Source organism: Tympanuchus pallidicinctus, unplaced genomic scaffold, assembly GCF_026119805.1.
Source record: "Tympanuchus pallidicinctus isolate F22 unplaced genomic scaffold, pur_lepc_1.0 scaffold3, whole genome shotgun sequence".
Taxonomy (NCBI): Eukaryota; Metazoa; Chordata; class Aves; order Galliformes; family Phasianidae; genus Tympanuchus; species Tympanuchus pallidicinctus.
Genome location: NW_026294747.1, coordinates 65,045,224 through 65,100,206, shown reverse-complemented (window position 1 = coordinate 65,100,206; position 54,983 = coordinate 65,045,224). Strand labels below are relative to the sequence as shown.

Here is a 54,983-nt window from a genome sequence, read left to right as displayed (position 1 = left end):
TTAGCCTGCCAAGGAACTGTGTGCACATCTCTTTAAAGAAGACCCCAATGATGGAAGGCTCTGGTGTGCTTTGGTTTCCAAAAGTATTTTTTTCCCGAAGTGTTTTTGGGTTGTTTTGCTTTGTTTTGCTGGTTTGTCTAGCGATGTTGTTCTGGCTGTTTGGAGTAAAGACGTTACGGTGCTAATTAAAATCCTAGCTAACAAATCTGAAGGCAAGCCAATATCCTCTACCTCCACTAGATAAAGGTTGATTCCCTCTTTCCTCATTAGGACCTTGCTATACTCCAAGTCTAGCAGCAAAGTGTCCCCACTTTGTTCAGAGGAAAGGTCATTTTCTGTATTTGAAGACCTGCTGAGCTATTCCCAGTCTGAACTAATGTACTGGAACCTGTATGGAAAATTGATCTTGTCTCCTGGAAAAAAAAAAACTTGATTGTTACGAGGAAATTGTTCACTGCTGAACTGATCCACAGCTCCCATCTTACACCAGCAAAACCACTTGAGGTGGCATATGAGTCATGGAACTATGTGGCAAAACCCAGGCAGCATCCTTAGCTCATGGCCCGTGCCCTCGCCAGTCAGTCAGTTGCACAGACTCACCTATGAGCTCTTGGTGTTCCAGGACCCAAAGACAAACAGTTTTCTTTGCAGCCTGAAGTCTTTAAAGTCTTTTGTGTTACAGCGGGGAACAAACAGGAAAAGATGTTTGTTTTTCCTTATGGGATCAGTCTGAGGGAGCTGGAGCTCTGAGTGAATAAGTAATGTACTGAAAAAAGTCCATGCTCTGACAGTGCTTTAATAAGTAATTGAACTGAACACCACGGTGTGTGATCCCAGTGGGATCTTTTTTGTTGTTTTTTCAGCTTTCTTTTCCTTTGGAGTTGTGGCTGCCACTACAGATCACAGCAGCACAGTGAATGTATCTAAAGCTGCAAAAAGCCAATGCAAAATTTGTTCTGTTCATATTTCCATTACTGTCATCCCCAGCCTTCTGTATTCAGGTTAGCAGGTGGGGAAGAAAAGCATAATTGCTATAGAGAACTACAAATTCTGATTTTTCCTTATCTCAGCCACTGAGATAAGCCACTTTTTTTTCATCTAGCCATTTGGATTTGGATTTTGTTGAGATCTTTGGGTTGAAATTGGCCGGCAGTTAACAGTATGACCGAGGATGATTCACAGCTGGGTAGCCATTCCCTCAGCCACCAGGGGATCACTGTATCACTGTCCCACCTGGGATGTTTCCTTAGGCACTTGACTAGAAGAGACTGTAGTCCTGATCCTACATAGCTGGAAATTTTTGTACAGTTCACGCATAAAACGTAAAACACATGCACATATAAACCTCCGCCAAAGAATCTGATCTTGTTGTTACTTTATGTTCCTTTTGTGCAGGTTTGTGCAATTAAAACATGATGTATCAGGCAGAAAGAATTTGGGATTAAATACTTAGGCAACCAGCTTCTTTCTGAGCATGGCTCTGAAGGGTGCGAATGTGACATTTTGACACCTTTAACATCTTTGACATCTTTAACAATTTAACGTGGATGTTCAGCACCGCTCCAGCCCCTGCTCACTCTGTGCTTTGATTACAGCTCAGATCCAGGCTCTTTGGTTAGCCTGGTCAAGTGGCTTAGCTTTCAGCCTTCAAAGCTTGCACTATGAGAATGTAAGATTTTTAGAACTTTTTCTCTGCAACTCTTCTTCTTATCTTGGAAGCGGGTACGACCTTTTCTTTCACAAAGTTCACCTGGTTGGCTGTTTCCACTTCTGTGGGATGCCAAGAACTTCCCATACACGATACTTAAAGAGTGAGTGTATCTCCTGCTGAAATTTGACCCCAAGACTTTTCATTTGTTTGTCCTTTCCCCTGTTGCTTCTTAGAGTTGGTTTTGACAAACAGAAGGATACTGCTGCGGTGATCACAGCCCCCTGAGGATGTCTCGGCCATTGTGGGAACACAGTGATTTCTCAAAGTGTTCTTGAAGAACAGAACCTAAAGAGTAAGGATGAAGGAGCACTTTTGGTTGCACATGGATTCTGCTGTGATCTCTCATTTCAGGTTTTGACTGGGTTTCCTCATCTCTTGATGCTTCGCCCTGCCCATCAGAACAACTGAGGGTAATGACTTAATGCTTTTCTTGCTCTAAGACCTTTCTTTGGATGACAGGTATTTTTTCTATTTTTCTTTGTTTAGGTGCTGCTATCAACTCTGCTTTTATTGAGTACACTGTGTCTTAGTACTCTGCAATGTACCCATCTGGTTATCCTTTCTTTTACTCAGTATCCAATCAATTAGAAGTCCTTCATTACCTTCAGTGTGGGATTCATTCGACCAGTGTAGAAATCTGTCTCCTACAATACAAACTAAGGAACACAAAGAAAAGGAGTTCTTGGCTGCTGTTCATCTTATCGTGTGGCAGTTGTCTGCAACAGAGCAGGTGAGTTATCTCCTCAGTGAGCTTTCTCCCTGCTGAGTAGAAGGGCAATTGTACAGAGAGGAGAACAGAAAAAGTCAATTTTTCACATTGTGCCAAAACTCTCGAAGACTTCATTGAAACCTGATTTCAACTTTGGTGGGAAGAGTTGTCCCCAGTGGCCACTGCACAACTAGAAATTTGTCTTGTTCCAGCACAGCTCTGTTTTTTCTATCAAATCCATGTGGTTGACCCCTCCTGCTCCCTTCAGACAGGACTTCTCATGCACCTCCATGGAGATATCCAGAAGACGTGGGTCAGGAGCTTTGTTGTATTTCTGCTTTTAGTCCTTTTGTTGCATGCCCTTGCTTGTGTTTATTCCTTCAGGCTGGATCTTTCAGGCATTTGTATTATGCATCTAAGCTCGGTTCTCTGCTATAGAGAAAGGCAGTTCCCTTAAGAGTTAGGCAAGCATTGCACAAGAAAACAAAGACCTGTTCAACTTGCTGTTGGGAGACAATATTTACTCTCTGACTGACATGTGTGCACTCCCTCATGAAACCTCAGTTCTGTTGCAGTACTGATGTATCGGAAGATGGAATTCTCCTTGAAAATAATCTAAACCGTGTTGTAGAAAAGTAGGGCTTAGAGAAACAGAGCAGAAAACGAGCTATTTTATTGCTGAGGGCTTTTATCTTAATATAAAACACATTAGAGCAAACAAGTGAGAGGTAAAGGATTCTTACACCCTTTGGTGTCACAGCTTATGCCACCTGAGAACATCTCTTCACACTTCTGCCATAGCTTTGTTAGGATGGGACATTCTCCTGTCAATCCTGGTGTTCTGTTAGATTCCTACCCTAGATGACTCAACTTGAGGACACTTGCTTACAGCAGAAATACCCTTTTGATCAAGAAAGGTAACATTAAAAGGCAGTGATACGTTTTCCCCGTTTTCAGTTTCTCAGCAGAATTATTGTGGTACCTGCTGTTGTTTCTTAGAAGAAATCCCTACTCCAGCAGAGGGAAAAAGAAGACTTTGAATGTAGCTAATCCAGCATGCGTTTTAGTCATCACAGAATTGTTTGAGTTGGAAGGGACGTTTAAAGATCATCTGTCCAGCTCTTCTGCAATGTACAGGGACATCTACAACTCAGTCAGACAGTTGTGTGAGTGAATAAGCAAATAAACTACATTTCAAGATTTCCCTTTTTTCCTCTGAGTAACTCTTGGCTCAGGAGACATATCCGTGGTGTTTTATTTGATTCCTTCTCACCATATTTGCAGTGTGGAAGACTCTCTCCCCAAGGTCTTTCCACAAAGGCTTGTTTTACTATTAGCCCAGTGGAACGTAGGTATTCCACTTTGATCTGTACTGTGTGTGGTTTTGGCATGATTCTTAAATGGACTGATTAAATAACTGCTGCTAACAGCTTCCTCTGCCTTCAGGAGTCAGCTTCCATCGTTCAGGGGCTTTCCATAGCAAAAGGGAAGAGATAGCACTGGTGTAAGGCTAGAAGAAATGTCATAAAACTCTTTCCCGTTCCTCTTGGTCCAAAAACATTGCAGTAACTCAGTCACTAGATAAGCAGTGTTGGATTGTTCATAGCGTGAGTGTTTTGAGCAAAAGGGATGGATGCCTGTATGCTGATGCTGAGCCAGATTGTCTAGATGAGAAATCACTGAGCTGAGACTGGCTTGGTAATTTACATCTAGTTCTGTGTTTTATATATCAAAGTCTGTGTTTTGCAGTTTACACTCTGAATCTTTAAATGAAGAAATAAATTAAATTTCTCAGATGAATGAGAATGGTGCATTTAGAGGCAGAGGGAGAATACACTGAGACTTGGGAGCTGCTCAGGGAGGAGACCCAATACTCAGGCTCCCCTTTTCTGGCATGAAGCATCTTTTCTTTCTAAAGTGTTCCAGGCCCCCAGGAAATATGGGAACTGCTCCCTCCCTGAGCCTGCTTCAGCCTACTGAAGATGTATTGGGCATTTGGTCAAACCCATCAGGCAGTGGTGGCAGCCAGAATTCCCCATGATGTGCCATCATGCCAAGGCTGGTGTCCAAGAAGCTCCTTAGTTCAGCATGGGGCAGTCTGATGAGGCTGAGCCCATAAATATGTCGTGGCCATGGCATGGTCAGTGTTGTCCTTGAACTTCTCTTTATGCCTTTCCAGTGGAGAGAGGAACATTGCTTTCTGTGAGGCACTGGTGAGCCCCATTAGGTAGGACATTTGCAAACATCCTCTCTTGTTGTCAAGACAGAATTTAAACTGGTACAGATGAGGAAAGAGGGCTGATACGTCAGTGAGGGGAATAGAAATGCTGTCCTAGGAGAGGAGACTAAAAGCTTGGCTTTGTTTGCCTAGCAAGTGGAAGCTGAGAAGTGATACCATTGCTCAGTATAAATCCTTCAGGCGGGGGGTAAAGAGCAGGAGAAGAGCTGCTCAAGCCAAAGGACAGTGTTGGCACGCAAGCAAATGACACACACTGAATGGGAGTAAATTTAAACAGGAAATTAGGAGGGAGGTGGAGGTGCTGAAGGACCTCCTGTCCCCTGCGTGCGGTGCCAGGAACATCGAGCCACGTACTTGCAGCATGACGTGTGGCAGGGCTGTAGCACCATGTCAGAAATCCTCTGCTCACTGAGAAAGCTGCATTGAGTACTGACCTTGAGAGAAGCTGTTGTTTGCCACGTGGCCAGAGCAGAGTTTTACACTTGACCTCTTTTGAATTTCCTTCTTAACTGTGTTTGATTTGTAGGAAGCAACGAGTATGGTAGGGACAAATAAATTGAAAAGTTCCAGCTCTACTTCTTAACACTGGGACACGTAATAGCTCGATTTGCTATCAGTTTGCTGGGCTAGTCCTCTACAAGCAAGAGGAATTTGCCCCCCGGCAATTTTTCTTCACTAGAATCCTGCAAAAGGAAGTGAGGTTTAATTAGCATTTTAAAGTGGACAGCCTTGAAGTTAATGATATTCAATAAAGAAAAATTGTTTTAACCTTATTTGCACTTTTCAATTTACTTATTAGAGGCCATCTGTTATATTTTAAGCAAGAGCACTGGGAGCTAAACTCTCAGATTGTCAAACGAGGCTAAGCAGAAGGGAAAGAGCAGGCTGCCTTAAATGAGCAATTAGACTGCTTTTCTTAAATTTCTCATTTTTGTGTTGAAAAGCAAACGGTCACCATTTCAAGCAACAGTTATGTTGCTCTAATGACATCTATTTTTACAGGTACTCATCAGCCCTGGGAAATGTCACTTGTCCTCAGATCTCAGATGAAATTAGAAAAGCCAGAAGTGAGGTGGAGCTGTTGAGAGAGTGAAGGCTAAGAATAAGGATTTCTGTAGGTAAGTCATTAGAAGAAGGAAAACATAGATTGGCATATATTGGTGTGCTGCTGAATTAGTTGGCCAACCTCGTAAAAAAAGAAGCATGGAAAGAGTGTGGTGCTCTTTGCCTTTGTCTTCATTAGCAAGGTCTGCTCTCAAGCCTCTTTCTGTCTAAGTAATGTGTGGGGAAAACAAGTCCTACCCATAGTAGAAGAAGATCAGTTTAGAGGCTAGTGAAGCAAAATGGGCATACACAGGTGTGTGGGGCCAGGTGGAAATGTGTGAGTGTGCTGAGGAAGCTGGCTGAAATCATTCTGAGGCTACTCTGTCATCTTTGAATGGCTGTGATGACAGTAGAAAGTCCCTATTGACTGGAAAGAGGTAAATGTTACTCTCATCCTCAAATGAAAAGGAGATCCAAGGGAACTGCACACTGTTCAGCTCCTTCTCTGTCTCCATGAAAGTTACAGAGCAAATCTTCCTGGGAGCCATTTCCGAGGACAAGAAGGAACCACTGAATATAGGGACCAGGTCTCCATTGACTGTAATGGCAATTTGTGTCCTAAACTTTTCTGGCTTAAGGTTCAGCTGACTGCCAGTGTACCTCCAAGAAAGTGGATGATTCTGCCATCTTCCTGGGTGGAACAAATGCCTTTGGTAGGACAAAAGCCAAACTTTGCTCTGTGTGGTCTCATAAGCCTTACTTAAATTCTGAGTGCACTTAATCCCTCCTGGAAGGATGGGAAATAAAAACAAAATGTCTTCTCTAGGTCTATGTAAAAACCTGTGGGAGCCAGCAGAGCTGGTGCTGTGTGTCTGGATTTGACACTGAACTTTCATGTGAGCAAACCTGCTGGATTATTAGATGTCCTGCTGTTCAGCTGAGCAGAGGCTCAAGATCCTGGTCTCTGTGGGATTTGTTAGCAGTGTCTGTAAGATCGCCATGCCCAAAATGGAATGGAATAATCCCTTCTGCAAATGAACACAAAATGGGATCAATGCCATGGGTCAATAACCTGTATCACAGCAGCAACACCTTAAATTGCATGAGTGGAAATCCTATGTGTCAGAGGACGTTTGAAGTCTGATTCCACAAATGTTTGCAAATGTAGATCTTAGCTTCACTTCTGTGGTTTGTCACACTGAAGTTAGACTGAAGTTAAACTTCAGATCTTGTGGGTTCCAAATTTGCAAGGAGCTGAACCCACCAGCTCCTGTTGGCTTCAGACTTGCTCTGAAATCACCTGCGTTTCTGTCCTGAGAGTTACAGCAAGAGAAGGGAGGAGAAATGTAAACCACAGTGCACTGATTCGCAACAGCACTTGATCATTACAGTGAAACCCAACCAAACCAAGCCTACTGTGAAGTACCTGTAGCAGCAAAATCCAGCTGCCAATGATTTTGCAGTACAGAACAGTCTTTGGTACCCTTAGTGTGCTGTCAGTGCCAAAGCCAAATTTGTACATAATGAAATAGCTTTTTAAAAACCTGGCTTTTTTGACTTTCCAAGCCTAAAAATGCTATTTTGTGTCCAGATCTATAGAGGGAAAAAAAAACACACAACTTGAGGTGACTTTTGTTTTAAGGCTGTTTTAAATTTATAACAGAGCTGGCTAAAATGCTTTTCATCAAAGTACAAAAGTTTCATGCTGTAATTAATGGCAAGTGATATCTAACGCAATAAAACACCATCATTTCAGTGTTCTTACAAGACTATTTATGACTGGATATTGAAACTGATAATGATTCTGCCATTTGTCCTCATAATTTATTATTCCAAGGAGAGGCAAGTGGTGGTAAGGGTTCATGATCCGTTTTATGGAAAGAGTGCTGAATTCAGCTTTTTATGGATGTAAATGACAATGTTTGGTGCTTGGCAGAAAGTGTGTGTGTGACAGTGAGTGCAGACCCTGTTGAGGGGTCGAGGTGGGGAGCATTAATGGTCCTTCTGAGCCAGGGAAGCCCTTGGCTGTGTGATCCCATTGCAGCTAGCTACTGGAACCAGTGCAACTGGTGGTCGTTTCCACAGCAGGGTGCTTTGGAAGACCAGGGTAGGATTTTTCTGAAAACCTCCCACCTGATTTCTGAGCAAGATAATCTCCTGAACTATTGCTTTGGGCAGCCAAAGCTGAATTCACTATAAACAACCCGACCCAAAGCTCGTTGAACAGAATGAAAAGAGTTACTGGCTCTGGCAAGCCTTGTATCAGGCTGAAACAAAAGCTCTCTTCCAGAGGAAACTTCTCTTGGCCTTGCCAAGTGCCAGCCTGCATCCCTCTGGGCACAGCCCATTCCTTTTCACAGAGTCATAGAATCACAGAATCATTGAGGTTGGAAAAGACCACTGAGATCATCTAGTCCAACCATCCACCTACCACCAATATTGGCCACTAAATCATGTTCCTCAGTGCCACGTCTTCATGGTTCTGGAACACTTCCAGGGACAGTGACTCCACCACCTCCCTGGGCAGCATTACTACTCCTTCTGAGAAGAAATGTTTCCTAATATCCAACCTGAACCTTCTCTGGCACAACTTGAGGCCGTTACCTCTCATCCTATCTCTGGCTGAGGCTGATTTACTGAATGCTTGGGCTCTGATTCACACCTTGTTCAGGCTCATAGAAACCTGGAGGAATTTCTGTAAAGTCAACATTGACACAATTAATGGAAAATCTAAGTGAAGTCAGACCCTGGGGTTATTTTCTGGGCTTAGATTGTGCTTCATCCTCCTGGACTCCAGGACTGGGGTGTTGCTACACTACAGCCTTCTGGTTGTTCCCAGGCTGCTGTTCATTTGCTGCAGAATAAGGTGCTGTAGGTAAAGACTTGCATTTCCATCGATAGCCCTAGCTGCAGTCTCACAAGTTCCTTGCTGCTTTGCAAATAGCTTGGAGTGAACCTGCTGCTGCAGAAGCAGAGCAGGATGTGACCCATTATCTTTGCTTTTCAAGTGCTATGGGCCCCTTCTTCAAGCCTCCAACATCCCCCTGTTTATTGTAATCAGCACGTCAGAAGGGAAGTCGTTCCTTTATTGGAGGTTATCCGTGTCAGGGGAAGTTATGTTCCCATCGCTACCTGGGGGCCCATCAGCAGATAAAGATGGAGAGCAGTGACTCAGAATGACTTTGAAGCAACACCCAGCAGCAACTGAAGACAAGAGCATAACCTTAGCTGACGTTTAATATAACCCAATGCACAAATAAAGCCATTCCACTAAATTATGCATCCTTTTACTCTTGGCTGTTGTTAAAGGAAGGGGACAGGGTGAGTGTTCTCTCTGTGTGTTTCTTCCTTTCCAGTGTCGGGAGCTGAGTGACAGATGCACACTGATGGAGCACAGTGCATTGATTTTTGCTGCTGCAGTACTTTATGCTCAAAGAAATACAGCTTTTAAAACGATGGAGGACCCCTATTCAGAGAAAACAGGTGAGGCAGATGGGTGATTTTCCCTGAATGCCTTAGTTATCTGCTTTGAGTTAAGCAGGTGCTTTGTTGACCGCATTGATGTGAGTACATTCAGCAGCGGGTTTGGGTGGAAGTAAGCAATGGTTAAACAGCCATGGAGAAAAAGTGGAGTGGGGATATTTAGAAAAAACCTGCTTCTGATTCACTGTTTGTTTGAAACCAAGAAATAATGCGTTCACTTTTTTCCCTAATGGCACGAACACAGACATGTGCCATTGCTTGTTCACTTTTCTCTTTTCCACTCAATTCAGTTAATCCATTGAGGTGAATCTATGAAAATATGAGTCGATTTTAAAGAGGACTCTTGCATCTTTAAGAGGCAGTAATGGCACTTTTCAGGATACGTGCATAAATTGAGAACAATCTGTCACGTTGATGGACTCAGCTGACTCTTCCGTGAACACATGTCCACCACCAAAAAATGGCTGTGCAATCAGCATGATAGGCAAAAGGTATCTGAAAGGTCATTAAGGGGATTTGCTAACTGCTCTGCCCTCAGAAGTGTGCACAGATCCTGTCTCTGTCCTCTTTTTTGTGTTGTAATCCGTATAGCAAAAGTCCTTTTGTTTCAGGAACCAGGCAAACATGCCAGGTTTCATGTTTATTTACAGGAGATGAACTTGCTTTTGAGTTGGGTTTTGTAAAATTGGATCCAGCTTTAATCAGAGCTGAGCCAGTCCCTTGACTTGTGTTGCTGTCAGCTGGTTTTCATGGGAAGCATCTGGCTGGGGCAAGGGAGCACAGGACCTGGTGGAGGCAATGGGGGCTCAGAGGTAATGCAGGAGACGCAGGGGTTTGTCTCCTGCTCAACAGTCCTTTGGTTTTGGACTGATGGGACAAGAAAGAATGTGGAAGAAGGGATGAAGAAAGTGAATTACGGGGTGACAGGCTTGCCCTGGGCACGGCAAAATGATTTCATAGAATGTAGAGTTATTAAGGTTGGAAAAGACCATTATGATCATCAAGTCCAACCCCAACCTACCCCACCATGCCCTCAGTGACACATCTCCATGATTCTTGAACCACTCCAGGGATGGTGATTCTACCACCTCTCTGGAATAGTTCCAGTGCCTCACCATTGCCTCACCACTCTTTCTGAGACTTATTTTTTCCTAATATCCAACCTGAACCTCCCCTAGCACAATTTAAAGTCATTACATCTTGTCCTATTTACCTGCAGATGATAGGAACCTCCATCAGAACCACCGGTGATGATGGGATGAGGAGGGATGTCCTTCAAAGCTTGGTTAGGTGCCAGCTCCCCAGGTCTGACAGGAGCTCTCACATTAATGTTTGCAGTACCAGGAGCAACATTTAATATCATCAGGGCTTGGCTTTATTCTGTCCCTGAGGGCTTGCAGAGGTGGCAGTCATCTGCACCTTCCCTGGCACTGGTGATCAGGCTGCCACCCATAATCCCAAGGCTGCATGAGCTGACCCCAAACCAAATTTGTTTGTGAAGATGTGGAAAAGAAGGAGATTTTGTTGTGTAATGTTTGCAGTCAAGGTTCTGGGGAGGGGAATATGGTCTCTGGGTCAGAGGATCTCATCTCCTGCTTGGCTCTGTGCTGACTCCTCAGCTTCAGTGTCACAGAAGCATAGAATCAATATTTACCCTTCCAGTTGAGTTGGAAGGGACCCCTGAAGGCCATCTAGTCCCACTCTGTGCAATGGGGGTCACCCACATCTCCATCAGGTGCTCAGAGCCTCATCCAGCCTGACTCCAATGGCTCCAGGAATGGGACATCCACCACATTCCAGTATGAAACGTCAGCCTGAAAAATGCATGGAGGCCTGTTCACCATTTACACAGCAGTGCTGGGGCAGAGGACACAGCGTGCATCACCCAAAAGTTCACTGGAAGACGGTGAAGGTGATCAGGAAGGGAAGTAACTTCCCATGCCTCGCGATCCAAGCTGTAAAAAGGGAAATACTGTGGGAGGCTGTCGCTGCTGGGGAGCAGCGGGTGGCAATTGAATGGGGCTGGGCTGTGGGCACCCACAGACTGTGCTGCGGGGAGAAGCGCCGGGCAGGGCGGTGGGTGCGGGGGGAGCAGCGCTTCTCAGTGCATCTCGCTAGAGGGTGCCCGCTCGCTGCGCTTGCAGCAGCACACAAGCCCCTGCCCAGGCTTGGAGGTTTTGGGCTCCGAGCGTCCTTGCCGGCTCGTCCCGTCCTCTTTTCATTGCCCGAAATCGGTTGCGGTATCTTCTGCACGGTGCGCTTGGGCCAGAGGTGCTGCCTTGAGAGTTGGTGGTGCGCAAGGAGCAAATTGGGTTGATTGTAGGCAGTTCGTTGTTCTGTGTGCAGGAAGCATCCCTCATCTTGGACATGGTTCCCAGATGATGATGCCAGCCGCCTCCAGCCCTCCCTCTGATCCCCAGTGTTCCATTGGGGGTTACCCCGCATGCCTTGGTGGGCTTATGTGCCTCTCTTGTCCCCTTTCCCATCAGTACACTGCAGGAGGGGACTTCACAGGGTTGTTGCTCCCATTGCTGGCTCTTGATCTTGTTGTTATTGCTGTCCTCCCAAAGGCAGGAGATGTGCTGTCCTCTTCCTCTCTGGACATTCTCCTTGCTTCCCTCAGATCATTGCTTTTCAGATTATGTCTGAATTCCCCTCTTGAGCACTCACACCCCTGTTAGACTGGAGCCCACAATGGAGGTCACAAGGACATTCTCCACCCCTCAAAATCATATCCTCAGTCCACACTTCTGTGAAAATGTTGGCCAGACCCAGATCTGAAGCAAGCTTACATATTTGGGAGTGAGCCATTGCCAACCACTTGCTATGCTGTCCTTCAGTCACTTGCATCCTTTCCTCCTTAGTTGTTCCTACTGGAGATAATAGTCAGGCTTTCTGAGCCCAAACCCTGCAACAGCAAATTCACCAATGTCCATGGATCTGCCCATGGGCACTACTGTTACCATCCTGGCAGGGTCTAGGGCAACTTCTCTGAAGGAACTATAATTAATTAAGAAACCATTGGAAAAAAACAATCTCTTGCATCTTCTCTCTTGCGTTTTTATCCTTCCCTCCAACCCTACCAAAGTTTGGAAGCTCACATTTAAAATACAGAGGAGAGCAAAAGGGGAGTGTGCCTTATTTTTGGCAGGCACTGCAGTTGTTAATGAAGAGTGACATTTTCCGAGGCTATGGCAGAACAAGCAGAAGTCCAGCTCTCCATGCTTGGCTCTGCAGAGTGCAAACTGTTGTGCGGCCGAGGCTTTGAAATAAGTTATTCTTATTGTGATTCTTGTTTATAACATCAGATTCATTGTTTGCAATTTTGTTCGGTGGCATCCAATCAATAGCAGACAATAAAATATTATTTCGAGTGGTGTAGACGTTCCACGAGAATGTGATTGATTGCTTTAATTTCTGCCTTCCTCAGTGTTTTTACTAAACCTTGTCTTGATTTCTTTCCTCCTGCCTAGCTCTCTTCAGCGTCAGTTGTTAAATAAAGTGACATATTTATTATATGAGTTTTATTTGACAGATTGCCGGGTGACATATTTTAGATTAATTTTTTCATTTAAAGATGTATGTAAATGTGCATGTGAAATTATATACATACAGACACGCACACACAAATACGTGTACACTGTATAAACACAGCGTGTGCGTGAACTTGCTCAAGGCCAAAATTTCCAAGCACAACTTGAGATTTTGGGTGCTGTTCTTAGGTGTTTGACACCACATTAACGAGCCCAAACTCAATTTCCAGAAGGTGTGTGACCATGCAGTTCAGGTGACCAGGTTAGTGTGTGTTTTATGACATTCCCAACACTCTGATAAAGTTTAACATCTCTTCAGTTGGGCAGCAGTAACAGCCAGGTGATCACTCTTGGTTTTCCATGTTAACCAGGTTAACGTTAAGCCCACCACTGAGAATAGTTACACTAAAACACGTCCTGAAGGTGGCTTGAATGTGTAAATTTTTTACCGTGTTATGTCCAGAAATGTTCTTTGTGAAAAAAGGAAAACCACCACCACCAACAAAAAGGAATTTGTTGGGACTATTTCTAATAATGCTCAGTCCCTTGTGGAACACCTTTCTTTCTTTGAGTCAGGTGTGCATGGAGATTGAAGTCAAGCTCATTTCATGTACAGATATGGGCCATGGGATTTAGTGCATCTCCTAAATTGTGGCCTAAATGAGCTGTTTCTCCCCATAAATACTGCATGACTCCAAGTTAGGTGCCCTGGGACTTAATGGCCAGTCCCAGAAATAAAGGATCTGGAGGAGAAGGCTCTGGGGAGATCTCATCGTGGCCTTCTAGTACTTGAGGGGAGCTTATAAGCAGGAGATGGACTGAATTTTTATACAGAACAATAGTGATAGGACAAGGAGGAATGGCTTTAAACTAAAAGGGGAAATTTAGGTTAGATGTTAAGGGGAATTGAGGGGAAATTCTTTACTCAGAGAGCAGTGAGGCCCTGGCACTGCTGCCCAGAGAGCTGTGTGCGCCCCATCCCTGGAGGTGCTCAGGGCCAGGCTGGATGGAGCTATGGGCAGCTTGAGCTGTGGGGGGCAGCCAGCCCATGGTGGGGGCTGTAAGTGGATGGCCCTTAAGGTCCCTTCTAAGCCAAGCCATTCTATGATTCTATAATTCTGTGATGTCATAGAACACATGGCAACTGCTTCCAGCTTTAAGATATTGGGCTGTAAATCCTAGTCTTGGTAGCGGACTGAACGTTGCTTTGTGATGTGCCCAGTGTGCTGTGGATAAGGAATTTCAGAGCTGAAGAACAGCTGGGTGCTGTGAAACATCCATTCTTGATCCCCAGACGATGACTTCTTTTTTGTACTCTTCTGAATTTTTCATTTAAAATGGAAATTATCTGAACTTGCTTAGCAATGTAGGATGTTCTCATAGCAGAGAAGCGTTAAAGACTTCCTAGGCTCTGAACTGCGTGCTGAAAATAGAGTACATTTGTGTTTATTTTCTAATCCTTTCAGAATGTTGTTGGGGTAGGGCTTAAGCTCAGCCACATCCCTTTTCATGAACATAGCTTGTTGTCTCTGAGCTTAAAGAACACAACCAACAAACAACCAACAAATAAATCCTATTACTCCAAAATATGATTAGTGTTCTGGTTGGAATTATAAATCACCTTCATTTAAAATGCACTGTTGCTACAAGTTAGGATTTGAAAGTACAATCATGCAAATGCCATTTGCAATGTTTTCACTCTAGTAACCTTGGCAATACGGCAAACACCTTTCCTGTTTGATACATACAGTTTTGGAATTTCAATTGTAATGCAGAGAGGGAAGCTGCCAATTTGTGCCACTTCTTGAGGGGAAGAGGTCATTTCTGGGGCAAAATTTGGCTGCCGCTGGAGCCATGCCTTTTAAGTCTGCTGGATTCTGGTGCTTTGTTTTATGTTATTTTACGCTGGTTATATCCAGCTTTACAATATTTAAGCCCTTCTTATAAATCAAAATCACGGAGCATAAATATTTATCAGCAAAAGAAATAAGCTGCACAGTAGACAAGCTCAGGAATAGAAAAAGCCAACTATTGCTTATAAAGGCAAAAACAGCGAGTTATGTTTTCATCCTGTCAAAAGTTAACGTGTAAAAGCAGTCACAGACGCAAGCACCTTAATTCCCTCTTCATTTGATATTAAACACTCCAGATCAGTGTGGATATTCATGCTGCAACTTTGGGGCTGGTACAGGGAAAGAGTAGGGCTTCCCTTGGTCGCTTCTCCTTCCTGCTTAGCAGGCACATAGCCCTGGAAACAGCCCCCACAGTGCTGCTTGACCTGCCAATGTCTGCTGGTGGTTCCTGTTGGTGGACCTGGAGTTGCAGGTCAGCTTTGACCACTGTAGTGTTGTTACCTGCCTGGTGGGGTGAAAGGGATTCTTTGGAAGAGGCATCTCATTGTGAATGTCGTAGAGCCAGAATTTCTGCTTGTGGGTGGAAAAAAACCAACATCCTCAAGAGATGTAATGAGAAACTGACCTTCATTAATCTTTGCCCTCCCACTAAAAAGTTGCTCTGATGTTTTCTCACACAGAAGGCTCCTCAGCAATGCTGATTTTCCAATGGCAGCCACTCTAAGAAATTCCTGTTCCCATCTTCCTCAAGCCATGGCTTTCTGCTCCTGGATGTCAGCCCTGTTCTTTGAGCTGGGCACACCTGAACCTGCTGTACTTCAGAAGGTGAGTGAGATGGCAGCACGTCAGCACCTAGAATCACAAAACCTTTAAGGTTGGAACTAAGATCACCAAGTCCAACCACCAGCCCATCCCCACCATGCCCACTAACCACGTCCCTCAGTGCCACATCTCCATGCTTCTCAAAGACACAAAGCTTCACAGGGACAGTAATACCACCTCCCTGTGCCAGTGCAGTGCAGCTCTTTCAAAGAATAAGTTTTTCCTAGTATTTTCCTAGTTCCTCAAATGTTGGAAGCAGGGATCAACTATATGTTGTTGCTCTTGAGGCCCATCTAAACCTTTTCAGAAGGAGAGGCTCTGGCAGTTGTGATCATGAACAGCAAGCAGAAAAGTTTGGAAGGTTATGTAAGTACAGCGTAAGTTATGTAAATGCTTTAAGCTGCCTGAAGAGGTGGTGGAGTTTGCTCCTTGGAGATTTCCAAAGATGTGGGTCTGCCTGGACGTAGGTCTGGGCACCTTGCTCCGAATGACCCCATTGGAGCAGAGGTTAGAGAGATGGACCCAGAGCTGACTTCTGATCTCAACCATTCTGTGATTCCGAAGTTGAGTGTACGTACAGAAATGCAGAGATAGCGACTGGCTGAGTGCTGGGATGTGCCTGCCTGGCCGCTTCCCTGGTCCCCATGTTGTTCCCCATGTGATCACGACAGGAGGGATCCCCTGGGTTCATGCATGGGTGGACAGAGCTTTGAAGCAGAAGCAAGATGTCAGGAATTCTCTGATTTACAAGAGCAAAGGGCTCTCATCATTCCTGTAGGAACAGAACACCATCACATACCCCACTTTTCTGCAGTGCTCACTTCCTACAGAAAGATTTTACTTTGAAATGAAACACCTTTCCTGTGCTTTTTCAGCATGGGTAGCTAGCATGAACATGAAAGCAGCCATGGGCTGGGTGCTGGGGCTGTATAGGGGCCCCTCTGCCTCTGCAAGAGCTCTTTGTGTGACTGCTTTGTTTAGCATCGCCTTTTCAGACAGGCATTTTTCAACCCTTAGCATTGTTCAGGTTCTACTGCAGAGTCAAATGTTAATCGGTGCGTTGTAGTAAAATGTTTTATGGGACAATTTAGCTTGAGCTGTACCCTCTCCCTTTCCATTGTTTTTTCTCAAGGAGCACAAGGGGCTGAGTGATGCTGTTTTCCAGGTGTGAGCTCTTCTGACCACTCGCCATCCTTTCAAGCAGGGAATGCAGTTAGAGCACTAAAGTTGGAACTGGTGTTTCTCCTGTCTGTGGCATGTGGATGATCCTGTTTGCATTTGTTGGCTTTGAGTGGCAATCATTGCTCCCCACACAGATACCCAAGTGTGACATCCATCCCCAAGGACAAGGGCCATGCTCAGGCATCTTGTCCAAAGGGGACCACGTTTTATGCCCATCTCCTTAAGAAACCCATCCCATGTCCAACCTTCCTTGTCACAAGTGGCACAGTGCTGGACGTGGTTCCCTTGGAAAATAAAATCCTGCATCACAAAGATGAAACTGTTTTGTTCATGGCTCCCATGGACAAGTGTGTTCTGAGAAGACTGACTCAAGTCAGAGGTAAAGATGCTGCTCACACCTCAGCTGATCTCAACAGCCATCTGAAAACCCCACTAGAGGTATAAAAAGACACATCTGCAAATCAAGGTGTTATTTGGACACTCTTCTCTTCGGGAAAATTCCATAAAGTTAAATAGTGATAGGAGCAGAATGCTTGAAGTATTGAATATGCTGCTATGTACTTTTTTTCTCCATATACTGTAGAATTTTTGTGCATATCAAGATCATTTATATGAACATCTTTAACACTTTATTTTCTATTCCATTTTGTTAGCAGGATCTGAAACAGAAAACATAAGTGTCCATTACAGTATGTACAGCATCCTCCTAAGGATTTTGTTTCTGAGATCCACAAAAGAAGTGTGTTCTTCATCAGTTAAAGCTGTCCCTTTTTAGCATCTCCTAATCCCTCCCATTGTTGGAGGTCTTCATCCAGCTGCAAAGATAATCCTTCCACTTGGAGGCCTAGGCTCCAAAATTCACCCTCTGCACAGAATTTCCCAGTCTTGATTTAATGTTTTGGGTTTTGCTCAAATAAGAGGCATGGCAGCGTTGAAACAAGAATGTACAAATGCATCTTGTCTTGTGTTGGTACTGTGGAAGCATTTCCAATCACAAAATTCTGCAGGAAAAAGGGCTGGATGGGAAATTTCCATGTATGCTGGAAATAGGCATAGTAAATAGCTGGGCTGTTTTCTACTCTGAGTCTCAGAGGACCAGAATCTGTTCAGGGATTTCTCTCTCTCTTTTTTTTTTTCTCCCCATCTCCCAAATGTTTAGTTTTTCTGCTTTCTTCTTTTGGCCTTTACCTGTTTGATCTTGTGGGAAAAGCCATTAAAGACTGAGGAGGCCCATCAGTGAATAATTGCTAGCACCCTGTAATTGAACTAATCAGAGGTGGTTAATTGTGATGGGAAAATAAGTGTAGAAGGGCCACCGCTGTGGTTTGCAGGCTGGGGATGAAGCTGCTGAGCTGACTGCTGACAGACAATGAATGAGAAATATTTGAGTTTGGGTTCTCTTCCAAGGCATTAGGTGACTCGTGGTTTGTAGCCCTATCTCTAGGCACCTCCAATCCCTGAGGCACAGTTAAGCTGCATTAATTCCAGGTTTTGTTACCTCACCATGACTTACTCCTTTTTCCAACTTGGATTGCGATGTGCCTTAGATGGAAAAGCTTTGTTGATGTCTTCTTTTGCCTCTTGTTTATAGAAGAAGGTGTGATCTGGAATGAGGGGTTTGAAATTACTACCCCAGTACCTGAGGGAAATCTCTACAACCTGATTCCTTCTCTGTTTGGAGAACTCTACAACTTGAGTACTTACATCACTATTCTTCTGCCCTCTGGGTTGCTCTGGTTTACCTAAATATGCTGTTTGGGGTGTATTTTGTGATCCTGACCCGAGTGAGATAAGAAGGCTTTGACATGTCTTTTCAGCTGTGAGATATTCAACCAAAACTCCTACATCAGGCAGTGATTGGGGTATCACTCCTAAGAGGCAAGGGTAGACCCTGCACAGAGCCTGGATGGGAAAACACCAAAAAGCCTTTTTTTTTTTTTACTTTCTCTTCCTTTAAACTTTATCGAGTGTTCCTGTCATCCTGCTTTTTTGGAAGAACCACATCCCTGCCTTCTTTTGCAGAGCTCACCCTATTTGTGCTTCCTTGGATACGTGCCTTAAGTTGAAATGATTGTTGTGTTTTGCTTTCCTCATATTCTGACCAAACATCTAGACTATGGCTTGGATGAGCCTCTTGTGCCAGCTTTTATTGTTTGTTGACAAGAGACTTGATTTGCTTTTCTTTTTCCTTTTCATAACTGATGGATGTGAATGATAGGAGAACAATGCCCTTTTTATTTTCTCCTAAGGAAGGATCCTCTCTTGGATGAGAGCTCCTGGGTTGTTTTGTTCAGAGCTTGTGTAGAAATGTATGGAAAGATGGTAGAAGTTTGTGGAAACTATGTTGGGTGGTGGAATTTCTGGCCAGGGAGAAATATCCCTACCTAAAATACCTGAAGCGGGGATGAGTTGAGTGGTCACCTCAGAAAAGAGAAACTGAAGCTGCATCACAACTGTAGATTGAAACGCACTTTTCTGCATGCTTACAGTAGATCAATTGCTCTTCTCCTCTTGCACCTTTCTCACATCATATGGGTATCTCAATAACCATTGAGCAGGGAGAAGGTAGAAAAGAGCTTTCGTTCCTTTCTCTCCTCTTCTTCCTTGTTCTCTGTCCCCACTGAATGTCTGCAAGACCATGAGGTTAGAGCTTTGCAGAACCAGCTTTTGAAATGTCCTGAAATGATAACCATTTCCTACCCAGCCCTACCCCTCCTGGGGGGGCTTGAGCTGCCGCAGGGGATTTGCAGGATGTGGGTACCTCTGTGTATCCAAACGCCTGCTTCTCACAAAGAAACATTTCTGTTCCTCTGACACTGTTTTTGTGTCACAGTGATCATTTTTCATTTTTAAAGGCCGGCATTCCCTTCAACTATCAACTTGCCACTCCTTTCGTGTGATGTATTGGGGACCCTTTGGGGACTTCTGTGAATACCAGAGATTGCCTTCAAAGAAACTGCGTTTTTCCTGTTTTACCTGCTGGCTCTCATCACTTGCTCTTCAACCTAAAAAAATCCCTAACCCCATGAGAAGGAAACCAGACAGTGTTCCGCCACCAGGATAAGATGCTAACTGTACCTTACACTGCCAAGCCTGCAAAACATGAATTCAATCCCAATTTAAAGTTGTTTTTAAACACTTAGGCTGCCTGCACAGCTCACAGAAAATCTCGTTTGTCTGGTTTACATGTCTCTTGGTGTTTGTTCCACTTCATCCTGCAGTGTCCTCTTGTCTGTCTGCTCTTGGCAAGAGAAGCTGCCACTTCATAAGCATTAGAGATGGGCTTCTCACACTGTAGACTTACAAATAATAATAGAAACCAATAATGTTCATACTGTAAATGCGAGTTAAGAAACAGCTGTATGTGGAAGAAGTATTCATATTTTATGAGAATCTCTGTGCAGTCAGTGAGGTACACACATAGCTGTGCTGAACAGGTGAACAAATAGAAATTTAGGCTACAAATACCATTTCCTAAACAGGAGTAGGGGCCTGCTTGCTTTTCCAGAATCATTCTGGTTTTGAACATGGAGAGAGGCGAGGAGCTCAGAAGGGTGCATGCGGGAATGCAGGTGTGTCTTCAGGTTGCATATCAGGGACATGAAGAGCGTCCCCAGGGCAGCAGGCACAGCCCTGAGCTGCTGGAGTTCAAGAAACGTTCGGACAGCTTTCTCAGATACATGGTCTGATTTTTGGGTGGTCCTCTGTGGAGCCAGGAGTTGAACTCAGTGATCCTTACGGGCTGCTTCCAACTCAGGATATTCTGTGATTATGTTCTTTTCAGTGAATCTTAACAGTTATTTTCCTTATAAACATGGTGTTACACACAATCAAAAGATGTTAAAATGTGTCATATTAATGACCTGCTTCATATTCAAGTTTCGTTCTGGCATTCCGTTCTCAGCCACTAATTTGAGTAACATTTTATTCACACTTGTTAACCGTCAGGAGACTCTAACTCAGTAGAAGTGGATATTCATTGATTTCCCTTTGATAATGAATTGATACAACACTAAAAAACATTGTCAGCCTTCCTGTACCTGTTGCAGTACCTGAAAAGAGTGTGTCATGTAGGCCAGACACTTCATATCTGACAAGGATTCCTTGGGGGGAATTCTTGTGTTTGATTTTAGTGGAATAAATGAGCCCCGAAAAGAGCCAGTTAAAGTATGAGACCACGAGAGCATGCTAATGTATCTGCCTAATTGTTTCCAAAACCTCTCCAGAATGCTGCCTATGGTCCAGGACTCTCCTCCAGTTAGCAGCTGAAGCCTTCAAAGACTCAGGAGTGTTACCACAGGGGAAAAAATAGTAGGGGAGCAAACAGCATAGCCAACACTCCTAAATCTGATTGATTGACCAGCTTGTCTCCTTCTCTCTGTCAACCTAAACCATGTCAAACTGCATTAGATCTTCACAATAAGAGCAGCCATCACCTATCACAGGAACAGGCTGCCCAGAGAACTTTTTGGGTGCCCCATCCCTAGAGGTACTCAAGGCCAGGTTGGATGGGGCCCTGGGCAGCCTGAGCTGGTGGGGTGCAGCTCTGCCCATGACAGGGGTTTGGAACTGGATGGTCTTTGAGGTTCCCTCCAACCTAATCCATTCTATGATTTTATGAATGGAAAGCAAGCAGCAGCTGAGTATGCATCTTTGGAGGAAACTGGAAAGATTTTGACCCCTAAAGTCTGTTGAGGGTCCTGTTGTGTTTTTTTTTAACTCTGCTGGAAATCTTGATGGTTGGAACACACCCAGTTTGTTTTTAGAGCTGTCTGGGGAGTTGTCTGGATGTCAATGAAATTTGTAATGGCAATGGCACAGAGGAACCCAACAAAAACAGTGTTAAAGGAGGGATACTCAAGCATGAAGAATCATTTTGAATGACTTGTTTCTGCATCATCCAACCAGACCTGTTAGACATGGGGAAGCTTCAAATTCGGGCTTTTCCTTTAGACTGCAAAATGTAAAATCTGTGTCTATGGATGTGCATGCATGTGTATGCATCATGGGGACTGAAGCAGAAAGCCTCATGTGTGACCTACTGTGGGGAACCTGCTTCAGCTGGGAGTTGGTATAGATGATCTCCAGAGGACCCTTCCAACCTCTTACAATTCTGTGATTGTGTTGTTTGGTCCAACTGTTAGCTGAAATGGACACAGGGAGTGATCCATATGATTCAACTCCTTGCAGCTCTGCTGTGGGGATGCTCTGCTGGGTGCTGGAGCAAGGTGGGAGCACAACATATGATCCATGCTCATGTCTGAAGCAAGATATATGGAGGCTGACTTTGCAGTGTAGGTCATTGAGCAGTGGCAACTTTCAAAGGCTGCAAGGTGATGATCTGAGCCCCATTCAGAGCGTGGATTCAGTCCTGTGAGGGTGGGAGAGCACCATGCTGGAGCTTGTTGACCTTATTGGGAATCTCAGTGCACTCAGTATCTCCAAACTGAGTGATAGGTACTCAGCAGTACTGTCGTAGCACATGTTCCTTGGTGCTGCCATCGAGGCTTCTCATGTGCAGCAGTCCTTCTTTAGTGACATTACTAATTGGAGGGGAAAAACAGCATGAGGCTATAACACAATGTAAATGTCAGAATTTGGACATGGTGGACTTATTTCTGCACAGGGAAGAAGGTACTGGAGGGGCATCTGGAGGGACTTTGCATCTGACAGCCCCAAGTTGTGATCTGAAGTAATTCTAGGACAAAGCCATGTCTTAGTTAATCATGTAAGACAGTTCTGAGAGTGGGGGTAGGGGATAGCCTGCTGCTCCTCGTATTGATCAGGAATTAATGTCTAACCTTTAAAAATGCAGTGTAGAAGCTGAGTGAGATTGTGAAACCCTACTTTGTGCTGTCTGCGATCAGTTACCTCCGGGGACCCGCAGAGCTCAGGCTGCTGATTACAGATGCATTTGGAAAAACCTGAATTTTCAATTTTTCACATGAATCTCATAAAGTGAAACTGAGTCCTGCTGGGATTTATGAAAACTGGTTTGCTCTCCACTGCATGCAATACATCTCCTTTGCTAAGTTGGGAGAGCTCCGACAGGAGAGGCACCACAAGAATTATTCCACCCTCAGCAAGTTAATTGCTGCATCGTCAAGTAGTACAGAATCCATCCTGTCCCTTCTGCTTTCTCTCTCTTCTCCCCCCTGTTCCTCTCCAAGAGCTGACGTGTGATGTCTTTTATTTTTTTCTCCTTCTTGCCATCTGTTTCGTGTTTGTGACTTGGGGAGGGTGGGTGTGTGGTAGTGGAGCTTGTGATGGAGTTTGCTGGTGGAGGCATTTCTTTCACTCAGTTAATTAGATTTGTGTTTTCCTTACTCCCAGTTCTAAGGGCCATGCAAATAAGACTAAATTATGCATTAGCTATATACCCCAGTGTTTTAAATGCTCCTGTTGTTGGGGGACACCGACTCTATCCCATATTCCTCCCTTTCATAGAATTCAATTATATTTAAACTATTAACAGGGAAAGTCTAAAAATTCTATTAAAATGTCAGTTTAATAAATCTTCCAAGGTTTAATCTTTCATTTCTGGACCGGGGGAAGGGGAGGATGAATTATGACAATTTTAAGTTTTCCCAGAGCAGCCCCTGCATGTTAAATTGTCTGTAACTCTCAGCATTACAGAACTTGTCTCTATTTGTAAAACAATTTCAAGCAATGGGAGGGTGCCCAGGTTTTGTTGTGAAACATGTGGTGGCTGGGGGAATTTGGACCCGGGCTTTTGGTTTAAGCCATTACAGAGAAACAAGAGAAACAGAGCAATTCACGTCCACTCTGGAGACCATCTCCCATCCCTCTGCTGGCTCTCCAAGATAAGGATATCTGGTTCTATACCTGTGATTGGCACTCAGCATTCATACTACACAGATCATTGTCATCTTTCATTCTCTCTTCCTCCATATGCACCTGTGGAGTACCAAAGTGGGACCCCATTGGGCTGAGAGCTGTGGGAACAGCTTATGTAAGGAATGCTCAGGTTGGATAACAGGGAAAGGCTCTGTGCCAGAAGGCATTGAGCTACCCAGGGCACCACCCTGAGCCGTGGGAACCCAATGAAGGTTTGGACAACACTCCTAGTCATATGGTCTGATTTTTGGATGGTCCTGCATAGGTTGGACTCACTGATCGCTATGGGTTCCTTCTAACTCAATCACAGAGTCATCGTAGAATGGCCTGGGTTGAAAAGGACCACAATGCTCATCCAGTTTCACCCCCCCTGCTATGTGCAGAGTTGCCAACCAGCAGACCAGGCTGCCCAGAGCCACATCCAGCCTGCCCTTGAATGCCTCCAGGGATGGGGCATCCACAACCTCCTTGGGCAACCTGTTCCAGTGCCTGTTCCAGTCACCACCCTCTGTGTGAAAACTTCCTCCTAATAGCTAACCTAAACCTCCCCTGTGTCAGTTTAATACCATTCCCCCTTGTCTTATCACTATCCACCCTCATAAACAGCTGTTCCCCTTCCTCTTTATATGCTCCCTTCAAGGTTAACTTGGGTTATTCTATGACTCTTTCCTTTCCACCTGTGTGCTGTACTTCAGCCCTGACTGAATGCCAAAACCGTGTCTCCTATGTTTTCTTCAGCTCACCCTTGATTTGAAGCTGTTCCAGTGTCTAGCACACAGGAAGCTTTCTACTATCTCCTCTCAGCATTCCTGTGCTTGAAATCAGGACTCATTTATGACCATATAAAGAGATGGCAATGTTTCAGCCCAAACAAAGAAAATCTAGCTCTTGGTCTTGCATCTCTACATCTGTAGCACAGAGGATGCAAGCAAGGTGGGTTTTTGGATACCCAAGACATGAACAGAGCATCCAGGATTGCCCTGTGATGAGGCTGCTCCTTCCAGTTAAAGATTCAAAAGCAGAACAGCAACTTGTGTGGGGTAGGAAGAGGCCTGTCATCTGGTCCAACACCCCTGCTACGAAAATGGACACTTATAGCTCCATCAGGTGCTCAGAGCCTCATCCAAACTGACCTGGAGTGTCTCCAGGGACGGGACACCCACCCCCTCTCTAGGCAACCTGTGCCAATGTCTCGCCACCCTCCTTATATGTCCTCCTTATATCCAGTCTAAATCTCCCTTCTTTTAGTTTGAAATCATTTCCCTGTGTCCTATCACAACAGACCACCTTGCATGAGAGTGTGAGAGGCAGGTCCGGCCTATGAAAACAGGTTGTGATTTTTGCTGGCTGTGCAGGCATTGCTCATGTGCTGAGGGCAGATCCAGGAGTGGGAGCTAAACCACTGAATGTGGGCTCTTCCAAGAATGCACACTGAGAAGCAAAATATGTCCATCTGTGGCATGGACAGAGGCTGCAGTCAATGCATTTGAGAATACTGCATAGGTTTCCCCAACAACTGGGGAGCAACTCTTGGTGGGGAGCCTTGCATTGCTCCCCAAAATGGAAGCGCCTGGCACAGCACACAGAAAGTCCAACTCCTCATCGTGATTCCTTCTTGCAACCACATTTTCAACTTCTCTCTGATGTTTAAGCCCAGGAGAGTGAAATTGCCACATCCCAGCCCCGGGAATAGAGAAAGTCAGTGACTAGCAAGAAGGGTCTAAAAGTTCTCGGTACCTTCTGGAGAGAAAGAGGAGAAAAACAATTTGATCCAATGGCTTGGTCAGCCTGACTGCAGAGATTAGCTGATGTCAGGCTGTAGGGAAAGCGTGTGGGGTGCAGTGCTTTGTTTGGGTGAATAAACCATGCATGTTCATGGAATATTAATTAATAATAAATGAACACGCATGAATTATTCATGCTCACAAAAGCAAATTTGCCTTGAAGGCATAACACAAGACAGGTTTTAAGATTTTTTTTTTCCTTTTTTTCAAACTGGGGGACGGATTTGTATAGAGCATAACCGATTGGTGGTAATTTGCATCCAAACACAGTGTGACTGTCACAGCCCCTGCTCAGCCACTGTATCTCAGCACGCTGCACAGGCGCTCCCACTCCCACTAATGCTATTTTAGTCATTCATTTGTCTTCCAAGTTGCATAGAGGGACCTACTTGCTCTGAATCCCATTTGACTCCAGCAGGCCAAAAGCGCTCCCCTGGGGTAATGCTGCTGCTGTTGCAACAGGGATGGATTTGTCCCCTCACGTTTGTTCTGCTGACAGATTTGTTCCACCAGCGTGTAGTGCAGATGTCTCATACATGATGCAGGATGTCAGGTATGATTTGAAGCAGCGAGCAGACACAGGAAATGCTGCTTCTGTGTTTTAATTCGAAATTGTGCTAAAGATGCCATAAGAACCTCTTGCTCTGCCAGTGTTTGTTCTTCTTGTCAAAAAAAACAAAACCTGTAAAATGAATTTCGATAAAATAATGTCTTTGTGTCTTGATGAAGAGCCACCATGCCATTGGAGGCTGCCCATGACTTTGGGGATATCTTGACTCTGCTTTGAGCTTGTGTTCACCGACCAGAAATGGCTTTCTGCCCATTAGGAGCTGCATGTGGGACAAGTGTCACCCTGCGGCTGTCGTGTTGTTTGCTGGACTCTGTAGTTGCTGACTTGCAGGGACCAGTGGTGTAATGGGCTGAAGCAATGCACAGAAATATGAGCGAGCATCTTGTCAAGTTCCTGGTTCTGCTTCTGGTATTTGAAGTGAAATGCAAAGATGTTCAGGTCATCAAAGATTCTTGGGCTGCCATCATAAAATCATAGAACGGCTTGGGCTGGGAGGGACCTCAAGGATCATCAAGTTCCAACACCCCTGCCACAGGCAGAGCCACCAACCTCCAGATCTGGTATTACACCAGGCTGCCCACCATCCAACCTGCCTTGAGCACCTGCAGGGATGGGGCACCCACAGCTTCTCTAAGCAGCATTGCAAGTGCCTCACCACCTTCTCACTGAAAAATGTCCCCTGACATCTCACCTATCTCCCCTCTTTTAGTTTAAAACCATTCTTCCTTGTCCTATCACTGTCTATCTGTGTAAAATGTTGATTTTCTTCCTGCCTATTAGCTCCCTTTATATATTGGAAGGCCACAATGAGCCCTCCCCTTTATCATCCAGGCTTATGCTGAGATATGTCCCCCATCTATCCACATCATCATATTAGTGCCTATCCAGAATCTCATACTATGCCTTTCCTTAAAGATGTGGGCAAAATGTGGAAGCTGGACCTTGCTTCCTGCATGGTGGGTGCACTGCAGCTCTCTCTGGGTGATAAAACCTGTCCCTAATATTCTTCCCAGCTGTCTGGGTGGTGCATGTTTGTGACACGGTGGCTGAAGTCCTTATTTTGGGTGATCTGCTGGGGAAAGGGCTGCTGACAGCTCCAAAATTGGGTCAGGACCTGTGGAAGAGGAGAACGGTTTGAAGATTTGCTGGGTGCCTCCGGGGGGCTGGCAGGGCAGGAGAAATACGGTGTTTGTCAGCCTCCTGGACATCATTTCATGGGAAAACTTAAAGGAATGTTAAAAATAGAGGTGAGATCCCCAGACACAGCTCAGGTCTGCTATGAATCTGGCCTCAAACCATTAAAATGATCTTAAACTCCTTTTTATTTCTTTTCCTATTTTTCCCCCCAGAAGCCTGCACTGACTTCCTCAGCTAATAAAGATTGGGGCCATAAACTCTGCTGTGTTGTCCCAGCAAGGCCGTTCCTTTTGCTAAGCTTCTTCCTCCTGTCTTCAAGTTCCTGTTACTACAGTTTTAGTTTCTACATTTGCAGCAATCTTTCGTTGCTGAGCTGCTGCAGTTTGATCCCTGCTTTTTATCCTGATTCCATAACAAACATGTTGTAAAGCCTCTGCTGCTGGTCTGCAGACGGTTTTTCCAGGAAAAGTGTTTCATGTATTACAACTTAAAACACGGGTGGATTTATTAGGATTTAATGTATTGGGAGCTAAGCCTTTGGTCTCCCTTTTCATATGGTGGCGGAGGCAGACAGATGGGAGTGATCTGAGTAATTTATATGTTAAGAAGTAATAATCTTTGCAGCCATTTTATCTGCCCAAATGCTTTTACCTTTGATCTTTCTGTTTTCGAGAAACACCTTGTGTTTTTTTTCCATACTTCTTCGCCTGCCAAAGACAAACATCTCTGAAGACTCCTTTGAGCATTTCCCTCAGCTGAGGAGAAGCGATGTCTGATTGTCACTGCCCCATCCAAATGCCTCCACACTTAGCTGCAAAACTTCTTGGTATTTAAGGGCAGAACAGCCAAGGGAAAAATGCTCTCCAGAGCTTGAAAAGTGCATTGTCCTCTCGCAATGGAAATCTGTAGCCCTAGGTCTCGTGGTATTTAGAAGTCAGTAGATTTACTAATTAACGTTGCTCACTCAATTAAAAAGCCCTTGATCTGAGCCCACCAATGGATTTTTGGTATCTGTAAAAATCTTTGCCTTGTGTCTGAAGATTTAGCGATTTCTTTCTTTACTTTCAGACCAAGGCTCAGTGGGAGGAGACACGGGTCAACAAAATGAGCTTTGGTGCTCCACTGCTCTGGCTGCAGAGGCTGTCCTGGGCTGCAGCTGGGAAGGGGCTTAACTGCAATAATTTACTAGGCGAGGTAATTACTGGATTAAGGGTGAGTGTTGTAGCACTGGGGGATGGCACTGACTGAAGATAAGGTTCTGTTAGAAGAAGGCAGTAGGGCCAGAGGAAGAGTGGCAAAGTCATTCATGATGCCTCTTTTTGAAATGTCCCACAGCTTGGGGAATGAGGCAGATGCCAGCTAAGTTTTACTTTATTCTATTTGGGCTATATCCAAGGAAGCTAGGAAGAGAAATATTTTTATTTCACCAGGGTAAAGACTATCAGTACAACACTGCCTCTCTTTCACCTCTTGCTATATATATGTGCTCGCAAGAAGGCTCTTCACAGCCCACTTTGTTTGTGTGTTAATTGTTTTCTCTGTCTGGCACTTTTCATCTGTTGAGTCTATTGTTGTTGTTTTCCAGTGGTAAATTCAAGCTGAGCATCACATGAACTGGTCTTGTTTTTTATGGGAAATTCAAATAAAGTTTTCTCCATAAGAAAAACCCCTGAAGTGACAGACTAGATAAAGACATTTTATCCTAAGAACATAAGCACAGCATGATGCACAGATCTCTTGAGTTGACAGAAGCCCAGCTCTCTGTAGCATTAAGGCTTATTTCAGGGACTTCCTTAAGAAATTTAGGCCCATATATGCCCTCCATTTAGAAATCTCTTTTTCTCTTGCAAGGTTCACTATCTTGCTGAAGTCATGAGCCATAATAAAATCTCTGATCATGCTCCTTTTTTTAGAAATGCTTCCATCATCATTTGTAGTACATTCCTTCATACTTTGCAGCATGGACATCCATTGCACCCACCATGCAGACACAGCAACTGTATGCATGAAGGTATGCAATGCCAATGCTTCCCATGTACCTCTACAGCCTTCAGAACTCACGGTGATGAAATTATTCCCATGGTGTTTATCATAGAATCATGGAATCATTAAGATTGGAAAGCACCACTAAGATCATCAAGTCCAACCACCAACTCATCATCCTCATGCCCTCTACACCCCCGTGCCCTTCATTTCCTCTGAAGCCTCCAGCTTGGAGCACTGAGAGTGGCTGGGAAGAAGGGCATTTCTGCTTTGCCTTTGTCTGCATCTGAGATCTGTAGGCATAAACACGATCTGTGCTCCTTCACACACAGCACTCCTAGATAATGGGAAAAATAAGTGGAACCACGAGTTAGTCACCCTCATACCTTCTAAACTCCTGTGCCCATTATTTTTTCTGAAGTCTTTGCCCATAGCAAGGAGTTTGGAGCTAGATGATCTTTGAGGTTCTTTACAACTCAAGCCATTCTGTGATTCTATGATTTACCAAGCAGTGTCATTGCAGAGCTTATCTGCCATGTACATGGAACTGCCCAACGTTGAGGTGGGAAGGAGATAGAGGTGAAATCCATCAGGAGCAGAGTGGCTGGAAGGAAAGGCAAAGCTCTGAAATCTCAGTTCTAAAACCGAAGTGAAAGGGTAGGCGAGGTGTGAGCAGCCCATGCCTCCACAACACGTCTCCCACCTGGTTTCCCCCTCAGTGGCTGAGCTCTGAAAACCTCTTGGGAAAACCATCAGCCCTGGGAGGCTGCGTGGGTTTAAAGTCGAGAAATGCAGTTCAGAGATGATTCTCTTTTGCTTGCCATGCAGTTGTCTTTTTTTTTCTATGCTTCTCGATTGGAGCGGATGTGACTCGTCTCATCAAATTGGCATCCGCAGGGTAGATGCTGATTTCAGCAGCAGTCACCCAGGGCTCCCGAACGGACTGCAGGGATTGAGCCAAGGCAGCTGAAGGAGTCCAGGGCATGATTCATCTCTGCTTCCACTCCACGTCTAAAATAGGTCTGGAAAGTTCAGCTCAGAAAGTGCCGATTTTTCTCTGCTGGCTGTGAAAGATGCTGACGGTGGTCAGCTCAGCTGTAGTCCCCGTTGTGGACATCCATGTCATCAGGTGGATCCTATCCAAATGGTTCCTGGATGGGTTTTTGAGCAGTGCTCAGCACATGGGGCATGTCTTTGGTTGCTGCAGATGTGCCTTTAGTGTAAATAATACCAACATGCTCGAGGACACATATTCTCCCTTATTATTCCACCTCCATGTACATACACTTACGTCTACCACAGGTTGATCCATATTTGCTAATATAAGAAGACTAAGGGTAGGGGGGCCGGGTGGGTGAGCGTGCAGTGCTTGATATGAATAGGGTGAGATAGGCTGATATCATCAGACAACAGCATTTCTGCATCCTGATTGATTGAGGTGCTCTGTTTCCACATTAACTTGCAATAAAGTGCTCTCTCATGCCGATACGCATTCATCATGTGCAATTGTGGAGACTGTTTATAACTTAATTTACTCCGAGGTAATGATGATTATATCTAAATATTTATGGAGAGGTCAGTGCAAGTAAATTTCTCAGTAATTCTGTTTTGCTTTTCTTTTCTTTCTCTTTTCTTCAGCCAGCCAAATTATCTCAATGCTCCCTACAGACCTTCTGCTAATTCCTTTGTTTGCAGTGACAGTTAGTGGAAAAAGAAGGCTGATTAACTGCAGGCTGCCTCTGTGCCGAGCCAGCCAAGTCTAACCAGAGGTGTATGGCTCGTCTCTCCCTTTTAATTTTGAACTGCAGGAAAGTCATGGGCCAGAGCTGTCTATTAGAATATATCTAAATCATGCATGTGTTTGTGTGTGCTAGCAGCACAAGCTTCACACCAGTGCTTTCACAATTGATGCTCTCTGCAGTTGTGAAAGTGGGCAGCACTACGATGGGAGCACTGGTTGTTCTTCCTCTGCCGATGATTTTTTCAGTTCAGACCATAACTGATCATCTTTGAGGTGGATTATATACACCTTAGAGTGCCGGTTAATTTCGGAGTGTGGGCATTTCCCCATTTCTTCTATTTGCTCTTTGTGCTTTTTATCTCATAAGACACACAGCACCACGGAGGTTCCATCGCTTCTGATGGGATTTAGCCCTGTGGAGCTGTGGTTTGTAGGCATCTCACAGCCTCTCTGCTGATATGAGGGCTAGATGAGCTGGAATTCATCTCCCAGAAATTCCTGGAGGCAACATGGAAAATGGACCACTGTGTTATCTCAGAGAGAATAGGAATTCCACGATATTGATATGAAAGAGCTGAGAGGATGTTTCATTTTGATATCCTACAAGAAACATCTGTTGAGCACCATGCTTCTTGGCTCTCCTCACCCCAAACACAGAGCTCCAATACATCACCACCTTCTTTTCCTTCTCCTCTGTTGGCCATGTTCATTGTCTTTGTGTAGCTCTGAGTGCTGTGCTTGGTGCAGAACTGGTTGCTATTCGTATGCTCCCACCCATCAGTGCTCCATGTGACTTTTAAGACCTCCCCTCACCCTACCTTAACTGCTCCTTGTCTTTGCCTTTGACTTGTTGGTATCCTTCACACACGCTCCACAGTTTCTTCTGCTTTTACCTTTTCTCAGTTGTATTTTCCCTGGAGGAGCAGTAGAAGCCCAGCCACCATGCATTCCCTGTGCTACACCATGCCAAAGGGATACCAAAACTCAGTGACTGGAGCCAAATGTTTGTTCCATGTATCTGTGCATCAGTGATTTGGGGTGAGTATGCATTTTTTGGTGCTCCTCAAAACATTGGATTGTCCAGCTTCAGCTGCCTGGGTTCAGGTGGAAAATGGACCGGTGCCATCCTGCAGCTCAGCCTTCATGGTGCTGAGGAAGGCAATTGTGTAAATCTACTGTAAGCCTGAATCAAACGCTGCAAGAGGGAAGAGATATTGAAGTATATTGAACCACAGAGGAAAAAAGTCTAAGTGCAATCTGCTCCATTAAAAATTTCATAGGCCGTTACTTTTACAATGCAATTAGCTTTGCAATTTCGATGCTATTGGAAGACCAGCACAGTGGATAATCAGCAGCAGAAATGCCTGTGAAGGTACATTTGCAGAAAACCTTCAGGTTTTAGCTATCTTTCACATGGCATGTTCCTGACTGCACTCACGTGTCGATGACTGTTGTTCAGGTTGGACATGAAGGAAAATTTATTCTCCATAAGAGGGGTGATGCAGTGGCACAGCTGCCCAGGTGGTCACCGTCCCCTGGAGATGCTCCAGAGCTGTGGAGATGTGGCACTGAGGGACGTGGTCAGTGGGCATGGTGGGGTGGGTTGATGATTGGACTTGGTGATTTGAGTAGGCTTTTCCATCCTTAATGTTTCTATGATGCTGTTGTTCTTTCCTCCTTCACTCGTGTCCATTTCTGCAGTTTTAGCAAGCAATCTCTGGCCCCATGCAGCTGCTCAGGGTCTGCCAGCAGCGGGGGCTTTGTCAGCAGTTTCCCACATCTGATGCTATAGCTTTGGAGGAGTTAATGCTGACATGTAAAGCAGTGAGAGGGCTTTTCATGTGAATTCTGATGAAAAGAAAAGGATCCCAAGAGCCACATAAACATCTTTCCATGGCTGAATGCTTCATACACAGTTTATGTTTTGTTTTTAATAGAAAGAGCAAAGTGATTTTTTAAATTTATTTTGCTTACTGCAAGACTTAGGGAAAAGTTCCCATTTCTTTGAGGAAGGGCCTTGTTGACTGCGGCAAGCATTGGCTGCCACACATCACAACTACATTGAGGTGCTCCTGGGCAGAGAAATGTTTTGGCTTTATTTTTATCACAACACATTGCATTTTATTGTGAGGACTCTCAGCCCTGCTGAAGCAGCAGAAGGGCTTTAGCACCAAGTTTATGAGACTGGTGAGATGCAGACCTCAAACCTAAAAGCAGCATCTCCATGCAGGAATCTTCGTGAGCTCTACTGTGACAACACATCTCTGTATGTCCCAATGCCCAGACCTGGCAAACTTTGGTGGAAATTCATGGTGTGCATGGGGATAACTTTGCCCAACACAAGCTGTGGACAAATAGAATCAAAGAATCATTAAGATTGGAAAGGACCACTAAGATCATCTAGTCCAACCATTAGCCACATGGTGTGGATCAGGAGCTTGTTTAACTGACAGCAAGTCTCATAAAAGCCTGTGTTACTTCCCCCACCCTGAACCCCAGCTCTGCAGCATGCAATCACACACGAATCACTGATGAGATCTTATTCCTTCTGGCTGAATAAGATAAATTTCCTTAAAAGCCCAGACCCTGACATTTCAGAGAACCGCAGCTGAACACAAAGAATGCGTATTGTTTCTAAATAGATGCATGAATAACAAGGAAAAAAAAAAAAAAAGTCTTATATTTTTTAGCCAATCTCACAATTTCAAAAACTGACTCATGGTTTTTCTCATGCTTCATGGTGACATTGCCAAGCTTCTGTTGTCAGACTGCTGAAAAGCTTGTTCACTTTCATCCAAATACCAAAAAAATGAGCAAAATCAGATCAGTTTCCTTGTCTCCGAAATTTGGACAGAGGTTGCATCTTTTTTTACAATGCTGTGCCTTAGAAGAAGGAACAGGGGCAGGAAACTGAGCTTCAACACCCAGAGGTCTTCTGTTATCCCTCTTCCAGTCCGTCTCCTCACAACCTTTGCCTTATAAAAAAATATAAAATCATAATTCGACACAATCCATTTCTGAGTGTGAAACAGCATTGTAACATAGGCTACCATGAGGCTTTTGGGTTCTAACGTGCACAACATAGCAATTGTTCTGGAATGATTCCCACCTGAGAAGAGGTGCCTCCACTCCTGAGGTGTTCTGTTCCCCTCCACACAGGTGTAGCTGAGCTCCCTGAGCACAGAGGATCCTGCTAGCAGAGACTAAGGGTAAATCAGGGATTTTTGTTGTCACTACCTCTGCAGGCAGCCTGGTGCTGCTGTGAGCAGGGTGTGCAGTGCATGCACACTGCTGCTGGAAACCATCTCGCTAGGCTATCAGGCCAATTGTTGGACAACCAGATTTTCCTGGTGGGAAATCAGTTGCCAACAGGTAGCAGGTGGTATTTTCTTCCCTTTTCTCTAGAGTAAAAGGCTTTGGGAATGGGAAGTGAATACCTTCAGCATTCCTCTCCTGCAGCTCTTTCTAATGGGCAGCAGTATGGAGTTGGCACCAGCAAAGCCATTTATTTGGAAAAAGAGAGAAGAAGTGAACTAAGAAAATAGTGTCTCTAATAGTTCAAGACCAGAGGCAGAACATCCACAATTTACAGATACTATGGCCACTGCAAATACAGCCTGGATTGGGCCTCAGAAAATGAGGAGGTTCTATTTTCTGTTGAAGGCACCAAAGCATCTCCCTTTAATGTCAGCAGGAGCAGTACATACCTAGAGAGCAGCTCATGCAGACGGAGTGCCACTCAGGAGGTGCAGCTCACTCATCAAACTGCAGAGGGCACAGGACATGTTTTGCAGTGGGCTTTGGCTGCTGTGGGCAGAAGTGCACACGTAGGATATGGAGGCATCAGACTCTGCTGATGATCACCCGCTGCTCTTCCAGGGCTGGCATGAGATGATGGGCCTTGTGGGTGGTGTGAGGGGGAAGAAAATATGCTCAGAGACTGAGGTCCCTGGGGGATGCTTGATCCTATGCACCCATTTATCCACAGGAGCTTGTGTGCACAAAGGCTTTCTGTCTTCCCTGGAGATTAGCGATACTTGCTGCTTTCCCCAGCATATAATATTGGTTTGACAACTGTAGCTAACTCGTGGTTCCACTTATTTTTCCCATTATCTAGGAGTGCTGTGTGTGAAGGAGCACAGATCGTGTTTATGCCTACAGATCTCAGATGCAGACAAAGGCAAAGCAGAAATGTCCTTCTTCCCAGCCACTCTCAGTGCTCCAAGCTGGAGGCTTCAGAGGAAATGAAGGGCACGGGGGTGTAGAGGGCATGAGGGTGATGAGTTGTTGGTTGGACTTGATGATCTTAGTGGTGTTTTCCAATCTTAATGATTCCATGATTCTATGATAAACACCATGGGAATAATTTCATCGCCGTGAGTTCTGAAGGCTGTAGAGGTGCATGGGAAGCATTGGCCTTGCATACCTTCATGCATACAGTTGCTGTGTCTGCATGGTGGGTGTGTGGTTGCAATGCGCTTGCATCAGCCTGCATGCACCCAGCACGTGAATCAAAGAACCACAGAATCATGAAGGTTGGAAAAGTCCACTGAGATCCCCAAGTCCAACTGTCAACCAATCCTCACCGTGCCCACAAACTGTGTTCCTCAGTGCCACATCTCCATAGTGTGTGAACACCTCCACGGATGGTGATTCCACCACCTCCCTGGGCAGCTGTGCCAATGCATCGCCTCTCTTTCTGAGAAGGAATGTCTCCTAATATCTCACCTGAATGGCTATTCCTGCCCATTGACACAAAGCGGATCCAAGATGTGGCTGTGATATGGGCAAGGACAGTGCCCTGGATGGAGCTTTAGCACACTTACCATTTTCATTTTTTATTGACACTTTGAATCGCAAAGGGTCTGATTTATAGGAGGATATGCAGAGATTTCAGAAGGCATTGGTCAGGGAATCTGTGTTCTGGATGTGGCCTCAGACGTAGAATCATAGAGTCATAGAATGTCTTGAGTTGGAAGGGACATCAAAGATCATCTATTTCCAAGCTTCTGCTATGGGTTGGGCTGCCTCCCACCAGCTCAGTCTGCTCAGGGCCCCATCTAACCTGGCTTTGAGCACTTCCAGAGATGGGGCATCCACAGCTCTCACAGAAGACTGTGTCAGCACCTCACCACTCTAAGTAATGAATTTCCTCCTAATGTCTAAAGTAAATCTCCCCTCTTTTAGTATAAAACTGTTCCCTCTTGTCCCGTCACTGTCAGACTGCATAAAAAGTCAGTCCCTCTTCTGTTCATAAGCTCCCTTCTGTACTGGCAAGCTGCAGTCAGGTCTCCCAACAACCTTCTCTTCTCCGGGCTGAACAACTCCAGCTCCCTCAGCCTGTCTTCACAGGAGATGTTCTCCATACTCTGGACCCATTCCAAAAGTTCCACTAAAATTCCACATGTGCCAGCTGTGGTCCTGACTGTCCATAAACCTTATTTCTCAGGCCACGTGCAGATTTCCAGCAACTGCTGGATGCCACCAAAGTGCAACATTCTGGCAGGGCAATGACGGAGACACAGCTGGGGTTGCAGCATGGGGGGGGAACAGAGCAGCCCCATGTCACGGTGGAGAGCCGTGCTGCTGCACTGGGCTCTTGAGGGATGGGATGGGTGACTCAAAAAAACCCATCCAACCCCCAACATGGTGCCAGCAGCACTGTGACCATCAGCTGGGCCCCGTCCTTTGTGACCACCCCTCTCTCTCCTTCCTCCCCATCCTTCCCAGCCCCCTTCCTGACGGGGTTAATTTTATTTTTTTCCTCCAGGGGTTTGCAGCGCTGGCTGAAACGCGCAGGCCAGCTGCCTGCCGGTGGCAGCAGGAAAACAGGCAGACAAAGCAGATGGACCCAGCAGGGGTGGAGGAGCGCTGTCTTCAGCGGGCCATAGGCATCACTGAAGAGTAAACAGCTCTCCGAAGGGAGCCGGGAGCTAACCCCAAACCCATCCTCTCCAAAGCACTCAATCACAGCACATTAACAAGAGCGCCTGGACTGCTGGGGGAGAGTAAACAATGAGAGGCCTTGCTGGCGGGAGAGTGGGAAAAGCGCAGCCCCCCTCCAGCTCATATTTATTGTAAGAGGGTGTAAAAAGTGGCTCGTGGCTCAGCATGCTGTCAGCGAGCCGCGCTCGTTGTCAGTGCTCATCTTGTAGGAAAGCCGCCCTTTGCCTTCGTGGGTTGAGTGGGTGCCTGCGCGCTGCTGGACACGCAGGGATGCTCAGCGAGGCCAGGAGGCAGCAGCAGAAGTGAGAGGCGAAACCTTCCCTCCCACAGGCGAATGTGCTTCGATGCTTGCCCTAAACCAGGCAGGGGTAGCATCGGGGCTACCGCTCCTTCCAACCACAGCCACTCAAGTGAGCCGCCTGTTTGGATGAGGGAAGCGTGTTGGGGACCCAGCGCTACTGTCCAGAGCAGGAGGGGGAGATCTCCTCCTGTCCATACCAGTGTGACTTCCTTGGTTTGAGAGCGGCTTCTGATTTATGCCCAGGGGCTGGAGCCCGCTCACCGGGCGCTGCTCTTTCATCTGCAACGTTGCAGAGAAATTTGTTTACAGAGCTCTTGGCGCGCTCACAGATTCTTTCTCCCCTTCCCCCTTTTCCTCCAAATCAGCTACAGTTTTCCCTCTCCCTTGGCTCCCGCTGCAAAACCGATTGACCTTTCTGGGCTGTGTCTGACACATGAACCGTGCAAAATCCTTTCTTCTCCCCGAGCCCTGTGCTTGCTTGGGAACGTGGCTGCCTGGAGGAGTGCAAACAGGAGCCCTCCAGCAGCCCTTTGCTGCATTTCTGAGGGCTGCTTTGCTTGTAATGCTGCGCATCCTTGAGAGTGGGTGGCTGTGTGTGCTGTGGCTGAGCTCCCCAGTGCTCTTTGCAAACACTGATGATAGGATGAGGAGGAATGTCCTCAAGTTGTGCCTGGGGATGTTCAGATTGGATACTAAGAAAAACTTTGTTCCAAAAGAGTGGTGCTGCAGTGGCACAGGCTGCCCAGGGAGGTGGTGGGGTCACCGTCCCTGGAGGTGTTCCAGAACCATGGAGATGTGGCACTGAGGGATATGATCAGCATTGTGGGATGGGTTGATGGTTGGACTTTTTCACCCTTAATTATTCTATGATTTCTATGATTCTATGCCACTGTTGTGTTCCAGCGCTACTGAATTTCAGCCAAAGTCTGAAAATTTCTGATCCAGTTGTTCCCTGCTCCCAGTGGGATGTATCCACATGGAAATAGCAAAAGGACATTTTTTTTTCTCATCAGGAACACTCAGCAGAGCACTTGTAGGGTGCAGAGAGCTGATCTTACTAGCTTTGTGGTAGTAGCTTTGTGATTTAACCTGGAAAAAGAGTTGTCTGTGCTTGGCCCATTGAGCCACAGAAGAGATAACAAAAGCCACCAATTTGTCATAAATATAGAATATAGTTCTTTTTTTTTTTTTTTTTTTAAATTAAATCTAGTGGTTGGCCAACCTGCCCACGGGGATTGAAATTAGATGATTTTTTTTAAGGACCCCTCCAACCCAGGTCATTCTGTGATTCTCTGATTCTCTGACTGATACTTTCTACCTCTCTTGAGGGTAAAGAAGCATGGTGGAAGGGACAAGTGGTCTGGTGGCCTGGCTGAGATAATCTCTGCAGCCATTTCCAAAGGCTTACATCAGTCTGCTGTGAAACCAAAGCACTCTTTAATCCTTCCTGAGCACATGTTGAACCTGGGCCGTTGGGCCACATATTGACTCAGGTTCAGCTTTGTTGTGTTGCTCATCTGTGCTGCAAGAGAGGGGTTCAGAAGCAGCTTTCCATTGGCAGCAGGTGGAAATTGAGCTGTTCTTCAATCGTGCCAGTGACTGCTAAAGCTGACCTTATCCTGTCTGTCTTGTATTTTAAAAGCTGGAGTTTGAGGCAGGTGAAAACATACAGGTGTTTTCTTCTTCTTGTCTAAAGTAGCTGTGTTATATGCCTTGGTGAAACCTGAGCTTAATTCACCTTGGCCATAACATATCAGAGGAAATATCAACAGTATAAATCATAGCAAACACGAGGATGGAGCTCTGAGAAAGTGCCAAAGTGGCCAAGAATACATTAATAATGAAGGCTGCTCTGGCTCAGTTGCAAGACAAAAAGGTCCCATCTGTACAAAAAGGCATCAAATTGCCCCAGAAAAGAAAACCATGCAAGCTGAGCCTTCTCTGAAACTCAAAGCACAGGGATCCTCTGGGGAACCCAACCCTGTCTGGGTGGTACTCAGCAAGGGGAGCTCTCCTGGACCAGGCCATACCCTCGACCCATTCCCACACTCGCGAATGTCAGCAGAAGATTTTCACGAGATTCAGGGAGAGCAGTGATGTAACTCAACGATGGGATCTCCCCCCTTTCTCTGGAAAAAAATAAGTCTTCAAATTGAGTAAAATATAAAAGCGCTTTCTTAGCTTAGGCCTCCTACAAGTGAATTCCTCTGGTGCCAGTGATGGGCTCCTATTCTCCCTGGGAAATACATCAATTTGATTTTCTCCCTCAAAGGATTCGTCACTGAAAGACAACACCACCCTCTTCCACCCAGCTTTTCAGTTGCCTCCAGGTGCTTGGGGAATACCAGTGAAAGGAGCCGCTCCTTGCTTCTTTTCCTTCCCCTTTTATTTCTCATGATTGCTTCCTCTCTGATCTTTTTTTTTTTTCCCCTTGAAAGAACACCTTCCTTCCCACCGACTGCACTGCCTGCTGTGGCTCAGCATGTCCCAACATCCGTCCTGGCAGCCGTCCCTCCCTTCCAATCTGATTCCTCTATATTTTCATTATTTGTTGAATAAAATTACTGATAGCAGCAACAGAGCCCAAGTGCATAGACCATGCTGCAGGGTGGATGCAGAACTGCACTCTTGATGTAACTGTAGAATAATTCCACATCTGCAGCAGAGAGTGGCAGAGCCCCTGTCACTGTTTCTATGGGACTGCTGGTGATGGGCAGCTCTCCTTGTGGTGTGATGAATATTCAGCAGCCCCCCATCTCCCCTGGACACTGAAAGAGTTCACTCAGGTGGCTGACAAGAAATGTGGTGGACTCCAAGCATGCCCTGATGTTTTCATCCCTGATGTTCCCCTTCTGTCTCCCCTAGGGTTTAACCTCTGTGACACCAGTTTTTCTCCCGTGACCAAATACATGCTCCTGAATTTGGGGAGGATGCATGTGTTTATCAGAGTTGTGTGAAATGCTCTACTTCTTCCTTGCAGGAGGACAGAAGAGGAAATGGTTTGTTTTGAAGATGTGCCATGATAGGCAATTCATGCTTGCTTATGTTTTCACACATGCCAGCTTGGATAACTTGGGTGGAAAACTGAAGTGAAGCAAAGTCCTCAGCCTCTCATAGCTTTGGCAGCAGTCACCAGTGGCCTCCTAGAGCTGAGCTGTTGGAGAGCATCTTGACCCCAACCCAAGGGCTGGAGGTGACTGCTACACTGCTGTTTTAGGGATCTTGAGTACTCTAAGTGTTTTATTTCCTAAAGCAAACAAAAATGCTGCTCCCATCTGCCCTTCAGAGGCACTTAGGAGGCATCCGAGTAAGCTCTTAGTTTTGGGAATGAGTTTGCCTTCTTCCCTGAGATATGATAGCCTGCAACTCAGGAGGAGTTCATGGAGCATGCCATATTCCTGACTGCCCAGGAGCGTTCTATCAGCCCATTGCAGGCCTGATACTGGATTAAGGACAAAAGCTTTCCAGCCAGCAGTAGGGATGCATGAAGTTTCGTCTGTGAAAGACCACAGAACACTTTGGGGTTGTTGGAAGATGGGTTTTGTATGCAGCACATCCCGCATTTCAATGCTGCTTTCCAGAGCTGTTTGCTAGCAAATTGCCAGGATTTGAAATTCAGGTAGGTTGCAGGATGAAAAAATACCCTTCCCACATTGCTATGACCTTTTTGGTGGTTTATTTGTTAAAGGCATTACTGTTCCCCTCGGGAATGGTGCCTTCCTCTGTTTTATGCTCTAAGGATGTGGCTCTTTTCATGTTTATCTTTGATTCAAGCATTGTAAAGAGCAATCCCTCGCACTTACGTGCTTCATTGTATTCTGGCCATGAGAGATTCTCCCCCACTGTTTGTAGCCTTTTTTCAGTGCAGCTAGTAAAATATTTGAACAGGAAAAAAAAAAAAAAAAAAAAGAAAGAAAAAAGAAGAAAGAAAAAAAAAGAAAGAAAAAGAGACACTAAACAGCTTCCAGCATTTAGAGGATAAAATGAGATGTAAGGAAAAGGACGACTGTGGTTAATGCACAGGGCTGGGAGGCCTCAGATGGACCATGGCCTCTCTTCGTTTCTCTTCTGACTTCTTCTGTGACTTTGTCTAAGTCATTTGACCTCCTCCTGCTGTAGCTCTGGGGTGTTAAACACACACTATGTTTTCTGCTGAGAAAACCCAAGCTTGCTGTCCCCAGAGAGCAGAGCTCAGCACTGCCCATCCGCTCCCGATGAGGAACTGTATGGCCGTGAGCCCTCATCATCCTCTGCTCTGTGCCCAACAAACCCAGGGCTGTCAGCTACCGCTCAGACTCCTTGCCCTCCCCTGTGGATGCATATCAGCACGTGATACAGCCTGGTTTTGCTTCCCTAATTTTGGATGACACATGGAAGCTGATTTGCACAGGGTGAATGCAAACCAATGGCTCATCCACTGAAAAATAATTAAATTTCAATGGGTTACAGCAGGCAAGCTGGAATCCAAGGATCCTAAGGTTGGTTATGTTGGGGTGCTTAAGGGGAAACCTCCAGTGGGCAAGGATCTGTTGTAGTCCAGATAAGCCCTCACAATTCAGAGTTTTCTTAAATTTCTGGGGCGTAATGGCACAGCTGGCGACAGAGCGCCAAGTGAATATTTGACATAAATAAACCAATGTTCCTATGTGGGAGAAGGGCAGAGGGAGCCTGTGAATTAATGATCAGCTTTTAATTTGTCCTTTCATTGGAATCAATGAAAATGTCAGGATGATTGAGGTTTATGTGCTCATGGGAAAGATGTGAGCCCGAGAGTAAGAGATCAAGGCTATTTTTTAATATATTTGTTTCACCGAGGAAGATGCTTCCCTTCATCTCTGATACCAGAGAAGGATTTGCTATGGGTGAATTCCTGAGAAAGCCTGGGCAGTGTGTATTGGAACAGGATGCCCAGGGAGGTGGTGGAGTCACTGTCCCTAGAGATGCTCAAGAACTGTGGAGATGTGGCATAGGGAGGGACGTGGTCAGTGGAAGTGGTGGGATGGGTTGACAGTTGGACTAGAAGAACTTAAAGGTCTTTTCCAACCTTTCTGATTCTATGATTCTGTAATTCATTCAAGTCTCAGCAGAAACCTGCCACCCTCAAGCTGTGGGCTGCTGGCTATCCTTGGGCACTGGTTCAGCCTACCTGGTGCTGGTTTTTCTGGCTGCAGGCATATCCTGTTTGCTCACCCCAGTGTCAGATCTGCTGTGGGAGGCACAGGGCTGGGTGCAATTCCTTGTTGAAAAGGGCAGATCCTGCTGATGGATGTGAAAAACTGGCACTTATGTCCTGGAGGCAGAACTGGCTTTGGATCATGACTGCTGGAAATACTGCTGTTTGATCACCTGAAATGGGCACCTCCATCCTTTTTTTCAGCCAAAACAGGGGTTTCTGCATCAGAGCTTGTCACAGAGCTATTAGTTAAGTAGTCAAGTGAGTGGGCATGGGTTCAGCTTCCTATAAGTAGCAGGGGGAACCTGCAGGGTGAACAGTGGCCTGGAGTGGTGGATTCATTTGCACGTTTCCTCTGTCTTGATGGAGGCTTCATGCAGCCCCTTGGCACAGAGGAAGTGTCTGCAAACTGCCAGGCACGCTTTGGCCTAATTAAATATTCATGGTGACAAAATGTCACAAGCACAGGGGAGTTTTCAGCAACTGCTTCACCCCCGCTAGCAGACACCCTGCTCACTGCAGCAGGGCTCCTGTGATGCATTCCCACCCTTCCTCTGCACTCACCTGCTCACCTTGCTCTGCAGCAAAACCAGGGCAAGGATGAGCTGGGCTTTTGCATCTCACATCTGCTTTGTCTCAGGGCACCAGTCCCCCAGATACGTTTATTTTGTCTTTGAGGGACCTGATATTGCAGCCAGTGCTCTGCTCTGTGGGTTCTGGAGTTGAGTTGAGGTCTTCTGCAGGTGGATCACAGCCAGCCTGTGACCTGCAGCTCCTTTCTTCTGCAAGTTGGCTCAGGATGGCTTTTTGTTCCAGAAATGTTGTCACTCCTGACACTTCCGGACATGAGCAACGCAACCGCGTTCCTGCCAACAAACACAGCCCTCACCAAGGGCTTCTGTGATAACATCAGCTCCTCTGCTGCTGCTTTGTTTTCAGCCTTCTCATGGAACTGACCTCATAGTTTCCTAATTTAGAGCTGGTGGCACAGAGTGTGGGGAACGTGCATGCTCAACACCTGTGGTGACAAGGCCAGCAGGACACCTTCCAGCAACCTGCCCTGAACCAAAGCTGTGTTCCAGTGGCTGCTGAGCTTCCGCAGTGGCCCCAGCAGGCACGGGTTTAACCCAAATAAGGATCAATTATCACACCAACCTAGAAATAGAAGGGAAGAAGTGAGAGTTGGGGTCCTGGTTTTCACCTACATTTCTCATTTAAAACATTTCTCTTTTGAAATGATATGCTTTTCTTGCAGAAGGTGGAAAGCTGGATTTCCAGCTGATCCATCAAGTCAGCCTAATGCCCATCCTATAATCTCACTGCTCCTTTCTGCTTTAGGGTACATGCTAAAAGCCTTACTGTTCTGGAATAGTTTACTCGGAGTGGCAGTGTCCCACTTCATCTCCCCACAACCCTCCCAGCCATGGGATCTACATCCTCCCCAAGCTGCTTGAGCTGTTTAGCTCCTTGTTGCTACTGCTCTTGCTGCTCTTGTTATTGAGATGCCCAACCCAGTGTTAAACATGTAGCTTGTAGAGCTGTACCTGTGCAGTGAATGGCATGGATGAGTTACAGAATCATAGAATGGCTTGGATTGGAAGTGACCTCCAAGATCATCCATTTCCAGCCTCCTGCCATGGGCAGGGTTGCCAGCCACTAGACAGTGCTTCATGTAAAACCCTAGGCAACAGAAATACTCCAGAGAGCTGATTTTTACTGGCTTTAACTTCCCAGCTGGTTATTTAGCCGTCTTCACCAGAAAGTTGTCTCAGTGAAATGAGAACTCGCCCACATTCAGGATAAACTCACGGTTCTTCTGCTTTTTTTTTTTAGTTTTGGAAAATGTCGCGCTGTCTGTGGTGGTGGATGTGTGTGTGTGTGTTTTATTTTCTGTGTGTGGCATCCCTGCATATGTCTTGGATTGCTTCAGAAGCCGTAATAGCGAAACAAGCTTTTCTGTATTCAAAAATAGAAATGGGATGATCAAACAACTCAGACTAGAGCTATGTGCAATGCTTTGTTTTTTATCCAGTTATTTAGTAGTTATCAGTAACAATAACTATTATTACGATGACACCTTATGCTCTGGCTTTCCTCATCATTCCTTAGAGTTTCCATATTTGCAAAACATTGTGAAAGCCCATTGCTGTTTGTTTTCTGCCCAATGAGGATGTTGTGAATTCTGCTGCAATCTGCCTGGAGGTTTTTGGAAGCCAAAGACAGCAGTTTGTGCAGTGCACTGGAAGGCCACATCCCCACACAGCTCTGGTATGGGGGATGCTGCAGTGAGGCACAGAGTTTGCTCTTACGCTGCCTCAGTGGAGATGTGCATTTTGTTCATGCTCAATTACTGGGGAGTGTCCATATGTCCTTTAGGTGAATATCATAGGAATGCTCTGAATTTTGGGTGACGAGAGCTAGTGCTTGCACATACAGCATAGTGGGACTGGTTGGCTTGAGCCAAGGGGAGTCTGAGACCTAAGGGATAGCAGTTGGTAGCAGAGTGACACACTGGAACAGGTTACCCAAGGAGGTTGTGGATGCCCCATCCCTGCAGGCATTCAAGGCCAGGCTGGATGTGGCTCTGGGCAGCCTGGTCTGCTGGTTGGTGACCCTGCACACAGCAGAGGGGTTGGAATTGGATGAGCATTATGCTCCTTTTCAACCCAGACCATTCTATGATTCTATGAAGTCCTGCAGGAAAGAAAGCAATCTGCATAAACCCATCTCCTTTTGTGAATTTAGGGTAGAAATCATTCTAGGCAACTGGTTCTGTTGCAATTGCACTGATATTTGAGTTGAGAAAGAGGAAAAAAAAAAAACAGCTAACTAAAAGTTGTCAGGCTCTGTATTCTTGGATGGAGCTTTGCTGATCTTTCATGTGGATTTCCCCCCTTCCCCTGAATTTGGCACAGTTAGTACAACAGAAGCAAAGATGATACATATGTTTTGTAACAGTAGTGCGCATAGTGAGTTTAAAGTCAGTTTATCAATGTCTCTCCTCCTTTCCCTCTATTTCTGTATTTTCTGTAGTTCTCCTTACAAATTCTGCAGCCTCAGCTGACGAACTTGATGTCATTTTGTTGAGGGAACAGCAATGACATTTTCTTTGGACAGGAGAGACACTCTTGCATTTCTGGTGACCAGGAGAAAATGACAGTCAGATAGTTTCTCTCCTTCACATCACTTCTCAAACCCTGGCCGTGCCCAGAAGAGCATTCATTTAGAAGAAAATTCACTTTAGGAGGGGAATTGCCACAGCTAAGCCTTATTACGAGGAGCTGAATGCATGGCACACTTGGATATAATGGAGACCACATGAGAAGAACAATAGCTTCTGCTCCCCTATAGGTGTTGGCCACTGCAGTGGATGTACCATGGGTCACGATAGCTGTGTGCATTCACATTTTCAAGCATCCAATACCAAAAAGGTTCATAGTGCCCTGTATTTCTATAGTGAACAAGGTCATGCAGTTCACAGGCAGAAAGTTCAATGCTGCAGAGGGGGGGAAGGCAGTCGTATGCATAGGTCTTGCTTTAGCATCTTAAAAGTGAATGCCATCCCCATGAATACAATGTCTGTTCATGAAGTATAAATCCAAGAGTGGACCACCTTGGCTTGGCACACTGGAAACTTCTGGGATGGCATTGAAAAGGATACAGCACTGGTTTTGGTTGTTGGCTGTTGCTTGCTCAGTGTTTTCTACTGAATTTCATGAAGCTGAGCTGAGTTACATCTACCAAAACCAAATACATCTAATTTTTTCCCCTCGCCTCTTATGTTCGGGCTTGATGTATTATGTCTGGAAGCAAACAGTTAGAATAAGATGCATTTGCTAGATTGTGTCTTTTCATTATCGAGACAGAAGGAAAAGGCAGTTGACAAAGTTTCAGCAGACGGTGCATAGTTGTTGTTTATGTTAAACAAAACGAGAATGTGCAGCATTCGGGTGTATAAACAGCATGACAGCAATAAGCATAAAACATAAGATTGGAAGCAGATTTTACTTTCAGGCCTTGGGGAGCAGATGGATCTGAGATCATTGTGCATTTGCGTACAACTCCGAGACCTATAGAAACTCATTTATTCCCCATGTCGAGGCATTTCACAGGAGTCAAATGTAGCACGGCTGCAAATGGATGCAGCTCCACTGAACATAATGGGCTGGACCCAAGCACCTAGATCTGTCTCTTAAATTGCTCCAGCAGCACTAAGAGGATGGAAAGCTGCTTTAGTCTTGCAGTCAGAGATTGCCTTGTCATCTTAATGTTCAGGTGGCATAAAGATGAAGCAACTTCTATTTGCATCTGCTCTGTGTGCAGGCTGGAGGCAGCCGGGTAGGAAAGGAACTGCAGCCAGTGGAGCTGCAGAGGCTGGCTTCCTCCCCACACATAATATATGTATACATAAATATGTACACACATACACATGTATATGTATATAAAAGATGCATATTGATATATGAAGGCTTATTAAGAATGGTGAGGCACTGGCACAGGTTTCTCAAAGATGTGGTGGATGCGATGTGGTGGATACTCCATCCTTGGAGACATTCAAGGTCAGGCTGGATGGGTTTCTGATGGAGCTGTTGGTGTCCATGTTCATTGCAGGGAGGTTAGAATAGATGACCCTTGAGAGTCCCTTCCAACTCAAACAATCCTGTAATTCTGTGATTCTAGTTTTTCCTCGTTTGCTCTTTTCTTACCCCATCCCTGAGTTTGCACCAAGCTGAGCACAGCTGGCAGCGGAGAGGTGGTTCATGTGATGGAGTCGCAACCGTTTGTACCTGTGTGCTTCAGGACCGATGCTGCAGGACAGAACAGCACTCAAGCCCGCTCTCTGTACAATGGTAAAGACAGAGACATCATTTCTCAGTTTCAGAGGGCCAACTGGATCACTTCAAAGGCTGCCCTGATTCGACACTTGCAGAGGCAGGAGCACACGGATTGCCCATTGTGTATGGCCCCGATTCCCTGGCAGATCTGCGTCATTGAAGTGAAGGACATAATGAGGGATTTCAGTCCCAAGCAGAGACCATCCAAGCAGGTGGGAAAGCGATGGGCCAGCATCCAACCTTCAGAGCACAGACCAAAGAGAAGCTGTTTTAAATAGCAACAATGGCTCTAATCCCCCGGCAGGATGGAGAGATGCAGATTGGTAAAGGCAAGAAAGGGCAGAAAATAGCAACCGCAGAAAGTGTGTGTATGTGAGAATCCCTTTCAGGATGCATTAATGGGATGCAGTGAATAGGAAGAAGAGACCCCAGAGCGTGTTTAAAACGGATTCCTGGTATAATATGAACCCCTGTAATGAAGTGCTGTACAAAAGAAATAGTAAAAATATATCACTGTAGTCAGTAGTACTGGCTGTGTTCAGTGTTTAACCGCATCAGACCCTTTTATTAACTAAGAGGCAGAATAATACAGGCAAACAAGAGGGCAATTAGAAAGAAGAATATTAGGACCACGATGGGGGCCCTGTGAGGTTTCTCCCATGGCAGCTCCAAGAAATGAGGGCCCAACGAAGAGAAAAAGCCCACCTGCAATGCTTGGCTTGGCAAAGCCCCTCCAACAACGGTGTGGGAACGCGCTCACCTCCTCCATCACAGTTCTCCTGCAGTGATTCGCCTGCAGCAGCCGCTCGCCTCCGAGTGAGGAGTTTTAATAAATGATCGTCATGCACAAGCCATGCATGTACGCAAGAGAGGATGGGGACATGTATTTTTAAACACAAAAACTCCCACCAGCCGCAGTTTGAACACGGGCTGTATGATCTTCAAGAGAAGGAGAAAAATGTGCTGGTTTCATCCAGAACTGGATCATTTGCTGCAAATGGTGTGGTTGATTCAAGAAGAGTTATGGAAAATGTCGTCCACAGGGGGCAGTGATTGTGGGGCAATGTGAATTTTAGGATGGGCTGTTAGAAGCCATGTCTCAGGAGAGGTGTTTGGCACCTTTTTGGAGATCAAACCATCTCCAGATGCTTCAAGACCAGAGTGCGTCGGCTCCAGCAGTTGAGAGGACTGCTGTCCTATGTGGATCTATAGATCTATATGGGGGGTATTTTGAATGGCTGTCTTTGAATAATCTGTTGAATAATTGAATAATATGTTGAAGACCGCTGTCTCCTTGCACAGAAGTAGGTGGTTAAAGCATTGGTTTCCAGAGCTGGGCTTTGGTTACCCAAAAGTCTCCTTTGGATTGGCAGTGATGATGCAAGGGTGGGTTGAGCTGCGTTCTTGTTGGAGTTCTTGATCTCTGAATCTTTGAGGTGGGTGGGAAAGTAAGGACAGAGGTGAAGAAATGTATCCTACAGCATTTCAGGTGAGCTCCATGGGATGGAGGATGGTTACAGAGTAGGGAAATTTGTGGGAAGGAGCAGGGAGATTATAGAGAACAGAAGAGTCAAGAAAACATAAGATAGGTTTACCTTAAATACTCACTTGACGCCCTGACCTCTCTTGGCCTCTGGGGACTTGTCACAGCAGTGAGGAGATGCACATGCATGACAAGGGGTATTAAAGATGAGTGATGGAGAAAGCTTTCCCCATGCCCTCAGCTTGACCTGCTGTTCCCTGTGGCTCTCATTCCCCTATGTTTTTGCATGTCTCACTGAATACCTGCATACCTCAGGCTGGCGGCAGAGCCTCAGGCTGGTGAGTAGGACTTTAGCTCAGCTCCCCAAAGCTGCTGGGCCTGCCTGTGTGTCAGAGCAATGTTTTATCCCAGTGCCCAAAGGGCTGTGTGGAGCTGTATGCAGCATTTCCAGTTCTAAGGTTTCCCAAGCCCAGCCAAATAAAAAGAAAAGGACAACATTTACCCTGCCTAATTTCTACCAGGAAGGCTCTTCATGACACGTGTGAATGCAGAAGTTGCTTTGACTCCTGAATGGATAAACTCTGGAATCCAAAGGATGTTTGAGGACAAATCTTCAGAGGTTGGCACGTACATACTGACTGTAAAATTACTTCACAGAGCCAGGCTGTGCATGCTAAATCCATATTTGCCTGCGCAAACAAGGTGCTTATGCATGCAGTTAGATGTTTTGCAGACACAAAGGCACAGGCAACTTAAACCCTGGCTTTCACCATCTTTATGACTGTATAAGTAGTACTTTTCCCTGGCCAGGAATGCTTCACAGGGACCTGTGTTTGCAAGGAAGAACTCATGTCATGGTCCCAGATGGAAAGGCTTTAAGCTCAAGGCTTAGCTTCAGATAGACTGTTTTAATTGGGATGGTTCCCAAAGCAATGAATAATCAGCCTTGAGTTTTAAATTACTTCAGAGGAATGCCTCCTTAGCACACAGTGGGAAGGTGCCTGCATCACGAATTCTCACTCCCCATTTGATGCTGCAGCTTTGGCTCCTGATGTCAGCAGGTAAACGCTCAGGGTGCCTGCTAGAAAATATTCAAAACCACCCTAATTTCTGCCCCAGGGCAAAGCTCAAGGCAGGTGTCTGCATTGTGAAATGATGCTTGGACCTGTGGCAGCTGCACACCATACCAGTACTCCTGACTCTTCTGGCTTTGTTCTTTGCCATGTGCAGTTGGTGGCTTGAATCCAACATCTCCATGGTCTTTTGGTAGCAGCTTGGGGTTGCCTTCATCCAGCCTGCATGGATGGGGCTTAGGGTCGTTGCTCCTCTCCCACTGCCAGAGCCTTCCACAACAGAGCTTGGGTCAACCAATTCTGGATGTACCCGTGCTGGGATAACCTGGACACAGGTGGCAGAGATGAACCATCAGGAGTGCACTGGTGAAACATCGTGGGCCAGTGAGCATTATATCTGCAACTGTGAACAGCAGAATATCCTTCCACTTCCAGAGAACTTCTTTCTGCATACAGGGAATCGTGCTGCAAAAGCAGATGGTCGTACCTCAGTGTCTAGGAGCAGAGAGGAACTGTGCTACTCTTGGGAAGATAATAAAGGGCTAAACATCACAGGCTTTGAAAATAATTGTCTGAGTAAAGCACACTCCTAATCCTGCCTCTCCCTTGACATTCTTGCCTCCCTGAAGATCTTTGTCTCCTGCTCAGTTATCCGAGAAAACTCGTGTTAGTTATAATAGCAGCCTGGGGGATAGATATTACAGCCAGGGCAACATAAATAAGGCATTTATTTTCAACAAATGGCATAGGGTGTCTGATCTGCCACGCTCACATTTGGCATCATCAGAAATTTAAGGCCTGATATTCGCTGTCCAGTGCATCTGTAACAATGTGGATTCATCACAGCCCTAATTATAGCACTCGGGTAGCTCATGTGGGGTAGTGAGAGGTTTATTTATAGGTAATATTTATAAACAGATCAGCTATCCTCCCAGGGAAAGGGCTCATAAGGCGAGATGTGTTATGGTGAGTGCTCTGAGAAGCATCACAGCATCACCATCGCTGCACGAGCCCTGTCCCCCTCCCAGGCAGCGTCTGCAGCAGGCAGGGTCCCCCATCCCACCTCTATCCCAGCTGCCCATTTGGGTACCCAAGCTCATTTGCTGCACTTCCTTATGCTTTGTGGGATGTCTGAAAATAGCAATTTCCCAGTGCCACGGAGGGCATGTGACAAGTGTGCTGCTGTGTCTCAATAGGCCACTGTGGTGTTTGGCTGCAATCATGTGGCTTAATCACCTGACTGCATAAATGAGTTTCCCTTGACAAGATTCGATCCCTTCGGGCCCCTTGACTAATTACCTGCTATTGTGAGAGGGCCTGCTTGTTGGGAATCTCAACCCTTGTTCCCCAGCAAGAGCAAAATAGAGAAATAAACACAAAAGTCTGGAGATCAGAGGGTGCTCTTTTACTTTCCACATTCAGAGCCATATAAAGGGTCATTAATTATATTCCATTTTCATGACAGAATTTACTTTTGAAAACATTTTTTTCTTGTTTGTTCTTTTTTCAAAACAAAGGTATCTGTGTTTTCTTTTCCCTTATCACCCTGTAACAATGCAGCTGCTTTGCAAGGAGGAACTGTGCAGGAAAACATCCCTCCCAGCACTGCACAGCTTGAGTTTCAGGGTGCCCTGCAAAGCAGAGGGCAGAGCCCCTGGCCCCTTGTAGATCCCCTGGAAAGAAAGGCTTTTAGTGCTTTTCCTAACCGTGCATGCTACAGGCATCATTTTCCATGCATATGGGTGGTGAAGATGTACAAAAAGCATCTGAAGAGGTAACTGAGTTATCCACATGGAGAGCTGGCATCTGTTTAGAAGAAGCCATCGAGTCTGAGATGCACGTGGAGACCTTCACCATGTTGTGCCACTGTTCATTTCTGGCACTGTGAATCTCAAAATGCAAAGAGGCAGAGCTTTGTAATCCCACTGAGTGGTGGAGAGGGCACTGAGATGCTAGTGCTTTCCCTGTAATGAAATGGGCGAGGGGATTTATAGTAATTGTAAACTCTAAGAAGCCAAGATCAGCCCCTCTTCTTAGTTTATTTTATTTTGTTTTATTTTATTTTATTTTATTTTATTTTATTTTATTTTATTTTATTTTATTTTATTTCTGATTATGCAGAAAACAGACCCAAATTGTTCTAAATTAGATTCCATTCTGATGTGCTGTCTCACGCCTTTTTGGTGTCAAGCTCATTTTAGGTAGTGCTAGAAATCACAAAGAGGAAAAGAGGGGACCTATACCTTTTGTTAGAGCATCACGGGGCCATGGCTCACAGCTTGACTGGTGTCAGTCACCCCGTGCCACCCTGCTCCTGCCCTAGGATGAGCAGAAAGTCTCATCCTGCCCTGCTTAGGGAGAAGAGGTCTTTTTGTTATTTCCTGGTAGGAAAATTCTATTTATAACTGATAGTCCCATAAGGAAGTGGTCAGGAGCAAATCAAAGACTCAGGAACAGGTTGATTTCTATTCCTGTATTTCACTGCTCTAAGCTCCACTACGGACAATGAAGCTGCCATAGGCTTAAGCAGCAAAGCTGAAATCCAGCTGAAATGGGGCCTTAATAATGCACAGTGGGGCACTGATCTAGGGTTTCAGTCCTGGATCACTTTGTGCAGTGAAAACTTTGGAGAAGGATGGCTCTTCACAGGTTCTCTTTGAAGAGACACATTGGATCTATGCAATAAAATTGCAGTTTCTTCTCCATTATTATTATGAGTGGGAATCTTCCAAAGAAATTTCTACTCAGAAAACACCCATCTTTCAAAAGCACACTATTCCCAGAACAGATACCCACCAGTGAAACTTTGGAAGGGTTAGTTTCTTGAGCTACCGATGCTCCAAAATAAGAAAATGATATGTGAGTACCAACTCCTGTCAACTAAGCAATACTATCTGTAAAACACTTGGCTTGGATGTGCAAGAACTTCATTTAAGACCCTTCTGTGGGTTGTGAGGTGTCACAGAATCATAGAATCATTAAGGTTGGAAAGGACCACTGAGATCACCAAGTCCAACCCACCGCGCCGTGCCCACTGAAGATGTCCCTCAGGGCCACACCTCCACAGTTCTTGAACACCTCCAGGAATGATGACTCCACCACCTTCCTGTGCCATGACATTTCTACTCTTTTGGAGAAGAAACTTTTCCTAATATCCAGCCAGAACATCTCCAGCAAAGGAGATTTCACTGTGTCTGCTCATCAGTGCGTTGCCCTTTGTAAGACTCATATCCTGACCAGCTTGCTGCAGCTCTGCTTCCAAACAATCCACTCTGGGAGAGAGATTTGTCCTCCACAAATACTGCTTCATGTCTTAGCAAGATCAGTTTGCAGCTGCTCTTGATCCTTGATGTCCAATCTAGCGATGCACACCTGATCCAAACTATCAGTAAGGGCTGTGCTCCTTTGGCTGCTGATCCTCAGTGAGGGTGCACCCCATTATTCCCCATGATGGGGATCTTTCTGACCTTCATTTCTTACACCCCTGCATCCGGGGTACATCATGCCAACATCTCCCCCTTGGTGCCTTCTTAACTGTCTTGAATGCATGTTTGATTTCTTGCTGCCCAAATTAATTTCACTGCTTGTAATGTGTTTCTACTGACTTTAACGAAGCTCTCCCAAGACTCCTAATCTTGATGACCTTTCTAAGAACAAATACAAGCCGATGTATTTCCCCAGGCAGATTTTCCTAATTTCTTATAGTCTGTTGCCAACACATTCCCACTTCCATCTAATTTCTTTTGGATACGATGACTCCTCTCCAAACTCTAGCGAGAGTAATCAATATCAGGAGGAAAAACAACCACTTTGGCTGCTTGCTGGGAAGTAGTTTGTCCTGTTTAAGAAAACTCTGGAGAGAGTCTATTAGGCACAAACCAGAAGCATGAGCTGACAACTCACGTCTACTTTTTTCTTCATGCTGATGCTTTCAAAGTCTATATCAGCCACTAGAATCTCCATTAGGTTACTTCTCACCTGACCGCTGAGATTTCTACTGAGCACCATAATTCTTTCCCCTTTGTTTTCTCCCCGCTGTGATGTAATTATACTTTTTGCAGCCACAGGAAGTTGAAGCTGGTGAGGCCCTGGCACAAGCTGCCCAGATAAGTTGTGGATGACCTAACCCAAGAGGTGTTGGAGGCCAGATTGGATGGGGCCCTGGGAACGCTGAGCTAGTGTCTGATGTCTGATTGGTAACCCTACCCATAGCAGAGGGTCGGAACTCGATGATCTTTGAGGACCCTTCCAATTCAAGCCATTCTATGATTCAATGATTCTATGAAATCATTGGGATATGAGAAACTGAGGCATTGGCTGCAGCTCAGGTCTTCAGAGAGATTCTTCTGTTAAAAGCAGCTTTTAAGAGGCAGTCGAGATGGCTTGCCAAAGGTGTCCCAGAACATGTGTAGCAGTGTGAGAATTGAACTCAGGTCTGCTGAATACCACAGCAGAGCCCTAAGCAGAGGATTATCTGTGTTTTTTTCTGTAACAGTGGAATAGAGGAAAGGTAGGGATTTCCAGGAATAAAAAATCACATCTTCAAACCTCTTTAAAGGCCACGGACTTAAATCCTTCTTGTGCTATAAATGTACTGAAGAAACCAATGTAAGCAGGGGAAAAATAAGAGTTCAGTTCAAATTTGCTTGCAATCAACACTTTTTTTTTTTTTTTTAATGCTCTTTCTTTTTTTTTTTGCTTTTGTTTTGAGGACGTTTAAAGAACAATGAAGACTCAAGACTGTTCATGGGGTCTGGGTTTCTGGCAGTTCTGAAGGTTCTGCAGGGTAGCAACACTTCTGTATTCAGATGACTTGCTAACTCTGTCATAGCCCTGGTAGAACACTATTAAAAAAAGTTATTTCTGATGACATATTCCAGTGCAGTGGAGATTCCTATGTATGTTAATTTGCTTTGAGAATTGCATCATCCCAAAGGAAGTATAGCAAGAGAGATTTAAAACAAAAGTGGTCTGTCTCCTGGCTGAGCTGTGATACTTGGCAGTGATGCTGCTCTCCACTGAGTCCAACGTGCTGCTTTAACATAATGCTCTCCTCCCCATTGTGTCATACTGGAAGGATGGCATTTCTTGTCTCCCGATCCCTAAAAGATACTAGATGAGATATTTAAGCTATCAGTGTCCTTGAATGAGGTTATTAGTCCATGTAGGACCTTGTACTGTGAGCATTATGGGAATTTCAGGGGGACTGTTCAGGAAGGAAAATGCTGAAATGAAACCTCTCATTACTGATGCAAGTGTCTTGGAAACCTACTTATAACTTGGTTATAGGGCATGCATATTTATTCCTATTTCTGTCCCAGTATTTCATCAACTACTGTCTTACATTGAATTGAGAGGGTGGGATGCCTGGGATGAAAAAGGATTTCTTTGCCCATTTCCAGGTTTCACACAACACACACAGTGCTAAGACACTAATTCTCATGCCCCAAACCTGACATATGTCCCTTTGCTGCCTGGAAGGGACATATCTGTGTATTGTCCATGACAATTTTTGGATAAAC

At 45.4% G+C, this 54,983-nt stretch overlaps 1 long non-coding RNA gene across 1 annotated transcript; it reads left to right on the top strand.

Moving 5' to 3' along the window:
* The first annotated feature begins 15,407 nt into the window (after positions 1 to 15,407).
* LOC128085566 (uncharacterized) lies at positions 15,408 to 41,451 on the top strand. The gene is made up of 2 exons (XR_008209014.1): positions 15,408 to 31,688; positions 36,421 to 41,451. It is a non-coding gene; the product is annotated as an uncharacterized LOC128085566 (long non-coding RNA).
* The last annotated feature ends 13,532 nt before the right edge of the window (positions 41,452 to 54,983 follow it).